The sequence below is a fragment of the Rhinoderma darwinii genome, chromosome 1 (assembly GCF_050947455.1).
Source record: "Rhinoderma darwinii isolate aRhiDar2 chromosome 1, aRhiDar2.hap1, whole genome shotgun sequence".
NCBI lineage: Eukaryota > Metazoa > Chordata > Amphibia > Anura > Rhinodermatidae > Rhinoderma > Rhinoderma darwinii.
Window position 1 is genome coordinate 296,510,497 of NC_134687.1, and position 72,089 is coordinate 296,582,585.

General features: G+C 42.4%; 1 protein-coding gene and 1 long non-coding RNA gene across 2 annotated transcripts; one reads left to right on the plus strand and one right to left on the minus strand.

Annotated features, from left to right (window-relative positions):
- Positions 1-4,638: 4,638 nt before the first annotated feature.
- On the minus strand, positions 4,639-35,407 carry CNN2 (calponin 2). Its single transcript, XM_075825368.1, has 7 exons — positions 35,144-35,407; positions 21,708-21,829; positions 21,542-21,608; positions 13,958-14,095; positions 9,519-9,635; positions 7,653-7,799; positions 4,639-6,458 (listed from the first exon to the last, which is right to left on the minus strand). Exons 1-7 carry the CDS (start codon positions 35,201-35,203, stop codon positions 6,210-6,212), a joined length of 900 nt encoding a protein of 299 aa, XP_075681483.1. The 5' UTR covers positions 35,204-35,407; the 3' UTR covers positions 4,639-6,209.
- Positions 35,150-54,332, plus strand: LOC142647490 (uncharacterized). Its single transcript, XR_012847581.1, has 3 exons — positions 35,150-35,502; positions 37,991-38,159; positions 53,905-54,332. It is a non-coding gene; the product is annotated as an uncharacterized LOC142647490 (long non-coding RNA).
- The last annotated feature ends 17,757 nt before the right edge of the window (positions 54,333-72,089 follow it).

Consider the following 72,089-nt stretch of genomic DNA (forward strand, 5'->3'; position numbering starts at 1 on the left):
TGTGCGGGACTTACAGCACAGCAAGCGTAATCTCGCAAGATCACGCTGTGAGAGAAAAATATATAGTTTTTCTAAATAAAAAAAAAAAACACTTACCTACGTTACAGTGCCGATCTTATTATTTAAGAGATAGGGCACTTATAATGTGGTGACAGAGCCTCTTTAAGATTCACACACACTTTTAATAAAGCCAGCATTTGTTTTTTTTTAGACCTGGAACTCATCGGTTGGGAGGGTAAAAGGGTTTGCTCTAAAACATTTCGTAAGCCCATTTCAGGCAACACCATTCTTCATGCGAAGAGCAATCACCCTAAACAAACATTTTCCTCAATTCCAACAGGTGAGATGTCTAGAGCAAAAAGAAAACTGCAGTAGCAATGATCACTATAAAGTTGAACAACAAATTTGTCGTAGACTTCGTGAGAGAGGTTATGCTTATTGGACTTTGAACAGGGCTAATCGGTCCATAGTATCAAAATCCCATAATCAAATATTGTTTGAAAATAAACCATCTCCCACTGTTGATCAGGATAAAGCTACATTAGTCTTACAGTATAGTAACCAGTTAGCCCAGATAAAGAATATTTTATTGAAATATGTCCCTATTCTAATGGAGGATGACCAACTTGAAATCATCCTTAACCCCTTAAGGACACGGCCAATTTTGGCCTTGAGGACAGAGCAATTTTTTTTACATTTCCCTCTTTGCATCCTGACGCTCATAACTTTTTTTTTTTTTTTTTATACGACGTAGTTGTAGGAGACTGTTTTTTGCGGCACGAGTTGTACTTTATGTAGGTACCATTTTTTGGTACAAATACATAAGTTTAATTTCTATACATTTTTATTTTGCCGAAAAAAGCCGTTCCGCTGCAGTTTTAATATTTATTTTTTTTACACCATACACCGATCATAAATAAAGTTATACATTTGTTGTACAGGTTGTTACGGTCGTGGTAATACCAAATATTTATATTTCATGTTTTGGGACTTCTATTTAAAAATGTTTATTTATTATTAAAAAAAGTAAGTGTGTGCGTGCGTTTTTTCATTTTTTATTTATCCATCATTAATTTTTTTTTACATTCATTTTCCGTTTTTTTCTTTTAATCCCATAAAGGGATTTCTCACTTTGCTTTTGATTTTTTTTATTTTTTTAACTAATGTACAGGCATAGACCTATATGCCAGTACATTAGCCTGTGTACGGATAGTACACAGGCAGTTTGTCAGACAGCCCTGGGGTCCTTCTATGAACCCTGGGCTATCTGGCTGTACAAGTTATGGGCTTTGATCACATCAGTGTTATTTTCTGTGACGCGATCAAAAAGTGCAGTCCCCCCCCTCCTTGAACGCTGCGATCAGCTTTTATCATGGCATTCAAGGGGTTAACGGCGGAGGGGGGTTGTTTCTCTTCTCTCCGCTGTAAGGGTATGTTCACACGTGTGAAATTACGGAGAAGTTTTCAGGCGTAAACCGCTCCTAAATTTCAGATGTTTTTGCAAGTACTCGCGTTTTTCGTGGAGTCTTTTACGGACGTTATTGGAGCATTTTTTCAATGGAGTCAATGAAAAACGGCTCCAAAGACTTGCACTTCGACGCTGTCATATTTTTATGTGCCGCCTTTTGACAGCGACGCGTAAAATTACACATTGTCTGAACAGAACATCGTAAAACCCATTACAAGCAATGGGCAGATGTAATGGAGCCTTTTCAGGCATAATTCGAGGTGTAAAACGCCCGATTTACGTCTGAAAATAGGCTGTATGAACCTACCCTTAGAGCGGGACCGTGGCTGTGTATTACAGCCGTTGCCCCGTTCTCGATCCTGCGCAGAGATGGCTTTCACACAGGACGAGAATGCTCGTCCTAATGCGCGAAGTACCCGCCGCTCAGGATGAGCATTCTCATCCTGTCTGCAACAGGTTAAGGAAGGTTGCCGTATAGTATCGCGTAGAGCCCTCGCTTTGGGCAATTCACTTTCTCTCTCGTCATTTACATCGTGTGAAACAAAAACCACCTGGCTACATCATAGAGGTTTCTATAGATGTGGTTTGAATCCTTGTAAAATATGCTTATTTGCTCAGCGCACCAAAACTTTCCATGATTCGGAGGCTTCTACGAATTTTTTTCGATAAAAACATACATCAACTGCAACAGTGAATCTGTAGTATATATCATCGAATGTACTGATTGCAGGTTATGTTGGGTGTACAAATAGAAAATTTAAGATAAAGGATTCTTGAACACCTAGGTTATATAAGAAATCCCAATATCATTAATATTTCTAATGCAGCCAAACATTTTTACTCATCATAACAGGTCGGTTAAAACACTAAAGACGTATGCCGAGTCAATAATTCAGTAAGAGGGGGTAATCTGAGACGTATGTTGTTGGACAGAGAGGCCTTTTGGATCTTTGGTCTCAAAACCAGGTATCGATCAGGTCTTAATCTTAAAAAAAGAACTCATGTTCCATTATAAAAATTTTACTTAGGACATGTGAAGATAGGGGTTATGAGCATATATATATATATATATATATATATATATATATATATAATCTTTCAAATATGGATTTTCACACCCCTCTCATCACTCCCTATAGTCTTCATATTTATTTTCCTTTTAACTATTGTTTGTGGATTAAATTAAAGCAAAATAATGCATTTATTACAAAACAATAACCAAAACAAAAAGTTGTGCAACTTTTTCATCAATATTGCAAGTTTATGTAGCTATTTGTTTCGACCAATACGTTTGATTCATTTTAATCTATAGCTTAAGTTGTCCCCTTTATTTTTATATTGAAATTACATCTACCGTTAAGTTTACACCCGGTCATTACTAAATGCCATAAATATAGTCAGATAGACATAATATTTTTGATACTAGTCATTGATAAAAATACAAAATATGGTAATGCAACTTTCTTGTGGTCTTGTATTTGAGGAAGAATTTTTTCACTTACCCGAGTGCGATACAGGTCTTTTGGAATCTCCGGAATCATACGAGTACCGTATAATCAAGTTGCATTCCATTGCACCGTTATAATGCTGCACTGCATTCCACCATATTGAACGGATATAAACTTTGGAATGCCATGGTTTTATGCATGACAAGCCATGAATAAGGACATAACCGTTGTCCGAAACGCGTAGGAATCACCACCATTTGCGAACCATCCCTGTATTTGAATTTTATATAGTTTGGAATAAAGTTGGATTAAAGTTCCTTTTATTATTAGCTGGCGCTGGATTCGTGTTTTCCTCGGTCTTGTTTGCTATTGTTGCCGCGTGCCGTCATGTGGATCAGAGCACAGTCTGAAGACCACACAGTGGTGAGCTGGAGGATTCCTCCCACCCGCTTTCCCCCAATTTTTCTTTACCTTGTCTGGTTGTGGTGCTCAGTCTTGCCATGGTGGACTTGTGACATGAAACTGTCTTCCACAACCTCCCCTTTATAGCATAGTTTGGATGTTCCTCATCCAGTTTTAAACCACCTACACAGCGGTTTGTTACAGTTAATGACTGTTTTAACCTACATATGAAAAAAGGATGATCATTATCACCTGTTCGGTATAATTGGTTATTAATGCACCCGACTATAACCTTAAAAAAAAAATCCATTACTTTGTGCAAGTGTCCCTAGAAGAATTGATGCGGTTTTGCAAGTAAAGGGTGGTCACACCAAATATTGACTTAATTTAAATTTATCTTCTGTTCAGTTTGTAATTTGTGAATTGATAAAAACTATAAACACTTCTATTATTGTAAGCATTCTTACTTTGCAGCATTTTTCCACAAATGCCAAGAACTATTGCACATTACGGTGCTAAGATATAGATAGAGATATATATATATATATATATATATATATAAATATTTTAAAAAAAATTAAGTGAATGTGTGCTCCTTTTTTTAAAATTCAATCAGGGAGTCACATATCTTATATTGAGCTATCCTTTTAACTACCACATATAAGGCAGGATTAACACAGGACAGAAATTCTAAAGATTTCCGTGCAGAAAATCTGCAGCCGATTACAGTCCCAGCTTTGTGGAGGAGATTGAAACAAATCTCATCCACATGCTGTTGAACATTTTCTGGACTGAAATCCGAGCGTGCATGCTCGGTTCTGGATGTTGACTGCAGATTTCAGCCTTTTAAATTTAGAAGGGGGGGCGGGGATCCGCAGAAAAATCTGCACATAAAAACTATGCGGAAAAATCTGCAGCATCTGTCCCATGTGAATCCATTCTTACAGGGAGATGATGTCCAAACCTCTACCAAGCTACCTGTTAGGCTATGTTCACACGCTTAACAAAAAACGGCTGAAAATACAGAGCTGTTTTCAAGGTACAACAGCCTCTGATTTTCAGCAGTTTTTTTTTCTATTGAGTCAATGAAAAACGGTTCAAGAAGTGACATGCACTTTTTACAAGGTGTTTTTTTACGCGGCCGTTTTTAAAAACGTTTTTTTCCATTGAAATCAATAGGCAGATGTTTGGAGGCATTCAGCCCCCGCATTTTTAGGGGCGTTTACGGCCTGAAAACCAGCTGAAAATAGCCCGTGTCGTCATCATACCCTTACTGCTTCTTCCTGTCTCAAAAACACACAAAATGCAGATATTTATCCAGTTATATTTTTTATTACATAAAAAAAAAAAAAAAAATACATTTTAAAGACATTTACATATGGTCTCAGGTCAGTTAACCCAAGTCGCTAGGTAATTAAAAAAGGTGTGGCAATTTTCCATACATAGTTTCCAAATGCACCAAAAAAACCGCATGGTGTTTTGAAATGTTTTTTTTTTATGGTTTGTTGAACCGCAACCAAAATCCCTGGGTGAGTGCGTGAATTTATATCCAAACCCAACCACATGAAGCCCTGTACATATAAAGTGAATAAATACAGATGATTTAAAAAAGTTGATGTTGGCTACAAATTAACACAACATTTTGTAACAGTCTTATAGCCATCAGGTAAGCTAGCATATTGGTTCGGTGAAATCTTTTAAGAACAAACATTCAGCTTGACTATTGATTTGATATATTCCAAACATCTGAAAAGTTACCATCTGGCATTACAGTATAGTTACTAACATGGAATGCAAGTTCTAACACAAAACATCTCCATTCTTATCTATGAGGAGCAACATCTGTAGAGGAAAGAAAAAAAAGGCACCTCTAAAATTTTTAACAAGGAACACCCTCGATATTCCAAGCCCATATAGAACTATACATACATATTCTCTGTGAAAAAGGCACATCGAAATGTAGAAGCAGCTCTATTCCCCACCCCCCACCCCAATACACAAAAGAGGTATAACAAGATATTTGGTCATTAGTATTAAAAACGAAACAAAAAAACCAACACCCCTTTACATTTTTGGAATGTTGTAAATATGGCAGCTCTACACTAATTACATCTACAGAGCATTTGTAAAATAGTCAAACCACATACAACTTCCTGCACTGCAGGATAGAATGAGAGGCCGTGATGTTAGTTATCCAAACCCACCATAGAACAGACTACGTAACTTCACGTACAAGAGAAGTAGATTTTGTCGGTTATTTCCAACAAAACACTTCTGACGCTAGAGCGTTAAATTGTGCCTCTGGCTTAGAAACATACCAATATACACGGGAACTGTATCATACACGGTTTTGTGGTATACTCTGCATCAAAACCCTTCTTGCAGCAGTAGCTGCTGGGAGGACAATGGATGGAGCCCACAACATTTACAGTCTTCTATAGTGGTCTATGAAGCACAGGAAACAGACTCCGCTTAGAACTGTCAATAGATTGATGACTGTCAGCAGGGAGCGGTGTGGGGAATGTGTTTTACTGGGAGCTGCCTAACCCTATATACATAATGCAGTTCTTTAACACATTGAGTACCTCCAAACCAGGAGTACACATTCACAATTTTGTGAGGACCTATTTAAGAAGTATTGCTAATATGGTGTCTCCTGAGGCACTTGCAAAGTCAACACATGCCACTGTATACAAAATGGCTGAATGATACATAGTCATCCTCTTCAGGCACTTTACAATACAAGAAATTAACAACATTTTAAACAAAAACACTAGATAAACGTTTAAGTCCACATATTTGGAATCTTTGGCAAATGAAGAGCCTGCTGCAGGCAGTTTGGTCTGATTTATGGTAGATCTTGCATTGTGCAGCCCACACACGTGAGCGAATTACAAGTCTTGATCCGGATTGTAGTCATACTCATGCTGAACCTCATCCTCATTTGGCAGATTGTCAGGATTACCCTTTTGACAGTATTTGGGATCATAGATCTGACGACCCAACCCAAATATCTGGCCGCTTTGGTTGGCCCCCTGGTTAGATCCCATCTGCAGGGACATGGAAGAATTATCACATTTGTCGGTGCCTGTCTTTGTATCATAAATGTGTCGTCTTGTTCCAGGAGCGGTCATCCCCACCTATAACAATATACAGTACATATTCATACCATATTCAAAATTATAAAAAAGTTTTAGGATTGGTATCCGATAACTTTTTTTGTTTAAAAACGTACATGCAAGATGGCAGATTGTAACACTGTAAACATCTAACATTTATCCTATGCTAAGAGTCAGAGTGCGTTGACCCCCAATGATCATGAGAATAGGGGGACCATTTGGCGGTTTTTGTATTTCCCATTAACTATAATGAGCAAGTCCAGCCTGAATGTAGAGACTAGGAGAAACTGGACTCCTTTCTTATCAGACGGGGGTTCCTATTCTCGGCGATAGGCGTTCCATGTGGGTAAATTTCTTCCAAACTAATGACCATTCTATAAACGCTAACCTACATGAATCTGCACATAAACTAAAGTTAGACATTGACATACAGAACTGTGTCATGTGCATAACTATGCAAATGACAGTAGGTGGTAAAACTAGCTTTGCAACGTAAAGGGCGTTTTCCCATAATCACAAGAACAGTCTTACCTTGCCATTCCTGGGTACGGAGCAGTAATGTCCATGCTTGGCCACCGATCCATTAATTTCTACAGGGCTGCCGAAGATAGCACACGACCCTATAAAAATTAAAAGAGGGGCGGCCGAGCACACGCAGTACTGCTCCATTCATATGGAGCGCACAGGAATGGCAAGGTAAGTCTGTTCTTGTGATCGGTGGTGGTGAAAGTAGTTGGATCCCCACCAATCAGATGTTTATCACCTATCCTGTGGATAGGTGATAAAGGATTATGGGAAAACCCCTTTAACAAAAAAAATATATATATGTAATTCCATGATAACATCATCTGGCCAGGGAATGGGCAGGTAAATTTGACACATAGGGGCAAATTCACTAAGACTGGCGTTTCATACACCAGTCGATAAAAAAAAAAAAAAGTACGTTGGAGTAAAATGCGCCAAGAGGTGCACACCACTTGCAAAAGTGTACGGTTGCTATAAGCAGGTGGAAACTTGCGCTATAATTTTTGCCAATTTCTGGCGTAAATGATAGTAAATCTGTCGGACGGACCGTGGCTACTTTTCAAAAGTGTCAAGAGAAAAGTATCCTAATTAGCGAAAATCTGACATTACGCCAAAATTTGCAACTAAAAGACAGAAAACTGGCATTAGTCGTTTAATACATTTCCCTCTTCATGATAGCCAACTCCTTACCTGACTGGCTCCTTTGTTGGTGCCCATTTGAAGGCTTATCGTGGAATGGTCTATAGGTGGCAAGATACTATGCTTTGGGTCATACAGATGCCTTCTTGTTCCATAAGCAGTCATTCCAGACTGGCTGGCACACTTATTCGTACCCATCTGTAGGAGAGACACATTAGTTAGCATAAAAATAAGTTAAATTGCACCAATTAGCGGAGGATGTGTTCACACATTCTATGCAGAAATAAATTCTCTCCACCTTTAAAGCAGTTATCCAGGAAGTGAAAATACATGCGTTTTTCTTAGGGGCTGCAAATGATATGAAACAAAAAAATAGTAACTTGCCTATCCTTGCCCCCAGTAGCCAGCACTGTCTCTCTGACGGCAGTCCCAGTGCTTGTTTAGATGCACGTAGCATGTGACCGCTGCAGCCAGAGGGCTCAGCAGGGCTCTCTGGTGATGAATCGGAACCAACATATGGCCACGGAGTCCTCTGAGTGGCTGCAGCGGTCACGTGCTACGTGAATGTAAACAAGCACTGGGACTGCTGTCAGAGACAGTGCTGGATACTGGGGGCAAGGATAGGCAAGTACTGCTTTTTTGTTTCGTATCATTTGCAGCCCCTAAGAAAAAACATTTTCACTTCCCGGATAACACCTTTAACACAAAAAAAAAACAAAACAAAAACCAACACCTGGCTGGATGGGAACAAACCAAAATAGCCCTTCTATTAAATGGGTATTAGTTCCAATAGACAGAAGCACTGCATGCAATTTTATTTTTTTAAATTACAATAAACATTTTTGCTCTATATTGGTTCAAACGGCTCCCATTGAAGACAATAGGATCGGATTACACGAAAGCTTTTTTTTTTTGTAGCAAAATTCAAAGGGTAATGATAATTAACACGCAAGACTTTTGCATTACTAAGATATTGTACAAATGTCTGAAATGGGGCCTGCTCCGGTGACCAGTTTATTTAAAGAGGCTCCGTCACCACATTATAAGTGGCCTATATTGTACATGATGTGATCGGCGCTGTAATCTAGATTACAGCAGTGTTTATTTAAAAAAACCGATCATTTTTAACAAGAGTTATGACCTATTTTAGCTTTATGCTAATGAGTTTCTCAATGGACAACTGGGCGTGTTTTACTTTTTGACCAACTGGGCGTTGTACAGAGGAGTGTATGACGCTGACCAATCAGTAACTAATCAGCGTCATACACTTCTCTCCATTCATTTACACTGCAAATAGCGATATAGCTATATCACTATGTGTAGCCACATAAACACACTAACATTACTGTCTCCCGATAATGAATATACATTACCTCCAGCCGGGACGTGAGATGTGTATTCAGAATCCTGACCACTTCTGTAGCGTCTGTGAAACTACAGATGTCGCTGTAAATGGCAGTTTACAGCGTAATCTCGCGAGACTACGCCTGCTATTATGTAACTCAGAGAAGTGGTCAGGATTCTGAATACACATCACGTCCTGGCTGGAGGTAACATATATTCATTATCAGGACACTGCAGTAATGTTAGTGTTTATGTGGCTGCACATAGCGATATAGCTATATCGCTATCTGCAGTGTAAATGAATGGAGAGAAGTGTATGACGCGGATTGGTCAGCCTCATACACTCTGTACAACGCCCACTTGGTCAAAAAGTAAAGACACGCCCAGTTGTCTATTAAGAAACTCATTAGCATAAATCTAATATAGGTCATAACTGTCAAAAATGATAGTTTTTCTAAATAAAAAACACTGCTGTGATCTACATTACAGCGCCGATCACATCATATACAATATAGGCCACTTATAATGTGGTGACAGAGCCTCTAATCTTAAAGCCATGGATTTAACACTTACTTGTAGTCCTATAACACACTGCCCTGCTTTCTTTGTGTTTTCATCAAAGTTTCTTTCTTGTCTTTCTGAGTATTTCACTCCAATATCTACATCACTGTGGATACCTTTTGTCTTTGCCTAAAAAGTAAAAATCTGATTATAGCCAAGCAGTAAACTATAAACTGCAGTATAAAGTAAAGGCCCTTTTACAGTGGCTGATTATCGGGCAGACAAGCATTCATAGAACGCTCGTTCCCGATAATTGCCCAAACACTTGTTCATCTGCTGATCGTATAGTTTTAAAAAAGTGAAATATTATCGTTGTCGGCAGCACATCTCCCTGTGTAAATAGGGATACGCGCTGCCGACATGATAACGTATGGGGACGAGCGATTGGAGTAACGACAGCTCGTACCCATGCATAGCTCCTTGTGACAGGACCAAACGGGCGCCGATCAACGATGTCTCATTAATCGGCGCTCACTGCACCGGCCACAGCAGGTGTAAAAAGCCCTTAAGTTAGACAGACACGGTTTGTCCAAAATTCAGTCTAGCTAGATGTAAGCTTCATGCATCAATGACAGTCCGAGTTCATTCTTCAGAACTCATACGGCTAGGTGTTCGCTTCCACTGTTACCAGTACACATTGACCTAATACAATACAAAATTAACGGTAAAGCTTCCAGTGTTACATTTCAGCTATTTCGTTTAAAAAAAAAAAAAAAAAAAAAAAAAGAAGTGTTTGATTGCTTTGAAAACAAGGAAGAAAACAAAATCGGGTATTACAAACAAATCATAACGACCCTACGCAGAGGGCAGTGCATATACAAAAATAAAATAAGTATAAGAAGCAAAAAAATAACACGATAAGAAATTATGGGGGAAAAGGAACTATGTACAACGGGGAAATTCTCAGGTTCTTACAAGAATACACAAATATGGTAAGAGCTCGACAAGTAAAATAAGTTAAGAGGCACAATCCAGGTGATTAGCTTATATGCCGATAAAGCGGAAATATAAAATACATAAGAAACATGAGAAAACATTGACAAAAACCATTTGTTAGGGGTCTCTTAAAGAGTTAAGTAATATGATAAATTAGAAGAATGGGAGGAGAGCAGCCAGGGTTGCCACACTTAATCGTATTGCTCCATCGTGTCAGAGTAGATTAAATAGATATATATGAAAAAAAATCTAAGCAGTTCGTACTGTTTCCGACCTCAGAAAGATAGGGGTTAATCATCTTCCATTTAGAGGCAATGTTTTTGCGGGCAGCAAAAAGAATATATGGAACTAATTTAAAGGGAGCGTAGCGCAGTCCTACAGGCTTATCACCTAGAAAACAGAAAGAGGGCAACTTATAAAAAGTATGGCCAAGAACATCAGAAATGAGCCCACAAATGGGGTCCCAAAATGCACTAAATATGAGATCCCCACAACGTATGGTACATGGAACCTATAGATCTACATTCCCTAAAACAGAATGGGGAATTTGCAGGATAGATGGAATGAAGACGTTCAGGTACTAAGTAGGTTCTTCGTAGAACAGTCATAGATGTTTCCGCTAGAGTAACTTGCCAACTACCTTTATGAAGAAAATGACAACTTCTCCAAAGAAAGTGGACACTGGATATCCTCCTCCCTCTTTAACATACACTGTAGTTTTTGTCCCTCTAATGGGGAATTCAACAGTACATGAAAGTGAGGGAGAATCTCCCATCGTAGAATGGCAAAATGGGAGTATCTGTCTTAACTCCTCGCTCATAGGGGGTTTGTATCGATCTTGGTATTGATTAGGAGAAATTCGCTGTTAGAGAAGAAATTTTGTAGTCTGGTAAGTTTGGAGGACACACCAAGAGAATGTATTATTCTGCATTCCCAAAGGGAAGGCAGGATTTCAAAATAGCGAGGTAAGTGGGGAAATCGGAGACTGTAGATTATGTTTAAAGCGTACAGCCCTCCACATGAGCAAAGCATAGTAAGATAAGATGGACTTGGTCTTTACATCTCTTGGTAGAGCACTAGTACTCCAAAAAAGGGTAGTCCAAGAGAATGGAGTGAGGAGCTCAGAGTCGAGATCCACCCATTGAGGAACACCAGAGGATGTATGGGTCAACAGAAGTTGAGCTAACCTGGCTGCTCTAATATTTAATGAAATTAGGTACGGAGAAACCTTGCGCCCGCTTATGAAGAAGCGTAATTGAAGCACGGATTCTGTGGCATTTGCCCGCCCATATAAAAAGAGTTAAAATATCCTGTTGAAGTCCTCGGAGTTCGGACATTGGAATGGGATAGGTAATGTTCTGAACAGATACAACAACCTAGGGAGTATTACCATCTTAACAGAATGTATCCTTCCAAACCAAGAGAGTAGGGAAGTAACCCAAGACTCTAGGTCTTGCCTAACAGAACGTAATAAAGCTTGGAAGTCCTCTAATTAAGTGTCAAAGCTATCCATGGATAGAATTAAACTTGGGTTACTAATCCTGACCCAAAAAAATTAAAACTATCAATTTTATCGTATGATGGAGTATTACAAACACATAACCTCCGATTTAGAAAAGTGTTTATTTGCAATTCCAAAGCCCCAAAAAAAAAAATCTCATGAAATTAAATTCAGAAGGGAAGTTAAGGGTTTGGTTAGAGTCAGCAGTAGATCATCTGCGAACAAACTAGCTTTGTACTAATATTTGCCACGGGTTCCAAGGCTAGAGCAAAGAGGGTAGGGCAGAGCAGGCAGCCTTGGCGAGTACTTCTGTGTATCAGTATCGGTGAAGGGGATGTTGATGGAAGTTTAAGATAAGCTACTGGTGTAGTATATAAGGTTCGTATGGCAGTTAAGGATCTCCGTATAAGCCACTTTGCGGAGAACAGCAAATAAATAATCCCAGGATAGGCTATCGGAAGCCCTCTCTATCTAAAGCTAAAAAGGTACAAGGAGTAGAATGTCTCTGAATTTGTGCCATTATATTAATAAGTTTCCAAATATCAGGCGCCTCTCTGAGGTATAAAGCCCACCTGATCTGTATGCACTAGCGTAGGCAAGAAAGAATTCAGTCGGCGAGCTAGAATAGAGGCAAAAATCTTAGCATCTAAATTTGGAAGGGATATAGGTCTGTAGTTGGATGCAGAGAAAGGGTTCCTATTTGGCTTCGGAATTACAGCTACCATAGCATCCAAAAATTCAGGGGGCATGGCATTGCCTTGAAGGAGATTACAGAAATTCAAAATGTGGGGTGACAGTTGAGTAGCAAACTTTTTATAATAGGCCGCTGAAAGGCCTTTGGGACCTGGTGCCTTACCCAACCAAGTTGTTTAATCATTAAGTCTCTCATCATCAGTTATATCTGCATTAAGGAGACTAACTGCTTCGGATGTTAAACTCGGCATTTGAGCCTGCGATAGGAAACTGGCTATGGTGGTCTCATTAACACAAGAGGGTCTAGAGTATAGGGTCCGATAAAATTGCCTAAAAGTTTCATTGATGTGGTTAGGGTTAGAAGTAGTGAGTCCCTCTTTAGTTTGGATTGTGAACACCTGGTTGATACATTCTCTAAATTTTTGTGCTAGGAGCTGATCAGGTTTATTAGCCCACTTATAGTATTTAGCCTATGGCCATCACAATGCCTTTTCAGTAGTACATGAAAGTACGGCATCTAACGGAGTCTTAGCTTCTTGCAGTGCCTTATAAAGATACAAGGACGGTCTACGTTGGTGAGCTAGGGAAAATCTAGCTAGCTTATCCTCCCATTTAAGTTGAACCCTTATACTAGTCCTTCTCAATGAATTAGATCAAAAAGTAAGTTTATTTCAGTAATTCAACTCAAAAAGTGAAACTCCTATATTCTATAGATTCATTACACACAGATCTATTTCCAGCATTATCTTCTTTGAATGTCGATGATTATGGCCAACAGTTAAAAACCCAATATTTAAGTGTCTCAGAAATTTTGAATATTATATAAACCCAATTTCAAAAATGATTTTTAATTCCAAAACGTTGGCCCACTGAAACGTACAGTATATGCAATTAAATACTTGGTCGGGGCTCCTTGTGTGTAACATAGTAACCCAAACCACTTACGGGTCAAACAGATTGGGGATACTGGTGGCAGGGATAGTAAATAAGTCATGAGACCAGGTCCCAAAACGTGTAGAGGGAGCAAGGGGAACATTCACTCTTACCACAGCTTGTTAAATCTGCGTAAGTCTATTGTCATTAAGTTTAGCTATTTATACAAACATATATGTATAGTTTTATATATATTTTACCGGTGATCAGCTGCTTATAAGACACATTCCAAAAAAAAAAATCTGTCAAAGACGAATGAGTTGTCCATTTGTAATAAAACACTTATGCTCTTGGAAAAGGCAAGGTTAGTAGCTCTACTACTGTTAACACATTATTCATGCGGTCTAACCATTATTAAGGCCACACATAGGAGAATAGACCAACATACCATCCCAGCCAGCGCCAGCAGAGACACTTGGACTTGTGTCATATTCCCATTTTCAAAAAGGTCATTTGCTTCAAACAGGTCCACAGATTTTATTCCATAAACAGACATTGCTTTAATGAAGTTAGAAAGGTTTTCAAGCTGAAGAATAGAGGAAACAAATCTCTGGATCATAATGTAGCAGTTCTCGGAATAATTCACAATACACAAAAGACAAAACACCACATCAATGGGAATACCACACAACCATTTAGTAAGGCAAAAAATAAATTATCCAAAAATCAAAGTCCTTCTGTCAATCATTTGGTAACGATCTCAATAGCGTTTACTCACGGCCTATTTTCAGCAGTTTTTTGGGTCGTAAACGCCCCGAAAAAAACGGCTGAAAATGCGGGGGCTGAACGCCTCCAAACGCCCATTGATTTCAATGAGAAAAACGTCGTTCTGTTCCCATGGGAACATGGCCGTTTTTAAAAAGTGTAAAAAAACACCCCGTAAAAAAGAAGTGCGTGTCACTTCTTGAGATGTATTTGGAGCAGTTTTTCATTGACTCAATAGAAAAACTGCTCCAAAAACAGCTATAAAAAAACTGCTGAAAATCAGGGACTGTTTTTGCTTGAAAACCGCTCCGTATTTTACGGCCATTTTTGGTTTGCCGTGTGAACATACCCATAGTGTTCATTCACACTTCCATATTTCTTCACTGAAACTGTGTGAATATATTGAAATGATTTTATTCACATCTCCAGATTGGGTTTGTTTTTTTTCTTCAATACGCAGCACGTTCCAACTGATCCATAATTGTCGTTTTCAGCACACAGAAGTCAATGGGTTAAATTTAAACACGTTCCATTTTTGCATATTTTAGTTTTTTACATCCATATTTCATAATTCGATTAACAGAATAAAAATAGTTAATCCTTTACCAAAAAAAAAAAAAAACAAATACAATAGTCAACAATGGAGAAAAGAAATTTTGGATCCAGTGTGGATTTGTGGAATAAAATGGAACGAAGTTCCAAGTTTAATGAAAAAATTCGTTAGTTAAAAAAGGAAAAAACCAGGATTATGCTTGGAAGTGTGCAATCCTGATAGTGTGAGGAAAAATATCAGTAGTATATAGAGCCATATAGTATATAGGCTCTATATACTACTGATATTTTTCCTCACACTATCAGGATTGCACACTTCCAAGCATAATCCTGGTTTTTTCCTTTTTTAACCCCTTAAGGACGCAGCCTAGTTTTGGCCTTAAGGCTCAGAGCCCATTTTTCAAATCTGACATATTTCACTTTATGTGGTAATAACGTCGGAATGCTTAAACCTACCCAAGCGATTCTGAGATTGTTTTCTCGTGACACATTGGGCTTCATGTTCGTGGTAAAATTTGGTCGATATATTCAGTGTTTATTAGTGAAACATTGCAAAATGTAGAGAAAATTTTGAAAAAATTGCATTTTTCTGAATTTAAATGCATCTGCTTGTAAAACAGACGGTTATACCACCCAAAATAGTTACTAGTTCACATTTCCCATATGTCTACTTTAGATTGGCATCGTTTTTTGAACATTTTTTTATTTTTCTTGGACGTTACAAGGCTTAGAACATAAACAGCAATTTCTCATATTTTTAAGAAAATTTCAAAAGCCTTTTTTTTAAGGTACCTCTTGAGTTCTGAAGTGGCTTTGTGGGGCCTATGTATTAGAAACCCTGATAAAACACCCCATTTTAAAAACTAGACCCCTCAAAGTATTCAAAACAGCAGTTAGAAAGTTTTTTAACCCTTCAGGCATTTCACAGGAATTAAAGCAAAGTGGAGGTGAAATTTGCAAATTTCATTTTTCTTGCTGAATTTCAATTTTATTCATTTTTTTTTCTGTAACACAGAAGGTTTTACCAGAGAAACACTACTAAATATGTATTCTCCAGATTCTGCAGTTTTTAGAAATGTCCCACATGTGGCTCTACTGCGCTCGTGGACTAAAACACAAGCCCTAGAAGCAAAGAAGCACCTAGTGCATTTTGAGGCCCCTTTTTTATTAGAATATATTTTAGGCAGCATGCCAGGTTTGAAGAGGTGTTGAGGTGTCAAAACAGTAGGAATCCCCCAATAGTGACCCCATTTTGGAAACTACACCCCTCAAGGAATTCATTTAGGGTTGTTGTTACCATTTTGACCGCACAGTTTTTTCACAGCACGTATTTGAATTGGGCTCTGAAATGAAAAAAATGTCATTTTTTCAAATAAAATGTCATTTGTGATCAAAATTTCTTATTTTCACAAGGAACAAAATACCCCATTTTGTTGCCCAATTTGTCCTTAGTGTGGCAATACCCCATTTGTGGTGATAAACTGCCGTTTGGGCCCATGGGAGGGCTCAGAAGGAAAGGAGCGCTATATGTTTGTTGGAGTCCAGATTTTGTTGGATTGGTTTTCGGGTGCCATGTCGCATTTGCAGAGCCTCAGAGGTATCAAAGCAATGGAAACCCACCAAAAGTGACCCCATTTTGGAAACTACACCCCTCAAGGAATTCATTTATGGTTGTTAGCATTTTGACCACAGTTTTTTCACAGCACCTATTTCAATTGGGCTGTGACATTAAAAAAATGACATTTTTTCCAATAAGATGTAATTTTTTACCAAAATTTCTTATTTTCACAGGGAACAAAATACTCAATTTTGTTGCCCAATTTCTCCTGAGTGCATCAATACCCCATTTGTGGCAATAAACTGCCGTTTGGGCCCATGGGAGGCCTCAGAAGGGAAGGAGCGCTGTGTGTTCTTTGGAGTACAGATTTTGTTGGATTGGTTTTCGGGTGCCATGTCGCATTTGCAGAGCCCCAGAGGTATCAAAGCAATGGAAACCCACCAGAAGTGACCCCATTTTGGAAACTACACCCCTCAAGGAATTCATTTATGGGTAATGTGACCATTTAGACTCCATAGTTTCTTCACAGAACTAATTTGAATTGGGCTGGGAATTAAAAAAATATATATTTTTTCCAATAATATGTCATTTTAGCTCAAAAATTCTTATTTTCACAAGAAATAAAATACTCCATTCTGTTGCCCAATTTGTCCTGAGTGCGGCAATACCCCATTTGTGGTGATAAACTGCCGTTTGGACCCATGGGAGGGCTCAGAAGGAAAGGAGCGCTGTGTGTTCTTTGGAGTCCAGATTTTGCTGGATTGGTTTTCGGGTGCCATGTCGCATTTGCAGAGCCCCAGAGGTATCAAAGCAATAGAAACCAACCACAAATGACCCCATTTTGGAAACTACACCCCTCAAGGAATTCATTTATGGGTGTTGTGACCATTTTGACCCCATAGTTTTTTCACAGAACTTATTTGAATTGGGCTGGGAATGAAAACAAAATTATTTTTTTCAAATAATATGTAGTTTTGGCTGAAAATTTCTTATTTTCACAAGAAACAAAATACCCCATTCTGTTGCGCAATTTGTTCTGAGGGCCGCAATACCCCATTTGTTGTGATAAACTGCCATTTGGGCCCATGGGAGGGCTCAGAAGGAAAGGACCACCATTTGGCCTACTGGGGATTTTCTAGTGCGAAGTCATGTATGCAGAAGCCCCTGAGGTACCAGAACAGTTGAAACCCCCAAGAAGTGACCCCGTTTTAAAAACTACACCCTTAAGGCATTCATCTAGAGGTGTAGTGGCCATTTTGACCGGAGACCTACACCCCATAAACTGTAATGTGGGTTCTCCCGGGTATGGCAATACCCTACATGTGGCTGTTATCAGCTGCCTGGACACACAGCAGGGATCAGAGGGGAAAGACGAGGGGGGATAAGCTGTGTGGAGTGCATCAGGGTAAGTAAAATTGGGGTAAATTATAAACCAAGGGATGTATGATAAATTTTAAAACACTTTCATACAGAGCTCTGGTTATTCGGGACACGTGTCACATTGATATATTGTGTCCTCCCTTACCCCCTCTTATAGCAGACTTTGCACCTCTTTTGACTTTTTCCCTTCTTGCCAGTTTGGGGAACTTCTCCTGGAAAGTGTTGCCCTGGTACGATGCGTGTGGGCTCGCTTCCAGAAGTACTGGGTGCCCCCCCCTTCTTGGTCCCTAAAGATTAGGTTCTTGATAATCACCTCTTGAAATTCCAGTAAAGTTCCCGTCTGGCCTGCACATCGACGTAGCATGTACGCATTGTACAATGCCATCTGTATGATGTGCCCGGCCAGCTTCTTATACCACACCGCATGGCGCTGTAGGGCTTCAGGGCTTGATCTTACAAGTCCATCCCTCCCATGTACCTATTGTAGTCCAGGATGCAGTCTGGTTTGGGGGTGGCCTTTCCTTCATATATCCTAAACCTGTAGGTATACCCTGATGCACTCACAGCTTATACATCTTCACGCCATACCTTGCCCTCTTACCCGGCAGGTACTCGCGGAATTGAACCCTCCCTTTAAAATGTACCAGGGACTCATCAATAGAAATACACTTCTCAGGGGTGTATGCTTGGGAAAACCGGGCACTGGAACGGTCTAATAGGGGTCTCCGTTTATACAAACGGTCAAAACTGGGGTCATCTCGGGGTGGGCACGGCTCATTATCAGTATAATGTAAGAAGCGAAGTATTGCCTCATTTATTTATTTTTTTAGGTTCCAGTTCAGTTCTGAAGTTGCTTTGAGGGGCCCATATATTAGAAACCCCTATCAAACACCCCATTTTAGAAACTAGACCCCTCAAAGTATCCACAACAGCATTTAGAAAGTTTATGAACCCTTTAGGTGTTTCACGGGAATTTAGAGCAAAGTAGAGGTGAAATTTACATTTTTTTTTTTTGTCAGAAAATCCTCTTTATACCATTTTTTTTATAACACAAAAGGATTTATCAGAGAAACGCAACTTAATACGTATTGCCCAGATTCTGCAGTTTTGAGAAATATCCCACATGTGGCCCTCGGGCGGTAATGGACTGAAGCATCGGCCTCCGAAGCAAAGGAGCACCTAGTGGATTTTGAAGCATCTTTTTTATTAGGCACCATGTCCGGTTTGAAGAGGTCTTGTGGTGCCAAAATATTGGGAACCCCCCAAAAGTGACCCCAATTTGGAAACTAGACCCCTTGAGGAATCCATTGTAGTTTTCTTGGGGTGCATGCGGCTTTTTGATCAGTTTTTATTCTATTTTTAGGTGGCGTGGTGACTAAAAAACAGCAATTGTACGATTGTTTTTTTTTTCGTTTTTTTTTACAGCGTTCACCGTGCGCTATAAATGACATATTCACTTTATTCTGCGGGCGATACGATTACGGTGATACCAGATGTTTAGTTTTTTTTTATGTCTTATGGCGTTTGCACAATAAAATAAGTTTTGTAAACAATCATTCACTTTTTGTGTTACCTTATTCTAAGAGCCATAAAGTTTTTTTATTTTTCAATCAATAAAGCCGTGCGAGGACTTATTTTTTGCGTAACGAACTGTAGTTTCGATCAGGACCATTTTTAGGTACATGCGACTTTTTGATCTCTTTTTATTCCATTTTTTGGGAGGTGAAGTGACCAAAGAATTGTGATTGTGGTTCGGTTTATTATTTATTTTTTTTACGGCGTTCACCGTGCGGGATAAATAATGAAATAATTTTGTAGTTCAGGCCGTTACGGACGCGGCGATACCAATTATGTATAGTTTATTTGTTTTTTTATATATTTTTATTAATAATAAAGGACTGATAAGGGAAAAAGGGGGATTTTTACTTTTAATACTTCTAAATCTTTTATTTTCTTATTTTTACACAACTTTTTTTAACTTTTTTTTTACTTTATTACTTTGTCCCACTAGGGGACATGAGGGCAGGAGGCCCTGATCGCTATTCTAATACACTGCACTACATGCGTAGTGCAGTGTATTAGAACTGTCAGCTACTCACTGACAGCAAGCATAGTGGGTCCTGACGTTGTCAGGACCCACTAGGCTTCCGTCTATGGCATCGCCGGACGCCTTTGTTTGGTGTCCGGTTGCCATAGTCACCATCGCCGGCCGCTATCGCGTAGCAGGCCGGCGATGGCAGCTTAACCCCTAAAAAGCCGCGATCTCTATAGAACGCGGCTTTTAAGGGGTTAATCAGCGGGGACACAGCGATCGGTCCCCGCTGTAGGAGCTGTGACAGCTGCTGAACAAGACAGCAGCGTCACAGCTCCTGTATGTGTCGGGAGGACGGCCGAAACGGCCGTTACTCCCGAGACGTACTATTACGGCATGGAGCGCGAACGATACAGCTGCCATGACGTAATAGTACGTCAAGGAGCGGGAAGGGGTTAACTAACGAATTTTTTCATTAAACTTGGAACTTCGTTCCATTTTATTCCACAAATCCACGCTGGATCCAAAATTTATTTTCTCCATTGTTGTCTACTTATCGTGTGCCGACACGAGGATCCGTGCGAGATGATCTGAACTATACATACAAGGTGAGCTGGAGGTCCCTCTCTCTATTTTTGTCCAAATACAATAGTATCGGTATGCCACATCCGTATTTCTTTACACAAGTTTGAAGCAGCCCTTAACATTGATGCCAGGCATGGGATAAAACAATTCCCAAATAGCCATTGGGATCAATGTACATAAGGCCTTATTCACACGACAGGGTCCGAGTGTCGGCCGATAAAAACGGCAGTTTTGCATCCGTTCCGGGCAGTGTTGCTGTTTTTAAAAGCCGATTTTGACCCGTTTTGCATCACTTTTTTTCCCTGTCAGTTTTAAAATCTGATGAATTTCATTTGTACATTTTTTGCCACACACTTCCTTTTGCAGATACTGCCACAGCCCCCCTGTAGGTAGTGCCACACAGCCCCCCCTCGTAGGAAGTGCCACACAGCCCCCCCTTGTAGGTAGTGCCACACGGACCCCCGTACATAATCACCCCCCATAGATGGCACCCCCCCTACTTTACTGTAGGGGACCGCTCCATATATGGACAGTGAAGTGAGGGACTTCTCCTGGAGCGGAATCCCCGGCCACATCGCCAGGGATTCCGCTTCAGAAGTCTATGACGTCACTGCGTCCATACATGGACACAGTGAAGTCAGGGACTTGTGCTGGAGTGGAAGCCCCAATCCACGGCCACAGCATTGCCGAAGCTGTGGCCGGGGATTGCGCTCCTACAGGGAGCAAAAAAATACCCTCCTCCTCCCATGCACTTCGCACTGTGAGGGGGAGAAGGAGAGAGAGCGACGGAAGACACGGCCGTGACTTGGAGCACATTCAAGTGATGGCCGTGTATTGCCCGGCCCCATAGAGGAGCCGGGAGAACGGCCGAAAGTAGGGCATGTCCCATTTTTTGATGGCCGGGTTTCCGGGGCCGTCAAAAAAAAACAAAAACAAACGGTCATGTGAATAGCCCCATTAGGGGTCTATTGTACCTACTGCAGCCGCGTGACAGCCGTTTTTTTGAACGGCCATCACACCAGGAAACCCTGTCATGTGCATAAGGGCTAATGGACGGCTTTTCAGGGCATTGCTGACATAACCTTTTGTCAGACAGCCATCCAAATATTATGATCAGAGACATCTTTGAGGTCTACAATACCTAAAAGTAAAACATTTACCTGATGCCAGTTTTGTTTGGAGACATTAATTTTTGAAATGGAATTTGGCTTCAGCTTGTTCATTAGTCTATAATGAGGAAAGAAAAAAAATAAAAAAAAAAATAGTAAAATACAGTAAGCGAACAGTGTAAAATGCCTTTTGTGGTCATTGGCATTCAATACTTACTCGCATAAAATTACGCCATCTTTTAACCCCTTCTGGAAATCTGGCCCAATGGACATTCCAGTGACCTCCTCAATCCAGACCTGAAGTTCAGCCTCCTTCTGAGGATCATATTTCTGTGCCAACTGGAAGATTGGAAGGGAAATTATTCAGAAATTAGGTATTTACAGCTTATATCAGGGAGATCATGATGTTTTTGGACACCCTGATTAATACGGATGCTCATGAAAATACAGCGGTCATATTTTGCAGTGCGATAAGAAAATCTATGCACAAAGTGTTTCAGGGATGTTGGTTATTTGGAATGGGTTGCAAATTAGTCTCCACCCTAACCTGGGGGATGGGGTGTAAGACCTACCCAGGGTGTATAACATAGCAGTGCACTGTCCTTTACTTATCATAAGACTCCCCTGCTTTAACCTCCATGATAATATCAGTCACTTGACTTTACATGTACAGTCATGCTAAGGGTTAGGAAAGCAAGCGATCCTATGAGACTGCTCTGGAATTTGTAAACAAGCCTTTTGTGTAATGTCATGACATCAGCAAAAGAGAGGCATTTGTATTAGTCTAGAAGCCTGATCTAATAAGAAATCTTTAGGAGCCAAAAAAAACAGAGCTGATTTCCTATACTAAATCGGGGGGACAACCTACGCAAACTACCCTGGGAAAGCTGCGATCTGTGCCAGCTGTTTCACAGTCACCATTGCCAACATGAATCTTTGGGACTAGTGCAGTTCTAATCTGTAGACCTATATATGTATTTTTATAGAAAAAGAGAAGGGTGGCTGCTTGTTAAAAGGGGCGGTCAGCTCTCCTGACATGTCCGCTATAGTAAATCCTTGTATTCACATTAAAACAGTTCTGGAACACCTTTTCTTAAAACACTTCGATGTGCCTCCATTATTCTTCCTGGAAACGCATAAACAACTGGGTGATACCATTACCATGTCAATAAGACACGTACCTACAGACAGACACTGTCCAATCAGTGCCGAGTGTCAGACTGCAGGGACACCACACCCTACTGACAAGGAGGAATTGTAACACCAAGTTATTTATACATTTCCAGGAGGAACAATGCAAAGTTCTGGGAAAAGATGCTCCAGCATAGTTGTTTTTTTTATGGAGAATATAGGCATTTACTAAGACAGACATGTCAGGAGAGCAAACAGGTCCAGCTTTAATAGGAAGCAAACTGGAGCAAGATGAAAAAAAAAAAAATGAAGAGGCGCACGCCTCTTAATAAATTTGTTGCATCTTCGATCGTCTCTGCACCAATCTACAGCAGCCAGGAGCAGGTTTACATTTCCACTATAATTTACGCCAGTGTCTGGTGTAAATTCAAGTAAATGTAAGTGGGGAGAATGGCGGAAAGAGCAAAAGTCAACATTTTTACAGCTTTCTACACCAGAAAACGGCCATAGAAAGGAGGTTAAAAGTGATAACCTGTAAGCAGTCGCCAGTTGTCCTGCAGCGAGGCAGGGACTCCTAGCATCGTACATCACTATGATGCTAGGAGCCCGGCTCCCTGCACTGTGTTCGGTCCGGGTCTTCCGGCCGAAATACGTTCCGTACATTACGGACGTAACATGCTCGTGTGAATCCAGCCTTACAAACTGCTTTAGGCTGGATCTGGATTCACACGACCATATTACGTCCATAATGGACGGACGTATTTCGGCCGCAAGTCCCGGACCGAACACAGTGCAGGGAGCTGGACTACTAGCATCATAGTTATGTACGACGCTAGGTGTCCCTGCCGGACAACTGTCCCGTACTGCAATCATGTTTTCAGTACGGGACAGTAGTTCCATGGAGAGGCAGGGACTCCTAGCATCGTACATAACTATGATGCTAGGAGCCCTGCACTGAGTGCGGTCTGGGACTTGCGGCCGAAATACGTCCGTCCATTACGGACGTAATGTGCTCGTGTGAATCCAGCCTTATTATTCAAGAACAAAATGTAAAAAAGTTACACATATTTGGTATCGCCACGTCCGTAACGACCCCAACTATAAACTTATTACATAATTTAACCCGCACGGTGAACGTCGTAAAAAAAAAATAAAATAAAAATGCAAAAATTGCTGTTTTCTTCGAATCCAGCCTTAAAAAAAAAAAAAAAAAGTGATCAAAAGTCGTCCCGCCAAACAAAAAAAAACAAAAAAACACCCTCATACAATTGCATCAGCAAAAAAAAAAAAAAAAAAAATTGTTACGGCTCTTCAAATATGGAGACACAAACAAAGAATTTTGAAAAAAAAATTTAAAAAAAAAAAAAAGGGTTTTCACTGTGTAAAAGTAGTAAAACATACAAAAACTATACACTGAATAAAGTTAGTGTTATTTAACCCACACGGTAAACGGCGTAAATAAAAGTGTGGCGAAAGTGCTGGTTTTTTTCTATTCCCCCCCAAAAAAAAGTTAATAAAAGTTAAAATCAATAAATTCTATGTACCCCAAAATGGTGCTATTAAAAATTACAACTTGTCCCGCAAAAAGAAAGACCTTATACAGCTATGTCGACGCAAAAATAAAAAAAAAGTTCTAGCTCTTAGAATGAGTCGATGGAAAAACGTAAAAAAATGGCTTGGTCATTAAGGTCTAAAATAGGCTGGTCACTAAGGGGTTAATTAGGATGAAGGCTTTGGTCGGTCTGCCATTTCCCTGATCGACAAGTAAACACCTGGTCAGTAATGCTAAAATCAGGATCCCGGATCGGACAAGTTGGGTTTCACCAGAAATACGCAGCGGTATCTGGCAGTGGCTTATTCCCCTCTCCCCAATTAAATAAATACGCACGCCCAGCTGTACGTCATCTTAGGGTATGTTCACACGCAGAGTCAAAAAAGTCTCAAAATACGGAATGGTTTTCAAGAGAAAACAGCTCCTAATTTTCAGAAGTTTTTTGTGCCGCTCGCGATTTTCGCTGCGTTTTTTTGGAGCTTTTTTCAATAGAGTCTATGGAAAACGGTTCCAAAAACGTCCCAAGAAGTGTCCTACACTTTTTCGCGGCAGTTTTTTTACGCGTAAAAAAAACGCAGCGACAAACGCTCCGTTGGAACAGAACGCAGTTTTCCCATTGAAATCAATGGGAAGATGTTTGCTTGCGATTTTTCGGCCGTTTTCCGGGCATTTACGCCGTTTACAAATACCCATAGGCCGGATTCACACTCAAAAGGTCTGTGTGCCATCAGCATATGTGCGCGGCTGCGTGATTTTTGCGCAGCCGGCATCATTATGACACTCTGTTTTTATGTTTGTAAACAGAAAAGCACGTGGTGCCATTCATTCATTATAGCGCGAATCACGCGCAGCACCCGGAAGTGCTTCCGCATGCCAAGTGCGATTTGCACGCACCCATTGACTTCAATGGGTGCGTGCAGCGCAAAACACGGCCAAATATAGGACATGTCATGAGTTTTACGCAGCGCTCATACGCTGCGTGAAATTCACTGACAGTCTGAACGGCCCCATTCAGTAACATAGGTCCGTGCGACGCGCGTTAATTCCACACACGTAGCACGGACGCCTTATCAGTTTTTCAAAGGGATTATTTTATGTAATTTAATTATCTCCCTAGAAGAAAACCCCTCAGTATTACGGATCTGTAATGCTGATGAAATACGGATGGAAAAATCACCTGTAGTACGATTACGAAGCTGTCTTATGGACGCTTACAAATGGGCCTCTTTCACAGGAGCATAACCTTTAATTTTCTCTAAATTAGATTATAGTATGGCGCCTGGTGAAAATATGACATCTCCCAGAACGCAGATCAGCAGAGCAAGCTTAAAGAGGCTCTGTCACCAGATTTTGCAACCCCTATCTGCTATTGCAGCAGATCGGCGCTGCAATGTAGATTACAGTAACGTTTTTATTTTTAAAAAACGAGCATTTTTGGCCAAGTTATGGCCATTTTTGTATTTATGCAAATGAGGCTTGCAAAAGTCCAAGTGGGCGTGTTTAAAGTAAAAGTCCAAGTGGGCGTGTATTATGTGCGTACATCGGGGCGTTTTTACTACTTTTACTAGCTGGGTGTTCTGAAGAGAAGTGGATGATACTTCTCTTCAGAACGCCCAGCTTCTGGCAGTGCAGATCTGTGACGTCACTCACAGGTCCTGCATCGTGTCGGCCACATCGGCACCAGAGGCTACAGTTGATTCTGCAGCAGCATCAGCGTTTGCAGGTAAGTAGCTACATCGATTTACCTGCAAACGCCGATGCTGCTGCAGAATCATCTGTAGCCTCTGGTGCCGATGTGTCCTCGCTCGTCCGACACGATGCAGGACCTGGGGAAGTGACGTCACAGCGTGATCTCTCGAGAACACGGCTGTGTCTGCACTGCCAGAAGCTGGGCGTTCTGAAGAGAAGTGGATGATACTTCTCATCAGAACGCCCAGCTAGTAAAAGTAGTAAAAAACGCCCCGATGTACGCACATAATACACGCCCACTTGGACTTTTACTTTTCAACACGCCCAGTTGTACTTTTGCAAGCCTCATTTGCATAAATACAAAAATGGCCATAACTTGGCCAAAAATGCTTGTTTTTTAAAAATAAAAACGTTACTCTTATCTACATTGCAGTGCCGATCTGCTGCAATTGCAGATAGGGGTTGCAAAATCTGATGACAGAGCCTCTTTAATGGAGACATTAAGGCCCCATGCACATGGCTGTGCCCATAATCACGGGCCGCGATTGTGGGCACGGCCAGCCGCAGACAGCCATCCACATTCTCAGCCTGTGCTTCCATACAAAGTATGGGAGCACGGCCCGCAAAACATAGGACATGTCCTATCTTTTGCAGAACACTTCTACGGCTAGTACACCAGAAGTTAATGGGTCCGCAATTACGGACGATTTTTACGGTCGTGGGCATGGGGCCTAAGGGTATATTCAGACGTATGAAAATGCAACCGCATTGAATTATGCATCAAATCATGGTAAAAACTCGTGGTTTTTCAATGCTGTTTTGACTGCATCTCTACCGCAACGTCCGCATATACGCGTCAGCCAGCTAGAAATGTTGCGATACTTAGGCCTTATTCACACAAACGTATAATTCGTCCGTGCTACGCGCGTGTAAATCACACGCGTCGCACGGACCCGTTACTGAATGGGGCCGTTCAGACTGTCAGTGAATTTCACGCAGCGTATGTGCGCTGCGTGAAACGCATGAGATTTCCTATATTTGCCCGTGTTTCGCGCTGCACGCACCCATTGAAGTCAATGGGTGCGTGCAAATCGTGCTCGGCACACGGAAGCACTTCTGGGTGCCGCACGCTACAGTAGTAAAAAGAATGAATGAATACAGAAAAGCATGTGGTGCTTTTCTGTTTGTAAAGATAAAACCAGTGTCATGCCGCGCACCATATGTGGATGACACAACTTTTGACCGCGCAAATTGCAGCGTTTTTTTGCACGTGCAAAACAAAAACCTCCGTGTGAATAAGGCCTTAGGGTATGTTCACATAGGACGGATACGCCGTGTATCCGCCCTGCTCCCCGCAGGGAAGCGCACCGAATTGTGGTGCCATTTTTTGGCCGAAATGTCCAATACGGAAAACAGTGTATACTTGCCTGTAGCCATGGCGACTCATCCCTGACGTCATGCAGCCCGGCCTCCTGGGATGACGTTTCATCCCACGTGACCACTGCAGCCCATGATTGGCTGCAGCAGTGACATGGGATGAAAGGTCATCCCTGGAGGCCAGGATGGACGCAGGAGGATAGCGATCTGGGTAAGTATAGACTTTTTCCTGAGTTGCGATTTTTGCAGCAGAATCGCAGCTATTCCGTCAGTGAAAATCGCAACACCCGCTATTTGTTGCCGATTTTACCTCCCCATTGAATTTAATGGGGAAAACCCACAACAGAAAAGCAGCGATTCTGCAGCATAAATGGACATACGGCAAATTTTAAAAAAAACAACAAAAAACAAAACACTGCAGGTCAATTTATGAATGTTTGTTTTTGTTTTGTTTTTAACAGGTGTTGATGAGATTTGTCCATGCATTCGTGTACAGCTACTATATTATGCTGCAGATTTTCCGCAATGATATGCATTGAGGAAAACGCACAGTATTTAGACTTTGTGTGAACCCGGCCTTAAAATCAAAAGCCTGAAGAATTGTGAACGCAGCTATGGGCTATAATATAGACAAAATTAGGGTCAATATAAGGCAGGAAATGCAATACTAGTATGAAAAAAAACACAAGTTACCCAACTTGTTTTGAAAGAACCCCACCACCAATAAAGCTGTGAATTGGTCACAACTGGTTTTCAGCACAAGACACAAGTGGTTGCTTTGCATGCAGTTTGCGCAACTTTTTTTTTTTTTTTTCTGTGTGATATTTTGTAACGTAGCTTTCATGTTACTGTACATGAAAATTTTAAACACACACACACGGCGACTGCCACCCGCAATTTCGGGCCGTGCTCCCATACAAAGTATGGGAGCACGGCCCGCAAAAGAATGGACATGTTCCATAATTTTTGGAACATTTCTACGGCACAAACACCCATCCGTAGTGCTACGCAAAGGTGTCCGCGTTCAATGAAAGTGAATGGGTGCATTTTTGCGCACCGCAAATGCGGTCTGCAAAAACAGAGGTTTCTTACGGTCGTGTGCATGGGAACTTACTGAACGGTGCTGCACACACACACATATATATATATATATATATATATATATATATATAAAAATATAAAATACACATACATACAGGGTTATCAGCTGGATGCTGAGCCTTGAGATAATCATTTGCCATTTTATAATACGCATACATTACCCTATACCCATGTCAACTGGCTTTTATTGTAGCTACATAGCAACACTATCTGTTTACGCCAGCTTGTTCTTTCCGGTTTTTGATCCATCTATTGTCATTGTGTTTTGAGTTTTTTTTAAGTGGAAAATAAATAAAATCATGTTCCTTTTATGGGAAAAATCGGAAGCAGAACGCCTACAAAGATCTGCCCATTGAATACGGCGGGTTTTTTTACGCCTCGTTTCCCAAAATGGCACGTAAAAAGACGCCCGCGAAAAATAAGTGCATGTCACTTCTTAGGACTTTTTGGAGCAGGTTTTCATTGACGCTATAGAAAAACAGCTCCAAAAACGGCCATAAAAAACACGAGTAGGATTGAAAAAAAACTTCTGAAAATCAGGAGATGTTTTCCCTTTGAAAATACAGAGCTGTTTGACATTTTTGATTTGCTTTGTGCACTTAGGCCCCATGCACACGAACTTATTTTTGCGTCCGCAATTCCCCCTAAAATTCACGGGAGAATTGCGGACCCATTCATTTCTATGGGCCCATACACACTATCCGTGTTTTCACGGGTCCCCGCATGTCCGCAAATCCGTGCCACACAAACTCAGGACATGTCTTATTACGGCCCGCAAATTCGATGCGGACATGACCATAGAAGTCAATGGGCCCGTGGAAAATGCGGGTACACCTCCGTGTGTCAACCGCAGTTTGCGGAAGTGTTGCTAGGAGACGACCGGGCATGAGTTCTGTCGTCATCCTGTTTTACCTAGGCTTTTTTTTTTTTATCCGCATTTTGCGGATTACATACGGATGAACTGCAGAGGACATTTCACGGAACACGGGCCTGGAATTTGCGGACCAGAAAAACACTACGGTCGTGTGCATGAGGCCTTAGGCAATACATGAGAATCTGAATAGCTACAGTACATGTAGAAGAGAGCGTCTAAGGCTATGTTCACATGGAGTTTTGTGATGTTTATGGACGCGGAAACCGCACAGCAAAACTCGTCAAAAACAGCCCAAAAATGCCTCAATTGATTTCAATGCCCTAAGGGTATGTTCACACGACCTATTTTCGGACGTTTTTCAGGCCGTAAAAAATCGGAAGCAGAACGCCTCCAAACATCTGCCCATTGATTTCAAAGGGAAAACAGCGTTCTGTTCCGCCGGAGCGTTTTTCGCTGGGTTTTTTTTTACACGTAAAAAACCGGCCTCGAAAAAGAAGTGCAGGACACTCTTTGGAGTCGTTTTCTATAGACTTTAGTGAAAAAAAAAAAAGCTTCAAAAGGGGCCGTAAAAAACGCAGCGAAAATTACGAGTGGCACAAAAAAAGTCTGAAAATCAGGAGCGGTTTTCTCTTGAAAACAGCTCCGTATTTTGAGACTTTTTGACTCTGCGTGTGAACCTACCCTAAGGCTGGGTTCACACGACCTATTTTCAGGCGTAAACGAGGCATGTTATGCCTCATTTTACGTCTGAAAATAAGGCTACAATACGTCGGCAAACATCTGCCCATTCATTTGAATGGGTTTGCCGACGTACTGTGCAGACGACCTGTCATTTATGCGTCGTCGTTTGACAGCTGTCAAACGACGACGCGTAAAAATACAGCCTCGTCAAAGAAGTGCAGGACACTTCTTTCAGACGTAATTTGAGCCGTTCTTCATTGAAGTCAATGAAGAGCAGCTCAAGATTTACGGCTGTCAGAGAAGCCTCGCAAAATACGAGGAGGAGCATTTACGTCTGAAACGACACAGCTGTTTTCTCCTGAAAACAGTCTGTCTTTTCAGACGTAAAAGCCTCTCATCGTGTGCACATACCCCAACAGGGAAATCTGGCAACAAATACCCAACCATTCAGAGGCATGTTGCCAGATAAATCCGCAACCGCAGGTCAATTTCTGCCCCAAAATTTTCCACAGCACGTGGTTGACATTTGTTAAAATCTCATCCACTTTGCTACTACGGTAATACACTGCAGATTTTCCACCCACAAATCCATCCGGAAACGCTGCAGTAATTCCGCTACATGTGAACGTAGCCTAAAGCCATTTTAAAATGTATTAGCACAAATTTTTTTAACCTATGCAGATAAGAGATACTGAAGGGTCGGTCTTACTATTGATAGCCCCATTCAGAAAAAAAAATAAAAAGGGTCTATAAAGGACACCTGCATTCTGCTGAGGCTGCTACAGCCACAATGTATTTGATCTCTCCTCAAAAATTTGACTGACGCCCATGAACTTCTCTATATACAATCAGTGGGAACCCAGGGGCTGGACCCCTCCGATCCAAGATTGATCACCTAAAAGCTTCCGGCTGGAGTACCCCTTCAAAAGAGCATTTACTCAAAATCCAATCATGCATTAATGTACATGGGTAGCAAACGCTGGGTGACAATGGCAGACAGTGTTCATTCAGCTGGTTACCTAACCGCCAAAAGATCCTACTTGGCATACAAATCTGCACTATTCTACCATTTTATCTCCTACCGGTTCCTTTGGCCAAGTTCAGATGTGGCGGATACACTGTGTAATAGCCCGCAGCGCATCCACCCTGTCTGCTGCAGGGAAATCCGGGCGAAAATGCGCACCAAACTGCGGTGCAGTTTTCCGCCCGGAATGTCAGCTGCGAAAAACTGCAGCACTAAACCTGCCCGGCCTCCTGGGAGGACGTCTCATCCCAGGAGACCGCTGCAGCGGCGGTCACATGAGATGTAGCATCATCCCAGTAGGCAGAAACACACAATCCTAAGGTTTTTTTTTCTTCTGTGTTCCGTATATTGCGGCGGGATTGCTGCGAATCTGCCGCAAAAAAAAGGGACAACTTCTATTTGATGCGGGAATAACATCCTCATTGAATTCAATAGGGAAATCCCACAACATATAAGCAGCGTATACGTAAAGGCAATGGACATGCTGCGGAATGTATTTCCACACCACAGGTCAATTCCTGAGCGGTATTTTCACCACGTGTGGATGAGATTTTTTCAATCTCATCCACTTTGCTGCTACTGTATTTGCTGCGGATTTTCCTCAACTAATTCAGTAGTATATACCCAACGCATGAACTGGCCCTTTTAGTTCTGCTATGGAAGAACTGAAAGTGTGATCAGCAGCAGCAAGTATTCTGCTCATAGAGCTAAAACCCGAGGAGGAAGGGGTATTCAAAAGAAAATACAAAAAAGTATACTAGTACAATAAAGGCAACAATAATGTTCCATGCGGATATACAGTTGTATTTAGCTGGCAAAAAGCCCCACAGGGACAGAAGGCATAGACCATATACTGTACCAAACTCTAAGGCCTCATGCACACGACCGTAGGACATGTTATTTTACGGGCTGCGTTTGCAGTCCGGGCTAATTAAACTCAAGGCATTCGTGTTCGGTGATTGCTGACAGCCCGCGGATCACACTTCTCGGGCCGTCCATGCACATAGTTATGGTCGTGTGCATGAAGTATAAGACACTGATAAGACAGGTGTGATTCAGACTACCTTTAGCAGGTTAGCCTACTATACATAGCTATGTCCTATTGAAGAGCGGTCATTGATTTTAACGGCGTACCAAATTTCCAATCACAAATACCTGTGCAGTGCCAAAGGGTTTAAAGGCTATGCAAACCTTTCAACACTTTGTAAAAAAAAAAAAAAAAAAAAGAAGAAAAAAAAAAAAAATTATATATATATATATATATATATATATATATATATATATATATAAAAAAAAGGGTTGTGGGATTTTAAAGAACATTGGAATTGTTTTTTTTATTCAAAAATGGTTTTACTTTTTGAGATACAGCTTCTATGTAACTAGCAGGATCCATCCGTTATCGATCACATCTATGCTCATGAACTTAGATGTGATCGATAACAGGTGGATCCTGTGTGACCCGCTGTCCCCGAAGCCATGAGTCCTGCAGATTTTACAGATTCGGGTTTAAACGCAAGATACAGCTACTATGTATCCAGGAAACACAAGATGTATTTAAAAAAGTAAGACTTTTAATAAACACCAGTTACAAAGTTGTTTAAAATACCACAATACATTGGTTTTATTTTTATCAGAGGTTTACGTAGCCTTTAGGATCTCTATATAGCACTTTTGTACTAGAAATCAGGGTTGGTCCAAGATGCAATCTATCATATCAGAAACTGGATGTTAGAACAGCCTGGAACACATTACAGTTATCACTGTTTTGGGTGTCAGAGGTGACCTAGTTATGAAAAGCTGCCGCTACCACCTAGGGCTCTGTACACACCGGCGTCATGGCTTCCGTTTCCGCAAGATCCATGACTAATGTGATGAATCTGCCATGACTCATTTGACAGACCAGTTATTATACTCTTTACCCCCCCCCCCCCCTCTGACTGATCAGTCAGGTTCATCAGGTTATTTGGAAATTCTTTAATGTTACTGGATAGAATAGTGCAGCATGCTATGCTATTCTGACCATGAAAGAGCAATGGTAACCCAAATCCCTGCTATCCATTCAATATTAGAAGGCTTGCCCCCTTTCCTTAAGGGTATGTTCACACGGCCTATTTACGGACGTAAATCGGGCGTTTTTGCCCCGAATTACGCCCGAAAATAGCGCCTCAATAGCGCTGACAAACATCTGCCCATTGAAAGCAATGGGCAGACGTTTGTCTGTTCACACGAGGCGTGTATTTACGCGCCGCTGTCAAATGACGGCGCGTAAATAGACGCTCGCGTCAAAGAAGTGACCTGTCACTTCTTTGGCCGTAATTGGAGCCGTTATTCATTGACTCCAATGAATAGCAGCGCCAATTACGGCCGTAATTGACGCGGCGTTCAAGCGCCTGCACATGCCGTTACGGCTGAAATTACGGGGATGTTTTCAGGCTGAAACATCCCCGTAATTTCAGCCGTAACGGACGCCCTCGTGTGAACATACCCTAAAGATTATCTGCCAGTTCTCCTGACATCTGTTTTAGTAAAAAATTGCGGAGAATCTGTTCTTAGAAGTCTACGTAGTGCCGATCCTCTAAGAAATTAATGAATAAATTGACACTAGGTGTTGTCAAGTTTGTGTAGGGACACACCCCCAACTGGTAATGTCCAATCACTGCTGACAAGGAGAACGGTAACACCCTGCTGTCAGTTTATCTTTACATTTCTAGGAGGAATAACAGAGGAATAGCACAATGCAGAGTTCCTATGTTCCTCAATTGTTACTTCATGGAGAATACAAGTATTTCCAAAAATAGACGTGTCAGGAGAGGTGACCAGTCCCCTTTAAATGCAAAGACATTTTTGCCATAGTTCACACTATAGGGGTGGGGGGAAATCTACAGAAATGCATTCACCCCCAAAAGGAACCGCTTTGCCAGTTTTCGTTAGGCTATATTCACATCTGCGTCGTAATTTCCGTTCGGTCACAGGAACAGAAAAAAATATAAGCCAGATCTGTCACATGATGGTCACCAAGGGCATCCGGCAGAACCCATTTTACCAGGCAAAGTAGAAACGCATGCTGCTCTAGTTTGTCTAGGATTCTTGGCGGAATCTGCAACAGGGGCTCCTACTGATGCCCCCACCGCAGATGTTAGAGCCTTGAATGGGTTTTTCCACTACAAACATATGGAATTACAGATTGCACACAACAAATGTCTGATGGTTCGGGGTCTGGTTGTTGGGACAACAACAATTCACAAGAAAAGTGCCTGTTAGGAGGCGGCTACGAACCAACAAAGCAAATATGGCGGTTCTAGCTTGTCGCTTATATGGTTCCCTCAACATTACCAAGTGGTGCGATACTAATAAATACGCTGCATTTGTGCCCATCTGACCCCGACCATTGTCTGAGTTGTCAGTAGATACCTAGAAAAGAGTGGTTATTCTCACACACGGGTATGGCGCTATTCTCCTGGGGTATACACCAGTGTCATTCAGTTACAGAAACCTGAAAACTTAGGGTATGTTCACACGGCTTAGCAAAATACATCTGAAAATACGTAGCGGTTTTCAGGCGAAAGCAGCTCCAGATTTTCAGACGTTTTTGTAACTACTCGCGTTTTTTCGCGGTGTATTTTATGGACGTTATTGGAATCATTTTTCAATGAAAAACAGCTCCAAAAACGTCCCAAGAAGTGACATGCACTTCTTTGACGCGGGCGTCTTTTTACGCGCCGTCTTTTGGCAGCGACGCGTAAAATGACACCTCGTGGGAACAGAACATCGTAAAACCCATTGAAAGCAATGGGCAGAGGTTTGAAGGAGTAATGGAGCCATTTTTTCAGGCGTAAAACGCCCGAATTACGTCTGAAAGCACTGCGTGTGAACATACCCTAAGACCGTATAAAAAAAATGCAATAAAATCAGCACCTACAATAAATATACAAGTTATACAAAAGTCTATAATCCCCCCACAAAGTGATTATAAAAGCTGAGAGGAACACGAGACAGAGGAGAACTTCAAGAAGACAAATAAAGAAAACTAGGAGCGATATCGAGACACCTTCTGGGGTCAGAAAGTGGGTAAGATACGGTCCGGATTCTGGGATGGTCAGTGACACGGGTGAAACGAAGGCTCGCTTGTCTCGTCACATCACTGAATGTGGATACCAGACGACATACAGGAGGGTAAAGGCAAGTTACCTGAGCCGCCGCCCCCCACACCGAACACCACCTTACCCTGTTCCTAACTTCTGCAGACAGGCCATAGGACGGGCCCTTGTTAAACTGGGTGCTCATTGCTGCCTGTGAGGTCTGTGCTCGGAGCTGCGTCTCGTCCGCTCCCCCAATAGAGCACTGTCTGTCTGGAGCAGTTTCCTCTGATTGAGTCAATGTCTGTGACCAGGCCCCGCCCCTATTTCCTACTGGTTGACGATAAAAAAATCCCCATATATAGGCAAAGCGCTCCGAATTCCTTAGGATGGGTATTTCCTGCCGGTCCCAAAATGTGAGCAAATTCCCTCAGCATCGGGCGCGGGAACAGGTACCACGGGCAGACGCCCAGTGCGCAGGTAGAGGACCCGTGCTGATTGCCTCAGGTGAAGATATACGACGTAACTACTGCTCTAATAAGGAGCGCTATCTATTTACCTGGCTGCACACCCCTACATTATACACGCTGTGGAAATACAGATTTAGGGCTTATTCACACGAACGTAAAATACGTCCGTGCAACGTGCGTGATTTTCATGCGCCTCGCACAGACCTATGTTGATGAATGGGGCCGTTCAGACTGTCAGTGATTTTCATGCAGCGTATGTGCGCTGCGTGAAACTCGCGACATGTCCTATACTTGCCCGTGTTTCGCGCAGCACGCACTCATTGAAGTCAATGGGTGCGTGCAAATCGCGCTCGGCACACGGAAGCACTTCCGGGTGCCGCGCGTGATTCGCGCAATAGTAGTAAAAACAATGAATGAAAACAGAAAAGCACCTCCTGCTTTTCTGTTTGTAAACATAAAACCAGAGTGTCATCATGATGCCGGCTGCGCGAAAATCACGTAGCCACGCACCATATGCTGATGACACACTGACCTTTTGCGCGTGCAAAACGCAGCGTTTTTTGCGCGCGCAAAACGGACACGTCCGTGTGAAAAGGCCTTAGGCCTTATTTACACGAGCGTGTTAAACGTCCAAACGTAATTCAATGTGGCCATTCACACAGCCATTGTTTCAACGGACCGTGTGAAGGGTCTGTGAGAAAATAGGACATGTCCTATTTTTTCACGCGTCACGCATCCTTCCATAGACTCATCTATGGGGGATGCAAGACATCGCGTCCCGCAGCGCAGAGCACGGATGCACTTTGGACCTGAAAAACTTGTTTTTCACATCCAAGATGTGCAGTGCTCGTGTAAAACCGGCCTTAGGCCTTATTCACATGAGCGTATTTCACGTCCGTGTTACACGCGTTAAAAAAACGCACGTCACATGGACCTATGCACTTCAATGGGGCCATTCAGACATTGTGTTTTTCACGCAGCGCGTGTCCGCTGTGTGAAACTCACTGCATGTCCTATACTTGTGTGTTTTTTGCGCATCACGCACACTTTGAAGTCAATGGGTGCGTGAAAATCACGGACATCACATGGACGCACATCCGTGTGCTGTCCGTGATTCACGCAACAGTTGCTAAAGGAATGATGAGAAAAAGAAAAACACCTCCTTCAGGATACGGATGACATACTCACGTAAAAAAACGCAGACGCGCACCGTACACGGATGCTAAACGGAACTGCAATGCAGGAAAAACGCTGCATTTTTTACGTTCGCAAAACGGACATGTTCGTGTGAATAAGGCCTTAGTTGAAGATTAGCAGTGGCTTTATACCTGGCAGACGGCCATCCTTGCTGCCTACCAGTGTATGCCACAGCCTCTTTCTGCAATGCCCATCTTCTCTTTACATGCACACAGTGCGCATGCCAATCATAGGTGCCCTCAAGTCCCCAAAAAATGTCCAATCATAGTGTCTGCATGAATACCATTCCACAGTGCCCCTATGAGTACCACACATACTATACAATAATGCCCTCTCTTGAGCATCAGCCACCATGCCGTCTTAAAGAGGCTCTGTCACCAGATTTTGCAACCCCTATCTGCTATTGCAGCAGATCGGCGCTGCAATGTAGATTACAGTAACGTTTTTATTTTTAAAAAACGAGCATTTTTGGCCAAGTTATGACCATTTTTGTAGTTATGCAAATGAGGCTTGCAAAAGTCCAAGTGGGCGTGTATTATGTGCGTACATCGGGGCGTTTTTAATACTTTTACTAGCTGGGCGTTGTGTATAGAAGTATCATCCACTTCTCTTCAGAACGCCCAGCTTCTGGCAGATCACGCTGTGACGTCACTCACAGGTCCTGCATCGTGTCAGACGAGCGAGGACACATCGGCACCAGAGGCTTCAGTTGATTCTGCAGCAGTATCAGCGTTTGCAGGTAAGTAGCTACATCAACTTTCCTGCTAACGCCGATGCTGCTGCAGAATCAACTGAAGCCTCTGGTGCCGATGTGTCCTCGCTCGTCTGACACGATGCAGGACCTGTGAGTGACGTCACAGCATGATCTGGCAGAAGCTGGGCGTTCTGAAGAGAAGTGGATGATACTTCTCGTCAGAACGCCCAGCTAGTAAAAGAAGTAAAAACGCCCCGATGTACGCACATAATACACGCCCACTTGGACTTTTACTTTTAAACACGCCCACTTGGACTTTTGCAAGCCTCATTTGCATAACTACAAAAATGGTCATAACTTGGCCAAAAATGCTCGTTTTTAAAAAATAAAAACGTTACTGTAATCTACATTGCAGCGCCGATCTGCTGCAATAGGAGATAGGGGTTGCAAAATCTGGTGACAGAGCCTCTTTAAGTGCTATGTCACATTACTAATTGCAGTCGGTAAAATTCAGAAGAAGTCCAATACAGAAATCCACCACATGCCCTCAAATCGGCATAGATATTTTTCCGCACCATGTTAATGGAGTGATGTAAATTTCCATTACCTACAGTGTACTGTATTTTTGTTGCAGGTTTTCGGTGCATTAGGGCTCGTCCACACGTAACGGAATTGCTGCGTATTTTCTGGCCGGAATTGCAGATGGAAAATACGCAGCGGAATAACGTAGCAGCAAAGTGGGTGAGATTGACCAAATGTCATCCATGCGCTGCGTAAATACTCAGTCCAGAAATTCACCTGCGGTACGTAATTTTAGTTCCGCAGCATGTCAATCACCTCTGCGGAAAGTGGACTGATTTCCTAAGTTTTTCTGATATACTGCGGAATTTGCTGCGGAAAGGCTGCAGAATTTCTTACAGGGGTGGAAACGATCTCACAGGAAGAAGAAATATCACCATCACACAGCCCTTAAAAAATTGTAACAAAAAATGCAGCAAAAATCCACACTGATAAACACAGCAAAAAACGCATGAAATGGTGACTATTTTTCGCAGCGGATGGTCGGCTAGTTGATGTGTAAGGCCGGGTTGCCACAGGTCGGATACGCTGCGTTAAAACTACGCAGCATATCCGATCTGGAACCCGCAGCACATTCCGTCCGTCCGTGCGGCTGTTCAGGTGGAATTTCTGCTGCGGAAAGCAGCACTGAAAACAAAAACATTTATACTTACCCCCTCCCTCGCTTCTGCACATAGTCCGGCCTTCTAAGATGACTTTGCGACTTTTGCAGGGCATGTGACTCTGCAGCGGTCACATGGGATGAAACGTTATTCCAGGAGGCCGGACTGCAGGAAGGGGCAGGGAGTTCTGTGTAAGGCCTTATTCACACGAACGTGTTATACATCCGTGCTACGCGCGTGATTTTCACGCGCGTCGCACGGACCTATGATAGTGAATGGGGCCGTTCAGACTGTCAGTGATTTTCACGCAGCGTATGTGCGCTGCGTAAAACGCACGACATGTCCTATATTTGGCCGTGTTTCGCACAGCACACACCCATTGAAGTCAATCGGTGCGTGCAAATCGCGCACGGCACACGGAAGCACTTCCGGGTGCCACGCGTGTTGCGCGCTACAGTAGTAAAATAAATGAATGAAAACAGAAAAGCACCTCCTGCCGGCCGTGTGAAAATCACTCAGCCACGCACCATATGCTGATGCCACACGGACCTTTTGCACGCGCAAAACGGACATGTCCGTGTGAATAAGGCCTAAGTATGATTTTTTTTCCAGAGTTGCGATTTTTGCAATTCCGCTGCAAAAATGTTTACATTTTTTTTTGGGAAAATCCACAACATAAAAACAACAAAAACGCAACATAAATTGACATGCTGCAGATTTAAATTCTGCACCGCAGGTCAATTTATTAATGTTTACACTGCGTTTTTTTTTTTCTGCAGTGCAGGCATAAAATTTTCTAAATCTCATCGACTTTGCTGCTTCTGTAAATGCTGCAGAAGTTCTGCACAGAATTCTCACTCGGAAATTCTGCAGCATTTGCGCTACGTGGGAACCTGGCCTAAATGCTGCAGACATTTTCTGCAGCAAATCCGTTATGTGTGGACAAGCCCTTACTACACATGTGAACATAACCTAGCAGTGCCACCAAAAATGTACACAAACCCCTGCTAGCGGACCTTCAGCTATTACATACGTATGGCAACATGAACAGGCTAGGAGGTCTGCTTTAACCCCTTAATGACCGGGCATGTTTGTACCTTAATGACCAAGCCAGATTTGTCAAATCTGGTATGTCTGACTTTATCAGAGAATAACTCTGTGAAAGTTTTGAATATCCAAGTAATTCTGACATTGTTTTTTCGTCACATGTTGTACTTTATTTTAGTGGTAAAAGTAGACTGATACAATTTGCGGAAATTAATTAAAAAATAGAAAAATGGAAGAAATTTTGTAAAAATTACAATTTTTCCCTATTTTTAACTGCAATATGTCACATATGTACACACATACTGTACAATTTTTTAAATTAAATATATATTTCTATCTCTTTACTCTATTTTGGCAGCACTTTTGAAAAAATAAAATACATTTTCAGCAATTTAGAGGACTTACAAATTGAATAATAATTTTATAAATTTTGAAGTACATTTTGTTTTCCTGCACCAAGCCAGGTTTTCAGAGGCTCATAGGTCTCAGAGTGATGGAAACCCCCACAAATGACCCCATTTAGAAAACTAGACCCCTTAAGGTATTTACCTAGGGGTATAGTAAGTATTTTGACCCCACAGTTTTTTGCTAAATTTAATACATAGCAGGTGAAAAAAAAAATTTCACTTTTTTTCATAAAAGTATCAGTTTGAAGACCAATTTCTTTGTAAAGCGACCATGAGAATGAAGAAACACACCCCAAAATCTATCACCCTGTTTCTCCTGTTTTCAAAAATACCCACATTGTGGCCCTAATGCGCTACCTGGACACACGGCGGGACCCAAAAGGAAGGGAGCACCCGGAGGCTTTCAGGACTCATATTTTGCTTAAATGTTTTAGGCCCCACTGTACATTTGGAGAGGCTTTGAGCTGCCAGAACGATAGAAACTCCCCATAAACTACCCCATTTAGAAAACTAGACCCCATAATGTAATTATTTAGGTGTATAGTAAGTATTTTGACCCCACAGTTCTTTGCTAAATTTAATGCATATCAGGTGAAAAAAAAATAATTTCACTTTTTTCATAAAAGTATTAGTTTGAAGACCGATTTCTTTGTAAAGCGAACATGAAAATGAAGAAGCACACCCCAAAATCTATCACCCTCTTTCTCCTGTTTTCAAAAATACCCACATTGTGGCCCTAATGCGTTGTTTGGATACACGGCAGGGCCCCCAAAGGAAGGGAGCACCCGGAGGCTTTCAGGACTCATATTTAGTTTGAAAATGTTTTAGGCCCCACTGTACGTTTGGAGAAGCTTTGAGCTGCCAGAACGAAAACTAGACCAATTAAGGTATTTATCTAGGGGTATAGTTAGCATTTTGACCATACAGGTTTTTCGCTAAATATATTGGAATTAGTCTGTAAAAATTAAAATGTACTTTTTTTCTGAAACAACATAGAAATTTGTATTATTTACAAGGAATAACGAAGAAAATGCACCCCAACATTTGTAAAGCAATGTCTCCCGATTACGACAATACCCCATATGTGTTAATAAACTGCTGTTTGGACCCACAGCAGGGCTCAGAAGGGAAGGAGCGCCATTTGGATTTATGATTTTGCTGGAATGGTTTTCGGTGCCATGTCGCATTTGCAATGCACTGGAGGGACCAAAACAGTGGAAACCCACCAAAAGTGACCCCATTTTGGAAAAACCTTCAAGGAGTTTTTCTAGGGGTATAGTGAGCATTTACACCCCACGGGTCTTTTGCAGAGTTTATCAGAATTAGGGCGCGAAATTTAATATCAACATTTTTTCCACTAAAAAATGTTGAATTTTCTCATTTTCACAAGGGATAAAGGAGGAAAAAAACAACCATTTTTTATAAAGCAATTTCTCCAGAGTACGGAAATAACTCACATGTGGTCATACATTTTTTCATTAGAAATGAATTAACCCTTTCAGGACTGATCCATTTTTTGCTTTCATATTTTAGATTTTCACTCCCCGCTTTCCAAGAGCCATAACTTTTTTATTTTTCCATCAATAGAGCGGTGGGAGGGCTTATTTCTTGCGGGAGGAGCTGCAGTTTTTATTGGTACCATTTTTTGGTACATAAAAAGTGATTAAAAAGTTGTATTACACTTTTTTTTTAGAGCGAAGGTGACAAAAAAAAAAAAACAGCGATTTTGGCGGTTTCAATTATTACATTTTTTTAAGGTGTGCACTGTGCAAATTAAATAATGGTATATTGTAATAGTTCGGACTTTTACGGACGTAGCGATACCAATTTTGTTCATTTTTTTACATTACTTTAGAAGAAAAATGCGAAAAGGTGTTTGTTTTTTTTTACTTAAAAAAAAATACATTCTCACTACTAATAACTATAATTCTTCTACACATTTTATTAATCAATCCCCTTAGGGGACTTGATCCAGCGATCATTGGATCGCGGGTACAATATACTGCAATACTAATGTATTGCAGTATATTGTTATTCTTACAGGCTTCTGTAACAGAGCGATCGCTGTACCTGTCCGTTAGTACCGAGGGGGCCTGCTGTAATACACAGCCGACACCCGCAGCGTATGGAGCGGGCTCAGCACGTGAGCCGGCTCCATACATCAACCGCCGCACCATGACGGCAATGAAGTCATAGTGCGCAAAGGGGTTAATGCGCAGCGCATGGTTCAAAGTGAAAATTGCAATTTTCCACTTATACGCAATTTTAGTGCATAATATGTTGTGCCCAGTTTGTGCCACAGAAGACAAATACCTCATAAAACGTTAAGCGGGTTCTCTCGGGTATGGCGACGCCATATGTGTGGGCGCAAACTGCTGCTTGGGCACGCTGCAGGGCTCAGAAGGGAGGGACGCCATTTTGCTTTTGGAGCGCAGATTTTGCTTGGCAGTAGTTTTGTTTGGGGTTTTGCTGGTATTTCAGTTTATAATTTGGAGGTATGTGTAATCTGTGCGGAGAACATCAGGGCATAATAAGAGGTTATAATAATGCGGTAAATAAATAATATTTCACAGATATGTGCCCGGTGTCGCACTGATAAATGGCGCCCGATCTTATCCACTTTTGGAACACACTGCACATTTTGCTTCGCCATATTCTGAAAGCCAGAACTTCTTTATTTTTTCACCACCGGAGCTGTGTGAGGGCTTATTTGTTGCGGGACAATCTGTAGTTTTCATTGGTACCATTTTGGGGTACATGCGATTTTTTTGATCACTTTTTATTAAATTTTTTTGCAAGCCGGGTGACTAAAAACAAGCAATTCTGACAATGTTTTTTCGTTTATTTTTTGCGGCGTTCACCGTGCACTATAAATGACCATTATATTTTATTCTGCGGGTCGGTACGATTACGGCGATACCATATGTATATAGGTTTTTTTATGTTTTGCAGCGTTTGCGCAATAAAATCACTTTTTTATAAAATAATTTATTTTCTGTGTCACCATATTCTGAGAGCCGTAACTTTTTTATTTTTCAGTCAAAAAAGCTGTGTAAGAGCTTGTTTTTTGCGGGACGGATTGTAGTTTTTATCGGTATTATTTTCGGGTACATGCGACTTTTTGATCACTTTTTATTCTCTATTTTGGGAGGGGTGGTGACCAAAAAATAGCGATTCTGGTGTAGTTTTTTATTGATTTTTTTTTGGGGTGTTCATCGTGCGGGAAAAATAACATTATAGTTTGATAGTTGGGGTCGTTACGAACGCGGTGATACTAGATATGTGTACTTTTTTTAACGTGTTCATTTTTTTCCTATAATGAAAGACTTATTATAGGAAAAAATGAAGTGTTTGTTTATATAACTTATAACTTTTATTTTTACACTTTTTTTAAAACATTTTTATTATCTTTTTTTTTTACTTTTTTCACTTGTCCCACTAGGGGACGCTTAGACTTGCAGCTTTGATCGCTGCTGGAGTACATTACACTACACACGTAGTGTAATGTACTCTAACTGTCATTGTGACGTAACTGTCACTCTGACAGGAAGCCGAGGAGGAACGGCCGGAGGCTGTTCCTCCGAGGCTTCCGTACATGGCAACCCGGAGGTCATTGTCTGACCTCCGATTGCCGTGACGAGCATCGGTAGCCCCCACGATCACTTCGTGGGGGCTGCCGATGTGCTTCAAACCACTTAAATGTGACGACGGCAATCCGTCACCGCACTTAAGGGGTTAATTGCCGAAAGCAGCGGCGATGGTCCGCTGTCCGGCGAGACTGATATGTCAGCTGTCTAGGACAGCTGTCAGCGCGCGCCTGTCACTCTGTGTTTACACAGAGTGACAGTTTTAAATACTGACGAAAATGAACGTCATGGTGCAGGAACTAGCAGCCGACCAGGACGTGCATTTTCGTCCTTGGTCGTGAAAGGGTTAAACTGTACCTATAATATTTGTTCTCCTGACCACTTTTTGGTATGGAGCTCTCTGGGCAGTACAGTTGCTGAAGACTTGTACATAGGTCCTATTAATTAAAATAGAACCCATGCCAAGACCCTTTGGGCATCATATGGTTGCTTTGGCAACTGTACTGCTCACCACGTTCCCTGCGTCTCTCTCCATGCTAAAAGTAAGATCATACAGGAGAATTAAATAGTAGGGACAGTTAAAAGGGTTTGTCCCACAAAGGACACGGAATAGTTGATAAGTGTGTGATCACTAGAACAGGGGCCCCGGAACTCTCCCTCCTGTGGATAGGTGACAAATGTCCTTCGTGGGATAACTAAGGGCTGAAACAATTGGACCGGGGTCACCAGGAGAATTTTTTAACTGCCACGACTTGGTGTGAAGGATATGAATGAAAATGTTGTGGCTATTGTGACGTGAGAAATGTAAGCACTGTATTTGTATTAAAATGTTGGATTGAATTTTCTCTAAAGCATTTTATTAAGTAAAGCAATAAATTTTTTTTATAAATAAATAAATTTGACTGTGAACCTGTCAAAATTAGTAGTGACGTCAATAAAATCCTAACTGATTGCATATAGAACGGAGGCTCCCGCTGGAATTCTGAGCATGCTGTTTACTAAGAGCATCGGAAAATGAAAGATTGTGCAGGCTTATCAACAAGTGCCATGGCTACATGGTCACCGGTGGATTTGAGTTGATTAATACTTGGCAGACCTGTTAAAGTAATATAGAGATGCTATTGCTTCACAGAGAGTCCTACCTGAGAGCAATATGAAGACAGACGTGACCACGTACAGGTCTTCCTTAGTAGCTTGCTGAAAAAGAAAGGTGGTGTTCGATATGCCATGTCCCTGTGGTTTCCCCCAGGTCACTATCCCCTCTGGATAACTTACGGATATTGCTCTATTTCCCTCCATGTAGATGAGCTCTCATACCCACAGCTTAGGTTGGATGCAAAGCAATGATGTGGTCTCTCTGCTTTGTGCCATGGGAGATCAGTGGGCTTTCTGAAAACAATATGATGGGCAGAAGCTAGGTGAAACTATGCAAATAACAGATTTAAGCAAATGATGAGGGTTAGACCTCATGTGAACCATATTGTAGTCCGTGTGCTTCCAGGACATTCTCCATAAGGCTTCATTCAGATGACAGTATTTAGGTCAGTATTTGTAAGCCAAAACCAGGAGTGGGTCTAAACTATGGAAGAGGTACAATTCTATCCATTCTACTTTTCCTCTTTGTAGGTTCCACTTCTGGTTTTGGCTTACAAATACTGATGCAAAATACTGTGAAAATGTGAATTCACACGTTGTGGTTGAATATGCTGTTTTTGTTGTGATTTTTGCACCAAAAAAATGCTGCGGTTTACTGAAACTCCATGATTTTTGCCACAGTACTGCAACTTATGAATACACACTAATATGGCAACGTGTAACAGGTAGGAGAGGGTTTAGGATAGTAACTGCCCTGAAGAGGAAACGGCGGCAGCAAGAACTTCAGTCGACAGGGTATGTTCACACGAAAAATCGTAAGCAGAACACCTGCAAACATCTGCCCATTGATTTCAATGGGAAATACGGCGTTCTGTTCCGATGGGGTGTTTTTTTTAAAAACAGCCGCGTAAAAAAAACGCCTGTGAAAAAGAAGTGCATGTCACATCTTGAACCGTTTTTCATTGACTCTCTAAAAAAAAACAGCTCCAAAAACCGCTGTAAAAACCGCGAGTTTGCTTAAAAAACGGCTGAAAATCGGGAGCTGTTTTCCCTTGAAAACAGCTCCATATTTTCAGACTTTTTTAGTAATACCCTCATAAGATTCTGAACAAGAACTTTACTGCAACAAAGGCACAATCTTCATGTTAATAATATTAATTGGTACATAAGCTTGAAGGGTTCACTAATAAATAGGCTAGGCTCTATAGTTAGAAATTTCACATATAACTGGGGAGAGCATGCTGGCTAGGGTTCAGTATCTAGTTGAACTTGTGATGTAGGGGATCTTTGCTCTGACCGTGATTGGTCATAGGAAGTGCTGAGCTGGCGATACACCATTCAGTCTAGAAAAACAAAGTCTTTTTGGTGAATAAGTCACTTGGTAGCTCTTGCCCTGCCCAATTATTCAATCTGGCAGCTCTTGCCCTGCCCGGCTATCCATTCTGGCAGCTCTCGCCATGACTGGCTATTCAACAGCGGATAACACCCCACTCGGCAAATCCGCCCACTCTGTACTGACTTCTTCCTCCAGCATCGGCGTTAGCAGGTAAGTCGATGTAGCTACTTACCTGCAAACGCTGATGCTGCTGCAGAATCAACTGAAGCCTCTGGTGCCGATGTGTCCTCGCTCGTCTGACACGATGCAGGACCTGTGAGTGACGTCACAGCGTGATCTGCCAGAAGCTGGGCGTTCTGAAGAGAAGTGGATGATACTTCTCGTCAGAACGCCCAGCTAGTAAAAGTAGTAAAAACGCCCCGATGTACGCACATAATACACGCCCACTTGGACTTTTACTTTTAAACACACCCACTTGGACTTTTGCAAGCCTCATTTGCATAACTACAAAAATGGTCATAACTTGGCCAAAAATGCTCGTTTTTAAAAAATAAAAACATTACTCTTATCTACATTGCAGCGCCAGATAGGGGTTGCAAAATCTGGTGACAGAGCCTCTTTAACAAAGGTTAAGTTATTTGTTTTTAAATTCTAGGCTCCTCCCTTTTTTTAAAGGAGCTGTACGGTGCTGTCCTAAAGGGGCCGCATGCCACAACTGATTCCTGACCCTAACGCGCCTTCACAGAGTCCCGTCTTCACAAAACCTATAGTGCTCTATGGAAGAGAACCTGTTCTAATACAAATATAGTTGCAATTCATAACATTAGGCGCTTAACCCGTTAGTGACCGCCAATACGCCTTTTCACGGCGGCCACTAACAGGCTATATTCTGATGCATATGCCTTTTTTACAGCACTGCATCAGAATAAAGTAAACAGAGCAGGGAGCTGTCAAATCTCCCTGCTCTCCGCTGCCAGAGGCGTCCCTACTCTGCCGGGTGAGATCGATATTCGTATCGATCTCACCCGTTTAACCCTTTAGATGCGGTGCGCAATAGCGTGCACCGCATCTGAGTTGTTTTGGAGAGAGGGAGGGAGCTCCCTCTCATCCCACTGACACCCGGCGATAAGATCGCCGAGTGTCTGTGTCTCCGATGGCAGCCGGGGGCCTAATGAAGGCCCCCAGGTCTGCCTGTAGCGAATGCCTGCTAGATCATGCCGCAGGCATGACCTAGCAGATACCTGTCCGTGTTAAACGGACAGGCAGTAATACACTGCAATACAAAAGTATTGCAGTGTATTATAATAGCGATCGGATGATCGCATATTAAAGTCCCCTAGTGGGACTAGTAAAAAAGTTTAATAAAGTTAATGAAAAAAAAAATGCGAAAAAAATAAATGAAAAACCCACTTTTTCCTCTTACAAACTGCTTTAGTATTAAAAAAATAAAGTAAAAAAGTTACACATATTTGGTATCGCCGCGTCCGTAACAACCCCGACTATAAAGCAATTACATTACTTAACCCGCACGGTGAACGCCGTAAAAAATTAAATAAAAAACCGACAGAAAAATTGCTGTTTTCTGTGAATCCTGACTTTAAAAAAATGTGATTAAAAAGTGACCACACGGTAAAGGGCGTAGATTTAGGACGCAAAAAACAGTGTCGAAATTCCAGATTTTTTTCTATTCCCCCCCCCCCCCCAAAAAAGTCAATCAATAAATAATATGTACCTCAGAATGGTGCTATTAAAAAATACAACTTGTCTCGCAAAAAACAAGACCTTATACAGCTATGTAGACGCTATGTAGGACGCGATGTAGGACGCTATGTAGGACGCGATGTCTATTCACACGTTTGTGTGGGACTTAATTGCTGCACAGCGTGATCTTGTGAGATCACGCTATGAATGACAGCAGTAGCGTGATCTCGCGAGATGACGCTGTGCAGCGATTAAGTCCTATACAAACTTTACCGAAGTGTCGGGAGTGTGAATAGACATCGCGTCCCGGCTGGAGGTGATGTCTATTCACTGTCAAGACACCTCAGTAAAGTTAATGTGGGTGTATGTGAGAGCACAGCGTGATCTCGCTAGATCACGCTGTGCTCAGTACAAATGGACATGAATGGGGAGAAGTGTATGACGCTGATTGGTCAGTATCATATACTCCTCTTTACAATGCCCACTTGGTCAAAAGTTCAAAAACGCCCAGTTGGGCATTAACCCCTTAAGGACGCAGCCTAGGTTTGGCCTTAAAGAGGCTTTGTCACCAGATTCTCAAATCCCTATCTCCTATTGCATGTGATCGGCGCTGCAATGTAGATAACAGTAAAGTTTTGTTTTTTTTAAAAACGTTCATTTTTGGCCAAGTTATGAGCTATTTTATATATATATGCAAATGAGGTTTGAAATGGACAACTGGGCGTTTTTTTTTTCGTTATGTCCAACTGGGCGTGTATTGTGTTTTTAACTGGGCGTGTTTACGTGTATGACGCTGACCAATCAATGACCAGTCAGCATCATACACTCCTCTACATTTATTTACACAGCAGCGATGTGCAGCCGCATACACAGAGATTAACGTTAATCAAGTATCCTGATAATGAATACACCTGGACGTCATGTGTATTCCGAATCCTGACACTTCTGACTCTTTTCTTTGAGATTTCTAGCAAGGGAAACGAAATCTCGCGAGATTACGGAGGTAAACGAGATTTCGTTTCACTTGCTGGAAATCTCACAGAAAAGATTCAGAAGTGTCAGGATTCGGAATACACATGACGTCCAGGTGTATTCATTATCAGGACACTTGATTAACGTTAATCTCTGTGTATGCGGCTGCACATCGCTGCTGTGTAAATCAATGTAGAGGAGTGTATGATGCTGACTGGTCACTGGTCATAACTTGGCCAAAAATGAAAGTTTAAAAAAAAACAAAAAACGTTACTGTTATCTACATTGCAGCGCCGATCACATGCAATAGGAGATAGGGATTTGAGAATCTGGTGACAGAGCCTCTTTAAGGCTCAGAGCCCATTTTTCTAATCTGACATATTTCCCTTTATGTGGTAATAACGTCGGAATGCTTAAACCTATCCAAGTGATTCTGGGATTGTTTTCTCGTGACACATTGGGCTTCATGTTCGTGGTAATATTTGGTCGATATATTCAGTGTTTATTGGTGAAAAATTGCAAAATTGAGAGAAAATGTTGAAAGAATAGCATTTTTCAGAATTTAAATGCATCTGCTTGTAAAACAGACGGTTATACCACCCAAAATAGTTACTAGTTCACATTTCCCATATGTCTACTTTAGATTGGCATCGTTTTTTGAACATTCTTTTATTTTTCTTGGACGTTGCAAGGCTTAGAACGTAAACAGCAATTTCTCATATTTTTAAGAAAATTTCAAAAGCCTTTTTTTTAAGGTACCTCTTCAGTTCTGAAGTGGCTTTGAGGGGCCTATGCATTAGAAACCCCCATAAAACACCCCATTTTAAAAACTAGACCCCTCATAGTATTCAAAACAGCATTTAGAAAGTTTTTTAACCCTTCAGGCATTTCACAAGAATTAAAGCAAAGTGGAGGTGAAATTTGCAAATTTCATTTTTCTTGCTGAATTTAAATTTTATTAAAAAAAAATTCTGTAACACAGAAGGTTTTACCAGAGAAATACTACTAAATATGTATTGTCCAGATTCGGCAGTTTTTAGAAATGTCCCACATGTGTCTCTACTGCGCTCGTGGACTAAAACACAAACCCCAGAAACAAAGAAGCACCTAGTGCATTTTGAGGCCTCTTTTTTATTAGAATATATTTTAGGCAGCATGCCAGGTTTGAAGAGGTGTTGAGGTGCCAAAACAATAGGAATCCCCGAATAGTGACCCTATTTTGGAAACTACACCCCTCAAGGAATTCATTCTTGGTTGTTGTTACCATTTTGACCGCACAGTTTTTTCACAGCACCTATTTGAATTGGGCTCTGAAATAAAAAAAATGAAATTTTTTCCAATAAGATGTCATTTGTGATCAAAATTTCTTATTTTCACAGGGAACAAAAAACCCCATTTTGTTGCCCAATTTGTCCTGAGTGCAGCAATACCCCATTTGGGGCGATAAACTGCCGTTTGGGCCCATGGGAGGCCTCAGAAGTGAAGGAGCGCTGTGTGTTCTTTGGAGTGCAGATTTTGCTGGTTTGGTTTTCGGGTGCCATGTCGCATTTGCAGAGCCCCAGAGGTAACAAAGCAATGGAAACCCACCAGAAGTGACCCCATTTTGGAAACTACACCCCTAAAGGAATTCTTTTATGGGTGTTGTGACCATTTTGACCCCATAGTTTTTTCACAGAACTTATTTGAATTGGGCTGGGAATTAAAACAAAATAAATTTTTGGCTGAAAATTTCTTATTTTCACAGGAAATAAAATACCCCATTCTGTTGCACAATTTGTCCTGAGTGCAGCAATACCCGATTTGTGGTGATAAACTGCCGTTTGGGCCCATGGGAGAGCTCAGAACGAAAGGACCACAATTTGGCCTACTGGGGATTTTCTGGTGCGAAGTCATGTATGCAGAAGCCCCTGAGGTACCAGTACAGGTGAAACCCGCAAGAAGTGACCCCGTTTTAAAAACTACACCCTTAAGGCATTCATCTAGAGGTGTAGTGAGCATTTTGAAAGGAGACATACACCCCATACACTGTAATGTGGGTTCTCACGGGTACGGCAATACCCTACATGTGGCTGTTATCAGCTGCCTAGGCACACAGCAGGGCCCAGAGGAGAAAGACGAGGGGGGATAAGCTGTGCGGAGTGCATCAGGGTAAGTAAAATTGGGGTAAATTATAAACCAAGGGATGGATGATAAATTTTAAAACACTCTTTCATACAGAGCTCTGGTTTTTCGGGACACGCCTTACATTGATATATTGTGTCCTCCCTTATCCCCGTCTTATATCAGACTTTGCACCTCTTTTGACTTTTTCCCTTCTTGCCAGTTTGTGGAACTTCTCCTGGAAAGTGTTGCCCTGGTACGATGCGTGTGGCCCCGCTTCCAGAAGTACTGGGTGCCCCCCCCCCCCTTCCTGGTCCCTAAAGATTAGGTTCTTGATAGCCACCTCTTGAAATTCCAGGAAAGTTCCCCTCTGGCCTGTACATCGACGTATCACGTACGCATTGTACAATGCCATCAGTATGAGGTGCCCAGCCAGCTTCTTATACCACATCGCATGGCGTTGTAGGGCTTCAGGACTTGATCTGACAAGTCCACCCCTCCCATGTACCTATTGTAGCCCAGGATGCCGTCTGGTTTGGGGGTCTCTGTACTGGTACCTCGTACAGGTACATGGGTACTGGTGTGGCATCTCTCTTGTTCTTGTACGTGACACACAATATGTTGCTGCTAGAATGTGCCCTGCGCTCACCCCTTCTTGTTTGCCCTGCAGAGTCTTAGGGAGGCCTCTCAGGTTTCTTCCAGCAGTGCCGCATGCCACAGGAGTGGAAGCGAGGCAGTTGAAGAGTGGGACGCTGGTATAAAAATTATCCAGGTAGAGGTGGTAACCCTGGTCCAGCAGTGGGTGCACCAAATCCCACACGATTTTTGCATTAATTCCCAGTAAGGGGGAGGGCATTATGGGGGTTGAATACTGGTGTCCTTCCCTTTATATATCCTAAATTAGTAGGTATACCCTGATGCACTCTCGCAGCTTATACATCTTCACGCCATACCTTTCCCTCCTGCCCGGCAGGTACTGGCGGAATTAAAGCCTCCCTTTAAAATGTACCAAGGACTCATCAATAGAAATACACTTCTCGGGGGTGAATGCTTGGGAAAACCGGGCACTGAAACGGTCTAATAGGGGTCTCCGTTTATACAAACGGTCAAAACTGGGGTCATCTCGGGGTGGGCACAGCTCATTATCAGTATAATGTAAGAAGCGAAGTATTGCCTAATTTATTTATTTTTTTAGGTTACAGTTCAGTTCTAAAGTTGCTTTTTGGGGCCCATATATTAGAAACCCCTATCAAACCACCCATTTTAGAAACTAGACCCCTCAAAGTATTCACAACAGCATTTAGAAAGTTTATGAACTCTTTAGGTGTTTCACAGAAATTTAGAGCAAAGTAGAGGTGAAATTTACATTTTTTTTTTTGTCAGAAAATCCTTTTTATACCATTTTTTTTATAACACAAAAGGTTTTATCAGAGAAACGCAACTTAATACTTATTGCCCAGATTCTGCAGTTTTGAGAAATATCCCACATGTGGCCCTAGTGCGTTAATGGACTGAAGCACCGGCCTCCGAAGCAAAGGAGCACCTAGTGGATTTTGAGGCCTCCTTTTTATTAGGCACCATGTCCGGTTTGAAGAGGTCTTGTGGTGCCAAAACAGTGGAAAACCCCCAAAAGTGACCCCATTTTGGAAACTAGACCCCTTGAGGAATTCATTGCAGTTTTCATGGGGTGCATGTGACTTTTTGATCAGTTTTTATTCTATTTTTAAGTGGCGTGGTGACTAAAAAACAGCAATTCTACTATTGTTTTTTCATTCTATTTTTTTACAGCGTGCACCGTGCGCTATAAATTACATATTCACTTTATTCTGCGTGGCGATACGATTACGGCGATACCAGATGTTTATAGGTTTTTTTATGTCTTATGGCATTTGCACAATAAAATACGTTTTGTAAAAAATCATTCACTTTTTGTGTTACCTTATTCTAAGAGCCAGAACTTTTTTCGAGGACTTACTTTTTGCGTAACGAACTGTAGTTTCCATCAGTACCATTTTTAGGTACATGCGACTTTTTGATCTCTTTTTATTCCATTTTTTGGGAGGTGAAGTGACCAAACAATTGTGATTCTGGTACGGTTTATTATTTTATTTTACGGCGTTCACCGCGCGTGATAAATAACGAAATAATTTTGTAGTTCAGGCCGTTACGGACGCGGTGATACCAATTATGTATAGTTTATTTGTTTGTTTATATATTTTTATTAATAATAAAGGACTGATAAGGGAAAAGGGGGGATTTTTACTTTTATTACTTTTAAAACTTTTATTTTCTTATTTTGACACATCTTTTTTTTCCTTTTTTTTTTCCTTTTTTACTTTGTCCCACTAGGGGACATGAGGGCAGGAGGCCCTTATCGCTATTCTAATACACTGCACTACATGCGTAGTGCAGTGTATTAGAGCTGCCAGCTACTCTCTGACAGCAAGCATAGTGGGTCCTGACTTCGTCAGGACCCACTAGGCTTCCGTCGATGGCAGAGCCGGATGCCATTGTTTGGTGTCCGGTTGCCATAGTCACCATCGCCAGCCGCTATCGCGTAGCAGGCTGGCGATTGTAGCTTAACCCCTAAAAAGCCGTGATCACTATTGAACACGGCTTTTCAGGGGTTAATCAGCGGGGACACAGCGATCGGTCCCTGCTGTAGGAGCTGTGACAGCTGCTGTACGAGACAGCAGCTGTCACAGCTCCTGTATGTGTCGGGAGGACGGCCGAAATGGCCGTTACTCCCGCGACGTACTATTACGTCGCTGAGCGCGAACGTATTGGTTAGCGCGACGGAATAGTACGTCGCTGAGCGCGAAGGGATTAAGAAAGTAATTAGCATAAATCTAAAATTGCTCATAACTTGCTCAAAAATTATTGTTTTTCAAAATAAAAACCACTGCTGTTATCTACATTACAGCACCGATCACATTGTGTAGGAGAAAGAGCATTTATAATCTGGTGACAGAGCCTCTTTAACACATATACGTGAGTGGTTTCGGGGCACACCCTAAAAAAAGCTGTATAGAATATTTAACAACAAAAAAAATTATTTACCTTTTATTTTATTAAAATGGTAAGGTATTTGAAATGCTGACCTTATTTGTATTTATTTTCAGGTGCACATGGTGTCAGAAATTTATGGCAGCCAAAAAAACTGCTACAAAGGGTTTATCTTTATGGCCATACCTTTCCATATGCTCTATTAAAGTTTGGACCTGAGGAGATTTCCGGAGCCATGACATGGTTGTGTGCCAAGTAGTCTGTATTTTATAAACAATTTGACCTTGCTGTAATAAAATATTTATAAACTGCAGTGGGGAGGGCCTAGCCACACATATACTGAGGTAAATCAGTCTTAGTAAGGGCAAGCCTGGAGAGTCAATTTAGGGGCTCATGCACAAAGCAGTGTGAACAAGGGCTGGACTGAGCCTAAAATTCTGGCGCCTCCGGTGGGTCCTCGTAGGCTTGCTGTTAGTGTATAATTGACAGCTGTACTACACTGCACTACGTATGTAGTGCAGTGTATTAGAATAGTGATCAGAAGTGCAGGACTTCAAGTCCCCTAGTGGGACAAAAAAAAAAATGTTAATAAAAATGTTGTAAAAAAATAAAAGTTTCAAATTAAAAAAAGCCCAAATTGCCTTTTTTTCCCATAATAAGTCTTTTATTGGAAAAAAACAACAAAAAACTATACATAATTGTTATCACCGCGTCCATAACGACCCAAATTATAAAACTGTTATGTAATTTATCCCGCTCGGTGAACACTGTAAAAAAATTAATGAAAAAAGCCGGAATCGCTGTTTTTAGGACCTTTTCATGCAAGCAACTGCCTGAAAGATCGCAGACTTGGTTTGCTGCCAGATGTAAAGGAACGTTCCAAATGAAGAATTAGCTGCCGGTACTTGAGTCATGGCTGGCACAGGGAGAGGAACTCGTGGATCCTGACTGTACACAATGTAGAATGGAGAAGAGGCAGTAGCCTTACTTGTTTGGTTATTATAAGAGAACTCGGCCCAAGGCAGAAGTTGTACCCAATTGTCATGTTGGGCAGAAACAAAATGACGAATAATTCTCTAATTTTTGATTGATCCTCTGCACTTGACCATTAGACTGTGGGCGGTAGGTAGAAGAGAAATCCAACTTCACATCTAGCAGATTGCACAGGGCTCCCCAGAATTTGGACGTGAACTGTACACCCCGGTTCGAGACAATATGGAGAGGTAGTCCGTGCAGGCTAAAGATGTGCTGAATGAATAAGGACGAGGAGCAGATGGAAGGCCAGTCAAAGGAACGAAATGTGCCATTTTAGAGAAACGGTCCACCACTACACAGACATTAGTACATCCAGCCAAAGGGTGAAGATCTGTATAAAGTCCCATACAGATTGCCAAGGGGCATCAGGCACTGGTTGAGGTTGGAGCAGATCAGCAGGCTTGAAATAGGTAGACTTGTTTGCGGCACAGTTCGTACAGGAGGAAACCTAGTCCACCACATCTCTAGGCAGCGTGGGCCACCAGTAATGGCGAGATATAAAGTCTCGTGCCTTACGGACACCAGAGTGCCCAGCCAGTTTGGAATTGTGTCCCCAGAGGAGAATTCTATTTCTGTCTGCAGGAAGAACAAAAGTCTTTCCAGGAGGAATGTCTCTAATTTTTAGAGGGTTAGCGGCAATAATCCTGGAAGGATCTACGATGTATTGAGGGTCCTCCTCAGAGTCATCAGTTTCAAATGACTGGGACAGTGCATCGGCCTTCAAATTTATGTCTGCAGGACGGAAGTGGAGCAGGAACTGGAATCAGGCGAAAAACAGCGACCATCTGGCTTGACGAGGATTTAGTCGTTGTGCAGAGTTTAGGTACGTGAGGTTCTTGTGATTTGTATAAATGATGAGTGGATGAATAGCGCCCTGCAGCAGGTGTCTCCACTCCTCCAAGGCCAACTTGATGGCCAGTAACTCCCAATCTCCAATGGAGTAGTTGCGCATTGCAGGAGGGAAAAGTTTGGAGAAGAAGCCACTGTCTTACCCTTGGAGTCCCGCACCAACGGAAGAAGCATCAACCTCTAGAGAGAACAGTCAAGATACGTCAGGATGGTGAAGAACTGAGGCTGAAGTGAAAGCACTCTGGCAAATGCTGACTCTGCCTCCGGAGTCCAAACTTTGGCATTCACCCCTTCTTAGTAAGAGCCAAGATTGGTGCAGTCAGAGATGAGAAGTTCGGGATAAACTGCCGGTAAAAATTTGCGAATCCCAGAAATCGCTGTATAGCCCAAAGGCCTTAAGGACCAGGCTACTCTAAGACGGACTTCACCTTCTCTGGATCCAACTTGAGTCCACAATTGGAGACAATGTAGTCCAGGAAGGGCAGAGAGTTCTTCTAATACATGCACTTCTCAAATTTTTACGTAAAGACGATTCTCCCTTAACCGCAACAGGACTTGCCGAACATGCTTCTGATGAGTCGTCAGATCTAGTGAGTAGATCAGTATGTCGTCCAAACATACGACCTTACAGACATAGAGGAGATCCCAGAAGATGTCATTCATGAATTCCTGAAATACTGCTGGAGCGTTACACAGACCAAAGTGCATCATGAGATACTCGTAATGTCCGTCACGGGTGTTAATTGTGGTCTTCTAGTCGTTACCTTGACTGATCAGGATCAGGTTATAAGCCCCGCGTATGTCCAGCTTAGTAAAAAATCTTGACTCCACGAATGCGATCAAAGAGCTCAGAGATTAGCGGCAAGGGATACTTGTTCTTGACCGTGATCTGGTTTAAACCACGGTAATCGATACAGAGACGAAGAGATCCATCTTTCTTTTTAACGAAAAAGAACCCGGCTATAATTGGAGAAGATTTCCTGGTGAACCCCCCTCTCAAGGTTCTCCTTAAAATAAGCTGACACTGCCTTGGTCTCTGGCAAGGAGAGAGGATCGACCAAACTACGAGGAGGTGAGACGTCTGGGAGCAGTTCAATAGGACAATCGTAGGAACGATGAGGAGGAAGAACCTCTGCCTCCTTTTTACTAAAGACGTCTGCAAATCTGGCATAATGTGTGGGTAGTCCAGAGAGTGACTGAGGCAGTGGAGGCAGAACAGGAAGAATATGTGTCAGGCAACTGTGTTGGCACTTGGATCCCCATTGGAGGACCTCTCCTGAGTTCCAGTCGAGAACAGGAGCATGTAGACGAAGCCAAGCAGAATAGGGTTGATCGCTTATGTCAAGACGAAGAAGACAATCTGTTCCGTGTGGAGGATTCCGACTTGTAGTCTCAGTGGTTTTGTCATGAGCAGTATAGGATCGGGCAGTGGTTGCCCATTCAGAGAGGCGACCGCCAGGGGTCTCTCCAGAGGAACCGTGGCCAGATGGAGACGATCTACCTGCTGAATAAAATTTGCAGCCGCTCCGGGGTCCAGATATGCAGATTTCTCACCAGAGACAATAGTTAATGGAATGGATAATTTGGGAGAGGATTTGGCATTTGGCGTCGTTCCACCAAGGGTTGTCTCTACAACCAACCCTAGGCGCTGGTGTTTCCCGGCTTTTGTGGACATTGACACACAAAATAGCCTTTGTGGCCACAATACAGACATAGACCTGAAGATCGTCTGCTCTGTTTCTCCTGATCAGACAACTTGAATCTGTGCACCTGCATTGGTTCTTAGGGTGGAGAGGGCAGTAGTAGTCTCTGGAACGTGGGTGCAAGTATATAGGACCGTCTCTCCCGGCGAACCTCCTGAATACGTTCTTGGATCCTCATGTCGATTTGGGTGGCAAACAGGATAAAGGCATCCAGGGTGGAAGGAAGGTCGCGAGCTGCAAGTTCATCCTTGATGCGTGGCGACAGTCCCTGGCAGAAAGTCTCCACCAAGGCCTCATTATTCCACGCTATCTCTGCCGCAGTGTAGGGAAGTTGATGGCATACTCCCCTGCAGTCAATTCCCCTTGCCTGAGGGTTAGCAGTCAGGCAGCGGTAGAAAATGTTAGACCCGGTTCCTCAAACATTGTACGAAAAGTCTCTAGAAATAACGACAAATCAGAAAATTCCGGGTCCTCTCGTTGCCCATGCCAAGGCTTTGCCGGAGAGGAGAGAAATAATAAAAGCTACTTTGGTCTCATCAGAGGGGAAGAGGTGAGCATGTAACCTGAAATGAATAGTACACTAATTGATGAACCCTCTGGAGGTCTTTGGGTCCTGTCATAGCGAAGAGGTAAAAGTAACAAAATTGCAGGGCCAGGGTAAGCAGGAGGGATAGCAAGTCGGGGAGCAGCGGGAACAGCCAGAGGAGGTGCAGGAGAAGGATCCAAACGAGTTAAGATGGAGTTAACTGCTTGTAGCAGTTGATCCTGACGTGCCCGGAAGTCACGCATGTCCGTTTGCATAATTGTAATGGCGGACTTAGGTTGGCCAGCAGATTCCATGGTCTGAGCGTATTGTCACGATTCCAGGGTAGGTGAACCCAATAGGCCTCTCCAGCCGTAGTGGAGTGGCAGCTGACTAAACAACAGTCAATGAAAAGTCTAAGCGCAAGAGTACCTGTATGAAAGTCCAGACAGACACGAGGTGTAGCAGATACCTTGGCACAGATGATTCATAGAACCGATGGTGCTTGGCATGGCAGCTGATGCTTGGCATGGCAGATGACACGGGACGTGGCAGATGGAACAAACACGACTCCAACACTGGACTTTAGCTCAGGAACAAACACAGTTACTGGATACGAGAAGCAGGATACAGGAACACTGGGAACGGGATACAATTAAGGGACCATTTGCTTAACTAACATTGGAAGACAACAACGCTCCGGCAAGGAGTGGAAGGGCAGAGCCCTTTTTATAGTCCCGGGTGATCTGGGGTTTGGGTAGGGAACATTTTACAGTTGCACCTTAGGAAACACTGTGTAGCAGTACGGCCGCGTTTGCTGGCATCTCCGGGGAAGGTGACGCCGCCAGGAGCTCAAAAGTCTGCGGTCGCGGATGCCGAATGGAGAGAGAAGCCGGTGGTCCACGACCGTGGCCGTTACAGGTCAAAATGCTCACTGCACCATAGTTAATTTCCTTGAGGGTTGTAATTTCCCAAATGGGGTCACTTTTCACTGTTTTGTCCCCTCAGGGGCTTTGCAAATGCGACATTGCCTCCACAAACCATTCCAGCAAAATTTGAGCTCCAACAGCCAAATGGCTTTCCTTTTCTTCTGAGCCCTGCTGTGTGTCCAAACAGCCATTTATGACCACATAGGTGGTATTGCTGTACTCTGTAGAAATTGTTTTACAAATGTAGGGGTGCTTTTTCTCCTTTTAGTCCTTGTGGAAATTTAAAAAATCCACGTTTTATTGGATAAAGATGTAATTTTTACTTTCACATCCCAATTCTAATAAAATCTATGAAACACCTGTGGGGTCAAAATGCTCACTATGCACAATGTCGGATCATCATAGGGCGTTTTGGGCGGCCATCCGGGGCTGCACAAACACAATGTAGTTTTGTCTCGTTTTTGCAGCGAAAAGCGGCAAAAAACGCTACGGAACTGCATTGTATATGACCTGCAAAAGGACCTTTAGACATAAGGTCACATAGCCTCATCTCTGAAGTTCTTACTACTGTTTAGAGACCTGCTGGCCACATCACCGCAGGTCCATGAGCAGCAGCAGCAAGACTCCACAGAGTGGAAGGCTAGAGCCCTTTTTAGGCTGGATTCACACGAGCACATTACGTCCGTAATGGACGGAACGTATTTCGGCCGCTATTCCCGGACCAAACACAGTTCAGGGAGCCGGGCTCCTAGCATCATAATTATGTACGATGCTAGGAGTCCCTGCCTCACTGCAGGACAACTGTCCCGTACTGTAATCATGTTTTCAGTACGGGACAGTTGTCCTGCAGCGAGGCAGGGACTCCTAGCATCGTATATAACTATGATGCTAGGAGCCCGGCTCCCTGCACTGTGTTCGGTCCGGGACTTCCGGCCGGAATAAGTTCCGTCCATTACGGACGTAACATGGTCGTGTGAACCCAGCCTTATAGTCCCGGGTGATCTGGGGATTGGTTAGGGAACATTTTACAGTTGCACTTTAGAAAACACTGTGGAGCAGTACGGCCGCGTGTCATGGCATCTCCGGGGAAGGTGACACTGGCAGGAGCTCTATCAAGTCCAGAGTCAACGCATCCATCTACCAGGAAATTTTCGAGCACTTGCATGCTTCCCTCTGCTGACAAGCTTTATGGAGATGCTGATTTCATTTTCCAGCAAGACTTGGCACCTGCCCACACTGCCAAAAGTACCAATACCTGGTTCAATAACCACAGTATCACTGTGCTTGATTGGCCAGCAAACTCACCTGACCTAAGCTCCATAGAGAATCTATGAGGTATTGTCAAGAGGAACATGCGAGATACCAGACCCAACAAAGCAGACAAGCTGAAACCCGCTATCAAAGCATTCTGGACTTCCATAACACCTCAGCAGTGCCACAGGCTTATCGCCTCCATGCCATGGCGCGTTGATGCAGTAATTCATGCAAAAGGAGCCCCAACCAAGTATTGAGTATACTGTACATACTTTTCAGTAGGCCAACATTTCGGTATTAAAAATCATTTTTAAAATTGGCCTTATTTAATAATGTAATTTTCTGAGAGCCTAAATTTGGGGTTTTCATTAACTGTTAGCCATAATCATCAACATTAAAAGAAAAAAATGCTGGAAATAGATCACTCTGTGTGTAATGAATCTATATAATATATGAGTTTCACTTTTTGAATTGAATTACTGAAATAAATTAACTTTTTGATGATATTCTAATTCATTGAGGGACTAGTATGTGTCATTTTATTTTATTTTTTTTACCCCCTATGGAAAACAAAATTACTTGGTATGGAAAAAAATGGTTTTACTTATTTTTACCTTTTTGTAATAAACTTTATTAAAATCAATTTTTTTTATTTTGTCACACTAGGGACTTCACAATTCATATCTACCGATCACAGATATTAGTATACCAAAGCATTATTTCCTGTCAGTAATAAACTGACAGGCAATTTATTAGGCCATGCTTCTGGCACAGCTTAATAGGCATATCACTATGGTAGCCCGGGGGCTTTTGTTAGGTCCCCGGCTGCCTTTTTCAACCGATCAGCACCCCCGGCAATCGCATTGCGGGGTGCCGATGGGGTGACAGAGGGAGAGCCCTCCTTCTGTCTAACCACCTATATGCCGCGGGCGCTATTGACCGCGGCATCTAGGGGGTTGATAAAGGGCTGGTCTAATAGTGGGGTTCACCTACTCGTGTCACCCACTATTACTACCTCCTTTATAATCAGGGTCACTAGGGTTATGCCTAGTTCCCCTACCTTTCCTTTATACTAACGTTGCTCTAATTGATTTTGCTGCTCCTTAACGCCGAAGGACGGATATATCCGTCCTCAGCAGCTGCTAGTTCGCGCAGGAGGACGGATATATCCGTCCTGTGATCGCGCGGGTACTGACAGCGTACCCATGCGATCAGCGGCAGGAGCCCGGCTGTTATACACAGCCTGGCTCCTGCTGCAACTGCCGGAATCGAAGCGCGCACCGATTCCGGCAGTTTAACCCATTAAATGCTGCTGTCAATAGTGACAGCAGCATTTAATGTGTTTGACAGAGGGAGGGAGCTCGCTCTGTCACCCGATCGGCGCCCCCGCAAACAAATCGCGGGTCGCCATCGGGTTTCCATGACAGCCGGGGGTCTAACAAAGACCCCCAGGTCTGTCTTCAGCATCTGCCTGTTAGGCGATGCCGGAGGCATGACCTAATAGGTTGCCTGTCAGTTTTACACTGACAGGCAATAATGCTTCGGTATACTAAGTATACCAAAGCATTATATATGCGATCAACAGATTGCATAGTGAAGTGTCCTGGTGGGACTTAAAAAAAAAAATTACAATCAGTTAAATAAAGTTTGTGAAAAAAATAAAAAATAATTACAGTCAAAGTCAAATAAAACTACTTTTTTGGCCCAAAAAGTGGTTTTATTTAGTAAAACTGTCAAAACAAATCACACATACACATATATGGTATCCCCGCGATCGTAACAACTTGACCAATAAAATGAACACATTAATTAAACCGCCGGATGAACGGCGTTCAAAGAAAACGCAAAAAACAACGGCAAAATTCTCTTTTCTCCCATTCCCCCCATAAAAAATAAAATAAAAGTTAATCTATAAGTCCTATGTACCCCAAAATAGTACTAATGAAAACTACACATTGGCTCGCAAAAATCAAGCCCACGTACGGCCACATCGACGGAAAAATAAAAACTTTACGGCTCTTGGAATGCGGCGATGCAAAAACAAGTAATTTTTTTCTAAAAGGGTTTTTATTGTGCAAACGTAGAAAAAACATATAAAACCTCTACATATTTGGTATCCCCGTAATCGTGCCGACCCATAGAATAAAGTTAACATGTTATTTACGCTGCATAGTAAACGGCGTAAATTTATAACGTGAAAATTAATGCTGGAATAGCTGCTTATTTTCAATTCTCTCCTAAAATAAAGTTAATAAAAGTTAATCAATATGTTATAAGCATCTAAAAATGGTACAATTACAAAATACAACTCGTCCCGCAAAAAACAAGCCCTTATACGGCTATGCCGATGGAATACAAAAACAGTTACGACTCTTGGAATGCGACCGTGAAAAAACAAAAAATAATCCTTGGTCATTAACGTGCAAAATGGCCCGGTCATTAAGGCGTTAAGGGAATAAGACTGTACAGTAAATAAAGATAATATTTATTACCAACAATAATCACACTTACATATAAAATACACCAAACACAGAACACCGTAACTGATAACAGTATAGTATCAGTATACCCCAATACATATAACAAGTTAAAATATCCTGAGTATACTCACATTATATATAGTACAGTATAAACACGGTATCACAATCCTACTTTATACCACCACCCACTTACCTAAACATACATATGAATACAGTTACAATACAATACACGCTCACTATTTCTGTCCCACTCCCTCCTAATATAACTGTCCCTGTACACTAAGGGTTAAGCAGGTAAAAGGGTTAACAACGTGTACCAGGGGATATGCAGATAAGCAAGGGTTGACTCAGGGACAGCAAGGGTTACTGCAAGTGTTACTCGGACTGCAAGGGTTACTGAGGGACAGCAAGGGTTACTGGAAGGGTTACTCAGGGATAGCAAGGATTAACTGGGTATGGGAATGTGCAGGTGAGGATTGCAAGCAGGGGAGAAAGGGTTACTGGTGAGGTAAAGGTATTAGCTCGTTGTGTAGGGGAGAAGATACTTAGCACTCGTTGTATAGGGGAGAAGATACTTAGCGCTCGTTGTCCAGGGGATCGTTGATGGAGTGGAGGACGTCGGTGGAGCGGTGAGCCAGGGAAGAGGAGACCACGATGGAGAGGAGACCAGGAGGGAACATGTCCGTTGGAGCCGGGGAGCAGGAAACCGCGAACGTACCGGCGCAGGGCTATTTAAACCCCGCCAGCACACTCGCTCCTGAGCCAGGAGCAAGCACCATAGTGCCGCTCGCACACGGCTCACGTGTCCCCGCTGGCACACTCGCTCCTGAGCCAGGCACAATAGTGCAGCTCGCGCCCGGCTCACATGTGTTGGTGCGGTGATATGTCACCGGCCAGCTCATGAGTGCGCAGGGGGGAGGCAAGTCCAATCAGTGGGGGATGTCCTGTGGTGCACAAGTGCACCACAGGATGCATCCCTAATTACCTCACCGGTACCCTGCCGAGTGTGGAGACAGGAGATCAAAGGTAGTATCTCCTGTCTCACTCTCTGATCATCAAGTCAGGACAGTGACTAATTGTCACTGTCTTGTTATGAGTATGTTCCCATGGCCAGGCCTGTGTTTCTACAGACCTGGCTCATGGGACATTAAGACATACCTATATATATATATATACATATACATACAGATACCCCCCCCCTCCATCTCCATTAAAGGGGGGACACACTTCCCTTTACAATCCCCCTGTTGTCGGGGACTCGACAATGCAATTTGGGAAAGTGTTTGTCATTTTATATTTACCCCCTCAACCTCTTGTTGCCGGTAATGGTCTTCGATGGAAAGAAGTATACTTTTGGACTTGGGTACACAACATCACTTATCTCCTCAAGGACACCTTCCCGCCAGTCCTCAAACTCAGAAGTCCAGTGCAAACGAGAACCTCAAAGTCTGTGTTCTTTCTTTCGTGGTATTCCTTCCAATTTAGAGGCGTCAGCGGGTCTTCCCAGCGGCCGATCCAATTCTAGCATGCCAACCTGTGTAAGACTACTTGTACCCTCACACGGTCAGCCTTGGAATGGCTTAGCCCGCTTTTCGACAACCTTTGTACGCAATCCGTTATCTTTCCAAATCTTTTCAGTATCTTGATTGAAGACAAAACCATCTTTGTGGGCCGACATCCAGGTCTATATCCTGGCAGGTTAATGTCACTGAGGAGGAGGTGATGTCTTGGTACCTAGAATTTAATCGTGGGGCGGAGCATCGCCTTCCATTTCCCCTCTACCATTCAATCCATCATCGTATGGACCATACCAGTTCTCAGGTTGAGGTGGCAAATACCTACAAGGGTGTGTGAATATCTTACCTGTCCCTAAGTGTTCCTACACACTGCCCAATCATACAAACAGAGTGAAAATTATCATACAAAAATATTCCCCCCAAACCATAGGTATTTGTACATATACAGATTCATGCTCAAACAGCATCTCTCACTACTCCTCCAATAAACACGTGAGAGGTACACATATAAATGTGATGACTACAGGCTGTAAATATATGCCCGCCTACATGTACACACTCACTCACTGTGGGACGGGCACATCCTCACTGAGTATGCTTATGTTGCGGACACATCAACACCTAGAATGTCTATATGTACACCTTTGGAAGTTTTTGTACAACCCCTTGGTTTACATTTACACTTTACGAATACACACACACACACACACACATATATATATATATATATATATATATATATATATATATATAAAAACAACTCCGGGTCACAGGACTGTATTATTATGTCCTTAAGCCCCGCCTACGAATGTATTCATGGCTTCCGGCTTGACCTCGTTGTACTTGGTTGACCAGTCCTTTCATTCGTCTGTACACAAAGAACAGTTACAAGGTACATAATTGCCACAAGAAAGAGAAGGATTATCACCGGGTGGATGAGCAAATTAAAGAAGGAAGTGGCCTTGGGACTATATCCGAACAAGCTCTCCCACCAAGACACTTCCGAGTCCATCTCCAGGTTGTTCACGATTCCTGTGATCTTTGTAGTGTCATGCTTCAATTGAATGGTGGCTCAATGTTGGAAATCTTTTCGTTTCTCCACGACATCCTCTTCCTCACTGAAGTCTAGCAGGAGCTTTCTTAGTTCAATGCCAAACCCCAGAGGAATCATCTGGAGTCTCACAGGGGTGTCAAGCCTCTTTTCAGGAGTCACAGGAGTTTTCTTCCCTTCTGATCCGCCACATCAATGCCTAATACAGAATTAAAGGGAATGTGTTGTTAGCAAAAAATGTATTTTTTTTTTTAGTTAAACAATTAGTGTGTGGGTGATTAAATATTGTTCTAATTTTTTTTATTTTTTTCACGAGTCAGGAAATATTATAAATTGGATTCAATTGGATTCTAATTTATAATATTTCCCATTGCTGGTCACTAGATGGAGCAATTCCCAAAATTACAGCATTGCATGTGGTAAAGCAACCACATTGCTTTATGCTGCAAAATTGGGAAAAAATCCCTCGCTCTAGTGGGCTCTCAGAATCCCCCCCTCCTTTATCCTGGCTAGTGCCGGGAGAAACGAGGGGATTGAACGGTCTAACCTCCTACACTGTGTGTCGCCATTTTTTGAGCTAACACACAGTGTAGTAGGTTAACATACACTAGTAAACACACACTGAAACACGAACATACATAGAAATCACTTACCTGCTCCAGTCGCCGCCGCTCCCTCCGGTCCGTCCGCTCCGTCTGCTGCCGCTGCTCCATGTGCACAAGTCCGGAAGCCGCGACCGGAAGTAGTAATCTTACTGTCCGGCCGCAACTTCCGGTCCACAGGAAAATGGTGCCGGACGGCGCGCATTTCAAATTGGACTGTGTGGGAGCGGCGCATGCGCCGTTCCCACACAGACGGCGTACACCATAGTGGATGGAACGGGCCCCGTTCCCATTCCCTATGGGACTGGAGCTGCCGTATTCCATGTCTGTATGTGTCGTTAATCGACACATACAGAAATGGAAAAAAAAATGGCAGGCCCCATAGGGAAGAAAAAGTGTAAAAATAAAAAAAAGTAACATACAAACACACAAATTAATACGAACGTTTTTAATAAAACACTAACATCAAACTGATATTAAAAAAAAAATTTTGTTGACACTGTTCCTTTAAGGGTACGTACAATGCGCTCCTGGGAAGAGTATGCCTCTTTCGGTGCAGTTAGTCGCGTGGATAGTATATGAGACGTTCTACATTTGATACCAGAACCAATATCCTTGACCCATGTATTTTAAGGTTGAAGAGGGTATTGGGTTGGCCTTCATTTTACAGGACCCCTCGGTATCCAAACACTGGCGTCTAAGCACCCGGTCGTAATTACCTTGGCAGAGGATGGCATCCTCCTTCCAACATCCATCTGTATCAAACAGATATGGATGGTTGCCCTCATAGGTTAGGATATCCGAGGGGAGCTGTGGATGAAGCACCATGTTCTGATTCATGACCACACCCAGGTTTGTGGCACTATATCCCAGTCTTACAGTGCCCGATACGGGTGCCAAGGATGAGGTGGTACACGTCAGATTCCGGCACCCATGCCACTGAACTACCCACCAGTTTGTATGGTTCGTTGCAAATGAGGATATCAGAAGACTTACCCTTTGTCGGAGGTTAAATGGGTAGTGGCCGCTATACAGTGAAAACAGAATATGTTTCAAGTTCCCTGAGAGTTCCCCCTGAATCTGTGTACAATCCAGAGCGAGTTGTGTTCTATCTTGCTCCTTCAGGAGACCAACAAATAACCTTCTAAACTTCTCTCGTAGAGGTAGTGGCATCTATGTGTGCATGTTGCAAACCCTCAAGGACATGGTTTACATCAAGCTGGGTCTTAAAACCTTTGCTGGCATGTCTCCCCAGATTCCTAAGTTTACTCCTCAGGACTTCCAGATCCATAGTGTTCATAGATCCTACTCCCAACGCACCTCCTCTTAGGCCCATGGCTACCAGATCCCTTTGTTTCCTGTTACTCCAGAGTTTATTTTCCTTTCTTACTTCTTCTCCCAACTCTACCCATCCTCTTATCAGGTCAATTTGGTTCCTCACGAACGCCTCACATCTATGATCCCAGTGATCTACCCCGAAATCATCTACCAAAACTCTCCATGTGTACAGCACAAATTTGATATCGGTGATAATTCTCCACGGAGATGATAACTGAGGAGTAATGGGATCTGCCAATCTATGGTTAGGGACGTTACACGAGTCAGAATGAGGTTTCACTGGCTATCCAAGCGATTCTGAGATTGTTTTCTCGTGACATATTGTACTTTATGTTAGTGAAAAAATTTGGTCGATAAATTCAATATTTATTTGTGAAAAACTTCAAATTTTAGCAAAATTTGCATTTTTCTAAATTTAAATGTATCTACTTGTAAAACAGATAGTAAAACCACACAAAATAGTTACTAGTTAACATCCCCCATATGCAGTGGCGGATTAAGTAGACCATGGGCCCTGGGCTGTTACCCAAACTTGGGCCCCCCTTCCTCACCGCCGCCCTGCCGCCCGTAACTATTTTTAACACTACTTTTTTGGGCAAGCATTAACAGTGTTACGATTCCCCTTGTCACAGGGCTGTGTCCCTACATACTGACAGTATCACACTGTGCAGGGACACATCCTCCTGACAAGGGGAATTGTCTATCAGTCCTGGACTGCAGAAAGACTTTTTGTGAAATACAAGGATTTCCTATAATAAACATGTCAGGAGAGGTGACAGATTCTCTATAGATCTAGTGACTCACAGGTGACGACGTAGTTTTTTTCCTCTTCTCCATCCAGTCCAGACTTCATGACGACTTTTCCCGGCCATGACCCATTTCTGCAGAATTTGCCACTCAGATGTCTTTGGCTCCTCACTTTTCCAACATTTCCACACCTATAAACAAAGATAATATTATCATGGTGCCACACACTGTGCCCCTAAATATAATAGCACCAAACACTGCGCCCCTGAATAAAATAGTACAAACACTGTGCCCCTAAATATTATAGCACCATGGACTGCGCCCCTGAATATAATTGTGTCAAACACTGTAGATAGCACCACACACAGCCCCCTGTAAATAGCGCTACACAGTCCTCCCCCTCTGTAAATAGCATCACATAGCCCTCCCCCTCTTGTATATAGTGCTACACAGCAATCCCCCTTAGATATAGTGATACACAGTGCTCCCTTCTATATAGTGCTATACAACAATCCCTCCTTGTATATTGCGCTACACAGCGTCTCCCCCCTTGGACCTGCAGCTCTTGTAATTGCTCAGTATAATGTCCCCCGTAGCTGCCCCCACAGTATATTGCCACCCATAGCTGCCCCCACAGTATAATGCCCTTCATAGCTGCCTCTACACAGTATAATGCCCCATAGATGTGACACAGTATAATGCCCCCATAGTTGCGACACAGTATAATGCCCCCATAGCTGCGACACAGTATAATGCCTCCATAGCTATGACACAGTATAATGCCTCCATAGCTGCGACACAGTATAATGCCCCATAGCTGCGACACAGTATAATGCCCCATAGCTGACACAGTATAATGCCCCTATAGCTGCGACACAGTATAATGCCCCATAGCTGCGACACAGTATAATGCCTCCATAGCTGCGACACAGTATAATGCCCCATAGCTGCGACACAGTATAATGCCCCCATAGCTGCGACACAGTATAATGCCCCCATAGCTGCGACACAGTATAATGCCTCCATAGCTATGACACAGTATAATGCCCCATAGCTGCGACACAGTATAATGCCTCCATAGCTGCGACACAGTATAATGCCCCCATAGCTGCGACACAGTATAATGCCCCTATAGCTGTGACACAGTATAATGCCCCTATAGCTTCGACACAGTATAATGCCCCATAGCTGACACAGTATTATGCCCCATAGCTGACACAGTATAATGCCCCATAGAGGTGACACAGTATAATGCCCCATAGCTGACACAGTATAATGCCCCATAGCTGACACAGCATAATGCCCCATAGCTGACACAGCATAATGCCCCATAGCTGACACAGCATAATGCCCCATAGCTGACACAGCATAATGCCCCATAGCTGACACAGTATAATGCCCCATAGCTGACACAGTATAATGCCCCATAGCTGACACAGTATAATGCCCCATAGCTAACACAGCATAATGCCCCATAGCTGACACAGCATAATGCCCCATAGCTGACACAGTATAATGCCCCATAGCTGACACAGTATAATGCCTCATAGAGGTGACACAGTATAATGCCCCATAGCTGACACAGTATAATGCCCCATAGCTGACACAGTATAATGCTCCATAGCTGACACAGTATAATGCCCCATAGAAGACACAGCATAATGCCCCATAGAAGACACAGCATAATGCCCCATAGAGGTGACACAGTATAATGCCCCATAGCTGACACAGCATAATGCCCCATAGCTGCGACACAGTATAATGCCCCCATAGCTGACACAGCATAATGCCCCATATGTGCGTACCTAATAAAAAAGAAAACATAATTGCTTACCTATCCTGGTTCCCACGACGGTGGGGGATGCGGTGCTTCTCCTCCTCTGCACTGTGCTGTGAGTGACTCCGTGCAGACAGACGCGTTCGGGCCGCGATGGGCGGTTCGGGCCGCGATGGGCCCCCTGGCAGCCTCGGCCCCCGATGGGCCCCCTGGCAGCCTCGGGCCCCGGGCGACCGCCCGAAACGCCCATATTATAATCCGCCATTGCCCATATGTCTACTTTATGTTTGCATGGTTTTTTTTACGTCCTTTTATTTTTCTAGGACGTTAAAAGGCTCTGAACTTTAGCAGCAATTTCTCATATTTTAAAGAAAGATTCAAAAGGATATTTTTTCAGGAACCAGTTCAGTTCTGAAGTGGCTTTGAGGGCCTTATATATTAGAAAGTCCCCATAAATCATCCCATTTTGAAAACTGCACCCCTCAAAGTATTCAAAACCGCATTCAGAAAGTATTTTAACCCTTTAGGCGTTTTACGGGAATTAAGGCAAAGTAGAGGTGAAATTTACAAATGAAATGTTTTTTTGCTGAAATTCATTTGTAATAAATTTTTTAATGTAACAGAAGATATTACTAGAGAAACGCAACTCAATTTTTATTGCCCAGATTCTGCAGTTTTTAGAAATATCCAACATGTGGCCCTAGTATCCTAATAGACTAAAGCACTGGCCTCAGAAGCAAATGAGCACCTAGAGGATTTTGTGGCCTCCTGTTTTTTAGGAATATATTTTAGGCACCATGTCAGGTTTGAAGAGGTCTTGTGGTGCCTAAACAGTCGAAACTCCACAAAAGTGACCCCATTTTGGAAACTACACCCCTCAAGGCATTTTCTAGGGGTATAGTTAGCATTTTGACCCCACAGTTTTTTTGCAGAATTTAGTGGAATTAGTCTGTGAAGATGAAAATCACCTTTTTTGCTGCGAAAACATAAGAATTTTTTCATTTTTACAAGGAATAAAGGAGAAAAAGCACCCCAACATTTGTAAAACAATTTCTTCTGATTACGACAATACCCGATATGTGGTCATAAACTGATGTTTGGAGCGCAGATTTTGCTAGATTGGTTTTCAGTGCCATGTCGGGTTTGCAACACCCTGGAGGGACCAAAACAGTGGAAACCCCCAAAAGTGACCCCATTTTGGAAACTACACCCCTCAATGAATTTTTCTAGGGGTATAGATAGCATTTTGACCCCACAGGTTTTTTGTAGAATTTAGTGGAATTAAGCCGTGAAAATGAATATTAACATTTTTGTCCACTAAAATGTTGCATTTTTTAATTTTCCCAAGGGATAAAAGAGAAAAAGCACCCAACATTTGTAAAGCAATTTCTCCCGAGTACGGCAATACCCCATATGTGGTCATAAAAGATTTTTTATTCAAAAATAATTAACCCTTTCTGGACTGATCCCTTTTTTTGCTTTTTCATTTTCGTTTTTCACTCCCCACCTTTCAAGAGCCATAACTTTTTTATTTTTTCATTGATAGAGTGGTGTGAGGGCTTATTTTTTTGCGGGAAGAGTTGTAGTTTCTATTAACACCCTTTAAAGTAGTACAGAAAGGAAGGATTTGATCCAGCGCTGCAGTGATGTTCTTTAAAAAGGAACGTATTCCCACTTTTATTGGTATCAAAAAAAGACTTGTTAAAATGTCAAATAACAGGCTTGGCGTCAAGGCAGTATTCAGTAGGTGTAATGGGCCTACGCGTTTCAAGCACGGCTGGTGCTCTTAGTCATGGCATTCATTCACTCATTGGGACACAATAGTATGGGTTTATATAGTTGATTTTAGATGGGTGGAGTTTACCAGGTGGTTAATCAGAGACACCCTATGTATGTGTTTTGGTGGTTAGATATAACAATTAACCCTTCCAGGTATATAAATGAACACTGTGCAAGGAACCTCAGGGTCACTGCAATACTTATGTTTTTATTGTCTATTTTGCCGTTTTTAATTCTTTTTTGGGATTTTGTATGAGGTTTATACATCTGAATCCCTAATTTGAGTAATTTATTAACTTACGGCTTGTTGTAATATAGAACATGAAAAATCGCAGTCGGAAAACGGATCGTAAACAACCGCATCCTGAACGGGACCCTGGCAACTCAACACGAATGTGAGTATGTACAAACTTTTGTTAACCTCATGTCCCTGTGTGTGAATGATTCCCAATTACATACCAAAGTTGCAACCAGTTTCAACATAAGAAAAACATAAAAACGGACATTCAGAAGAAAGAAAGAAAATTTTAAAATTGAAATACATCATAAACAAAAAACACAGTTGATTAGGTTTATACATATGTAATAGAAATGAATTTCTCCTAACACTCCTGTAAACCTAGAGATATAATCAACTGAGTTTTACACTGGATTTTTTTTGGAAATTCTTCCATAAACAAGTGAATAAAATATATATAGTGGAAACTTATAGTTATA

Coding starts and splice junctions, on each gene's coding strand:
- CNN2 (XM_075825368.1), bottom strand. CDS start 35,203: ATGAGCACCCAGTTTAACAAGGGCCCGTCCTATGGCCTGTCTGCAGAA. Junction 14,096..21,541: donor CCAAACAAAACTGGCATCAG/GTAAATGTTTTA, acceptor TCTATTCTTCAG/CTTGAAAACCTTTCTAACTT. Junction 6,459..7,652: donor CCAACAAAGGAGCCAGTCAG/GTAAGGAGTTGG, acceptor ATATTGTTATAG/GTGGGGATGACCGCTCCTGG.